The sequence below is a fragment of the Triticum aestivum genome, chromosome 7B (genome assembly GCF_018294505.1).
Source record: "Triticum aestivum cultivar Chinese Spring chromosome 7B, IWGSC CS RefSeq v2.1, whole genome shotgun sequence".
NCBI lineage: Eukaryota > Viridiplantae > Streptophyta > Magnoliopsida > Poales > Poaceae > Triticum > Triticum aestivum.
In genome coordinates, this window is record NC_057813.1 from 449115736 (window position 1) to 449187824 (window position 72089).

The 72089-nt window shown below is 47.8% G+C and overlaps 1 protein-coding gene across 1 annotated transcript; it reads left to right on the forward strand.

Moving 5' to 3' along the window:
• Positions 1-20893: 20893 nt before the first annotated feature.
• LOC123160005 (DIMBOA UDP-glucosyltransferase BX8-like) lies at positions 20894-22503 on the forward strand. The gene has a single exon (XM_044577809.1). It carries the CDS (start codon positions 21009-21011, stop codon positions 22353-22355), a length of 1347 nt encoding a protein of 448 aa, XP_044433744.1. The 5' UTR covers positions 20894-21008; the 3' UTR covers positions 22356-22503.
• The last annotated feature ends 49586 nt before the right edge of the window (positions 22504-72089 follow it).

A 72089-nucleotide genomic window follows, 5' to 3' on the forward strand; every position in this document is an offset into this window, starting at 1 on the left:
ACTCCAACAATGCAGCCGAATACGAGGCTCTGTTGCATGGTCTTCGGATGGCAGTCTCCATGGGCATCCAACGCCTCAAAGTGCGCGGGGACTCGAACCTCGCAATATCTCAGGTAAATGGAGACTTTGATGCCAAGGACCCGAAAATGGCGGCCTATCGCAATGCCGTCCTCAAAATGTCAGCTCAGTTCAAGGGGCTCGAATTCCACCATGTGGTCAGAGAAAATAATCAAGCGGCCGATATCCTCGCCCGCATTGGCGCTAAATGCGACCCCGTCCCACCCAATATCTTCTTAGAAAGGCTGTTTAAGCCGTCCGTGGCATGGGAGGGGGAGTCCTACACTACTAGTCCGGCTCCGAACACAACCCTAGTTTCTGAACCATCTGACGTAATCGGAGGCTCTGCCACCGAAATAACACCTTCGGCCCACGAAATAATGGCTGTCATCGCCCCGTGGACCGAGCCATTCTTGGCCTACCTAAATAGGCAAGAGCTCCCCGAGGACCAAAATGAGGCATGTTGTATTGTGCGATGCTCTAAGGCCTACAAAGTGCATGAAGGAGAGCTCTACAAGAAGAGCACCACCGGAGTGCTCCAACGATGCATCTCCGAAGAGGAAGGGCGGCAACTCTTAGCCGAAATCCATTCCGGACTAGGCGGGCACCACACGGCAGCTTGAGCGCTCGTAAGCAAGGCCTTTCAGTCAGGTTTTTACTGGCCGACAGCCCGGGTAGACGCACAGGACCTTGTCCAACATTGTGTTGGTTGTCAACTATTTGCCAATCAGAGCCATATGCCCCCTACCGCTCTCCAAACAATCCCCATAACTTGGCCCTTCGCGGTCTGGGGGCTGGATATGGTGGGACCCCTTAAAGGGGGAAGCCATAAGAAAAAAATACTTATTCGTCATGGTGGACAAGTTCACCAAATGGATAGAAGCCAAACCAGTTAAAACGGCCGAATCCGGACCAATGATAGACTTTATATCAGGGGTTGTACACCGTTACAGTGTCCCCCACAACATCATCAGTGACAATGGCTTGAATTTTACAGCCGATGAGGTGAAAACCTGGTGCGGCAAAATGGGCATTAAGCTCGACTACGCCTCTGTCTATCACCCCCAAACAAACGGTCAAGTCGAACATGCAAATGGTCTTATCACGAGCGGCACTAAACCCAGACTAGTGCGATCCTTGAAGGAATCAGACACACATTGGGTCGAGGAACTCAACTCCGTACTATGGGGGCTGCGGACCACGCCGAATCGTACCACCGGATACACACCATTTTTTATGGTGTACGGCGCAGAAGTAGTGCTGCCCTGCGACATAATCCATGACTCACCTCGCGTGCACATGTATGAAGAGAATGAAGCCGAGCTAGATCAGCAGGACAACTTAGATGCTTTGGAAGAGGAGCGTGACGTCGCTAAAGCCCGTTCGGCATTCTATCAGCAACAGGCTCGAAGGTATCAAAGTAGAGAAGTACGGGCCAAAACTTATAACATTGGCGAACTCGTTCTACGCCTCCCCGAGAATAAGAAGGACAAGCTCAAACCCAAGTGGGAGGGTCCCTTCATCATTGATAAAGTTCTCACCGGAGGAGCGTACCATCTGCGCAGTGCATCTGATAACAGACTCGAGCCGAACCCATGGAACGCGGCCAGACTCCGGAGATTCTACGCCTAGTGGCGAACTCAGTGTTCGTCTCCTTAACTCCGCCTCTTCAATTATGTTCTCTTTCTTCCTTTTTCGCCCTCTTTTTCCTTTTTAATGTACAGCCTTAAAACTGTACGGAGGCCCTGATCACTCCGCCTGCACTATGCATGCACACTATACCTGGGGGCTTCCTATTCGGAAGCTAAAATATAACTACTTTAATGGCTCCTTGCCAGCCACATATGCATTTTTCTTTCCATATGTGCCTTTTCTTCACCATTATATGCATTGTCGGTGTCAAAACCGGCGGATCTCGGGTAGGGGGTCCCGAACTGTGCGTCTAGGCGGATGGTAACAGGAGACAAGGGACACGATGTTTTACCCAGGTTCGGGCCCTCTTGATGGAGGTAAAACCCTACGTCCTGCTTGATTAATATTGATGATGTGTGTTACAAGAGTAGATCTACCACGAGATCAAGGAGGCTAAACCCTATAAGCTAGCCTATGGTATGATTGTTGTTCGTCCTATGGACTAAAGCCATCCGGTTTATATAGACACCGGAGAGGGCTAGGGTTACACAAAGTCGGTTACAATGGTAGGAGATCTACATATCCGTATCGCCAAGCTTGCCTTCCACGCCAAGGAAAGTCCCATCCGGACACGGGACGAAGTCTTCAATCTTGTATCTTCATAGTCTTGGAGTCCAGCCGATCATGATAGTTCGGCTATCTGGACACCCCCTAGTCCGGAACTCCCTTAGTAGCCCCTGAACCAGGCTTCAATGACGGCGAGTCCGGCGCGCATGTTGTCTTCGGCATTGCAAGGCGGGTTCTTCCTCCGAATAATTTATAGAAGATTGTGAACACCAGGATAGTGTCTGGCTCTGCAAAAATAAATTCCATGTACCACCGTAGAGAGAATAATATTACACAAGTTCAATCTGCTGACTTATTTTGTGGCGTGACATCACACCATTACCAAGCCTTTACTCGAATTGTTTTTATTGTATCACCTCAGCGCATTTAGCGAGGCGGTTTCCTTGGCACGTCTTGTCGAAGCAGAGATCGTGTTCCCCTTATTCCGGGATTCCCATCAATACGGACGTGGGTAACCCAACCGCGCCATTGATTGTGACGCTTGGGAGATAAGCGAGTTTTACCAGGCCGGTGGGGACACATGTTTTTGTCCGCCCATATAAGGGGATAAAGATCCAACCCTTTTACCTGCGCCTTCTTCCTCCTTGGCTTATCCATCACCGCGAACTCGAGCTCCAGCGCCCAAGTCCGCACTTCTCACCTCAACCTTCTCCAACTATGTCCGGAGCGGGAGGCAAGTGGATGGCCTCCTCCATCACGGAGGGGCAGATCCAGAAGCTGCGCGACGCCGAATATTTGTCCAGCGACATCGCGCATCGGCTCCCCGACGAGGGAGAGCTCATCCCCACCCCCAGGCCCCATGAGAGGGTAGTATTTCTTCCCCATTTCCTCCGCGGACTGGGCTTCCCGCTTCATCCCTTTGTCCGGGGGCTCATGTTCTACTACGGCCTAGATTTCCATGATCTGGCCCCGAATTTCATCCTCAACATCTCGGCGTTTATCATCGTGTGCGAGGCCTTCCTCTGCATCCAGCCCCACTTCGGCTTGTGGCTCAAGACCTTCAGTGTCAAGCCGAAGGTTGTGAAGGGCAGCCAAGCGGAGTGCGGAGGCGCCATGGTGGGCAGGATGTCCCACGTTATGTGGCTGGAGGGCACTTTCGTGGAAACCATTAAGGGGTGGCAATCGGGGTGGTTCTACATCACCGAGCCGCGTGACCCTGATTGGGCAGCGGCCCCCGAATTCAGATCCGGCATCCCTACACGGCTCACCTCCTGGAAAGAGAGTGGCCGGATCTGGGGGGATTTGGAGGAGCTGACCGGACTCCAATCCTGTATCCAGAAGCTGGTGGACAAGAAGCTCAAGCTTGTCAACATAGTCCAGGTCATGCTCATCCGCCAGATTCTCCCGTGCCAACGACGGGGCTTCAACATGTGGGAGTTCGATCCGGAGCAGCACCAGACGCTGAGCGGGCTCTTCGACACTACGTACAAAGATGTCTAGAAGGTGCTGTTCAAGGGCACCGAGGCTCCCGCATCCGCTACCGAAGATCGCAGATTCCGCTCGCAGCGTCCAGCTGACGAGGTAAGTGATTTTGCCACTTGTTTTCCATAGTTTAACTCTATGCGAGATCTAAACTCCCTTTACCTTTGACAGGACTGGCTGGCAAAGGCCGAACGGACTATCTGTTCGGCCCCATTGCCAGAGGACCCAGCGGACGCCCGCCTAACGGGGCTGCTGGCTCCGGCACCCCACGTGGTGCCGGAGAAGAAGGCCAAGAAGAAGGCCACGGGGACTCGGAAGAGTTCCCGTTTTCAGGTGCTATCGGATGATGAATCCGAGGCCGACTCCTCCCACCAAGGCGAGGAGGAGAAGAAGAAAGCCTCTCCCCCAGCGGGGGAGGGAAGAAAAGGAAGGCCTCCCCAACAAGGGAGGCCGAAGGGTCCAAGAAGGGAAAAACTCTTCCCCCGGACTGCTCCACCAATGCCAGTGACGACGACGAGGACTGGCCTCCAAGGGCCAAGCCCCTGGCGAGATCGTAAGTATCCGGACTCCCGAATAACTTCAAGGTTTTTATTTTTTGCCACATAATGTCTTTCTAATGCCGCATACAACCCTGCAGTCCGCCTAAGGATGATCTTCCTGCTTCGTCGAGCGGGTCCTTAGGTGCGTTGGATATGGATTCTCTTCCGACGGCCTCCACCCCCCGTGATGCGGACAACGCCGAGGTGGGATCCCAGGAAGGGACCCACCAGGAGGAGGAGGCCCCGGGGGTGTCGCAGGACAACCTCCCGGACTTTGCACCGGACTCGGCCCCGGAACCCACAGTGGCTCCGGAGTCCGGAGGACGACCCCTTCGTAAGAAGGGCAAGACCATGACGCCGGCAGCCTCCGTCCAACCGGAGGCACCGGATAACTTGCTGGAGGCGCTCAATGGCGCCTCCATTGAAGAGGAACACCACACTGTTATGAGTGCGGTGATTCAGAAGGTTCAGCTCGCCAAGAGCGGGCTGACCGAAGCCTGCAGCAGCCTTCTAAAAGGCTTTGAGGTAAGAATTTCAATATGTATAAAATGGTACCGCATAGACAGTAGCCCCTGATGCTCGGTTCGGTGTTCGGAAAGAAAAGCCGGACTGAGGATCTAAAAACATATACGCAGGAGTCATAATAAATATGTCAATATGGGATTGCAGGCTGTGCTGCTGACCTCTGCCGCACTGACTGCGGAGGTCAATACTTTGAAGGAAAACCTCGAGCGGTCCGAGAACGAGCTCGGCCGTGCCAAGAAGCAGCTCGAGGACAAGGAAGGTGAGTAACACCTTATTAAAATTGTACCTTACAGAAAAGGATTTTGGTTGCAAAAAGAATGACAAGGATAACCTGGGTATTGCAGGGGCCACTAACGAGGTGGTGACCCTGAAAGAGGCGGTGGCCGCAGCTGAACACAATGCGGCTGCGGAGCGCACCGAGCGAGAGAAGCAGGAGGCGCGGGTGGCGGAGGTACAGCAAGAGCTCCAGGATCTCATGAAAAAACATGAGAGCCTGGAGCGTGACTCGAAGACTCAAGAGTCTGAGCTTGCAACGGCTCTGGAGAGTGCCAAAGCCGCTAAGGCCGAAGCCTACAAGGCCCTCCAGGAGATTGAGGCGGTGAAGAAAATAGCAGCGGGTAAGGCATTTTTCATGCAAAGTAAGCATGTGAGTGTTAATTACCTGTTGCTTACCCGAATTCGGAGCTCTCCAAGAGCGTTCGCAGATCTTCTTCGCAGCGTGTCCGATGCTGCCGCATTCTACCGGGCCGAGGAGGGGAGCTCTACGAAGAAGGTCTTCTGGTCTCAATATGCTGAGGCCGGACATCCGGTGCCCCTTAGCGACCAGCTGAAGCAGCTGGTCGAGCTCCACAAGGAGGCCGAACAGGCTATGAAGGGCCTCATAGTTCGGCTGTGGCCTAAGGAGGCCATGCCTGGGAGCTACTTCGGCCTGGTGCGGCGGCTGGTGGATGCGTGCCCATGGGTTGAAGTCATCAAGCACTCCGCCTGTATTGAGGGTGCCCGTCGGGCCCTTGCCCGCGCAAAGGTGCACTGGGGCAAGATGGATGCCCAGAAGCTTGTGACGGACCTGCCACCAGAGGGCAAGGAGCAGCGCACGCCCAAGATGTATTATAAGAGTGTGCTGAAGGGCGCCCGCACTATTGCGGGGGAGTGCTCCAAAGATGTAATTTTTTAGTAGACTCACATTTTGTTATCCTGTGCGCTGAAAACTTAGTTCATATGCGCTAAGAAACGCTTGTTAATTTAAAATATTACCTTCTGTGCGGCTGTTTATCAAATCTGAGAGATGGCAAGTCGTCGGCTTCAGCCCCCATGCCACGAGTGCTGGGGTGTTCGGGATAAACTTGAGCACTCTTGTTCCCATTTTTGGGTCCATCTAGGGAGGCGCTCAACACAGTGAACAAGGCAACCGGACTTATAGTGCTTGAACACTCTCACTTAGCCATAGAATTCTATAATTTTAAATTTCGGCGAAGCCCCTAGTCTTCGGAAGGCCGAATTTGGGGCGCTATCCACGCCTGGGCCGGACAAGATCCGGCTCCTCGCTCTAAGCGGCATAAGTCTTTAAGGACTCGCAAAAAACCTCTCGAACAGCGACCGGCTCTCGCCTCATCATGATGGCAAGTTTTAGCTTTCTCCACTGAGGCGTTAACCCAGCTCAACTGGGGCGCAATCGCAGTGGTTCTCCCAGTGCTACCTTAGCCGATACAACGGAACGTAAGGTACCAAAACATGGGAGCCGGGCAAACCCAACTATTGACCCAAGACATGATTCGGAGCCGATGCATATAGTGCTATAAGTTCGGGGTGCCGCACTTGTGAAAGTGTTCGGACTTATCACACCATGATGCGGGAAACATAAGCCCCTGGTGTATTTTAGCCGTACCAAAGTGTACGGATGCAACATGCCGTAAATGAACATATGTATAAAAAGGAAATGCAATTATAACCGAAAAGGTGCTGCATTGTTTATTTAAGAAAGACTGCTATAAGTGCAGAACGATACAAATGGTGCGATAAGCAAGGGATGGGACTGTTAAACATGTCCCCCTCCAGCGGTAGGCTGCCGAATGGTGCGTAAAACGGATTTAATGCTCGTAATGGAGACCACCTGGATATTCGTTGTAGCCTGTATCCTTCCCTGGCTGTTGCATCGTTAGTTCGGCAGGTCTGCTGCCGGACAGGGCCTCTGACGAACGGAGTCCTGTGGGTAAAAAAAGGAAAAAGAAAAGAAAAAAGAACGATGCGCGTGAGAGCCCCTGGTGTGGTTGAGCCGCAGTCTGGGCTTATCGTGGTTGTGCCCCTCTCCCCATGCCCATGGTATCTTCAGAGCATAATGGTGTACGCGAAGGACCTGTTTTGACGTTTTACAAGGGCCGGGGTTGGGGACGCACTGCTACGCGTGCTCGGAACGTGCCAGGTGGTCTTGTTGTAGGTTACTCCGGGCGCGCTTAGCTGTGTCCGGCCGCTTAACGGCCGGACTCGAGAATTGCCTTAAGAGGCTGCATTGTACTTCTGCCGCGAGAGCCGCTGTATGTTCCTCCGTTCGGAGAGAACGTTCAGTGTTTCCATTGACCGTGATGACTCCTCGAGGGCCTAGCATATTGAGCTTGAGGTATGCGTAGTGCGGCACCGCGTTGAACTTTGCAAACGCGGTTCGTCCGAGCAGGGCGTGATAGCCGCTGCGGAACGGGACTATGTCGAAGATTAACTCCTCGCTTCGGAAGTTATCCGGGGATCCGAAGACCACTTCCAGTGTGACTGAGCCTATACAATTGGCTTCTACACCTGGTATGACGCCTTTAAAGGTCGTCTTGGTAGGTTTAATCCTTGAGGGGTCTATGCCCATTTTGCACACTGTATCCTGATAAAGCAGGCTCAGGCTGCTGCCGCCGTCCATCAAGACTCTGGTGAGGTGAAATCCATCGACGATTGGGTCTAGGACCAATGCGGCGAATCCGCCGTGGCGGATGCTGGTGGGGTCGTCCCTTCGGTCAAAAGTGATCGGGCAGGAGGACCATGGATTGAACTTCGGGGCAACTGGCTCCATCGCGTATACATCCCTTAGTGCACGCTTCCGCTCCCTTTTGGGTATGTGCGTTGCGTATATCATGTTCACCGTCCGCACCTGTGGGGGGAAACCCTTCTGTCCTCTATTGTTCGGCGGTCGGGTCTCTTCCTCGTCATCGCTATGCAGCCCCTTGTCATTGTTTTTGGCAATTAACTTGTCTGCCTGCTTGAATACCCAACAGTCCCTATTGGTGTGGTTAGCTGGCTTTTCGGGGGTGCCGTGTATCTGGCACAAGCGGTCGAGTATTCGGTCCAAATTGGACGGACCCGGAGCAGTTCTTTTGAATGGCTTTTTCCGCTGACCGGGTTTAGAGCCTCTGAATCCGGCATTGACTGCCGTATCCTCACTATTGTCGCCGTTGATGCAGCATTTGCTTTTGTTACGACGCGACCTACCATTTTGGTCCTTGAAATCCGGACTGCCAGGATTTTTGCTGAGGTTGTTGCTGCGTGCTAGCCAGCTGTCCTCACCCGCGCAGAAGCGGGTCATGAGTGATGTAAGGGCTGCCATGGATTTCGGCTTTTCCTGTCCCAGGTGCCGGGCAAGCCACTCGTCGCGGATGTTATGCTTGAAGGCCGCGAGGGCCTCCGCATCCGGACAGTCGACGATTTGGTTTTTCTTGGTTAAGAACCGTGTCTAGAATTGTCTGGCCGATTCGTCTGGCTGCTGAATTATGTGGCTTAGGTCATCAGCATCTGGTGGTCGCACATACGTGCCTTGGAAGTTATCGAGGAATGCGGCTTCCAGGTCTTCCCAACTCCCAATTGACTCTGCTGGCAAGCTGTTAAGCCAATGCCGGGCTGGTCCTTTAAGCTTGAGGGGGAGATATTTGATGGCGTGAAGATTGTCACCGCGGGCCATGTGGATGTGAAGAAGATAGTCTTCGATCCAAACCGCGGGGTCTGTTGTGCCATCGTAAGATTCGATATTCACGGGTTTAAACCCTTCGGGGATTTGATGATCCATTACTTCCTCTGTGAAGCATAGTGGGTGTGCGGCGCCTCTGTACTGGGCGATATCACGACGGAGCTCAAAAGAGCTTTGTCTGTTTTGTTCGGCCCGGCCGGACTTACTGTGTCCGGCGCGACGGTTGTCGTCACGTACCGTGGGGCGCCCACGCGATCCATAGATCGATATTGATTGTCTTGCCTTATCCTCCAATATATCTCGCAAGTCCGGAGCGTTCCCCTGTGGCCTTGTGCTTTTCGAGCGATGCCGGGGTACGGGTCTAGTGAAGGGCCTAGAGGCCTCTCTGTCGCGACCACGGGGTGGTCGGTCAGCCATATTGTCTCCTGGTGATGCGGGTTCATACGCTTCCTCCTCTAATCGGGGGAGCAGCTTTCGTTTAGGGTAGCTTTTGGAGGGGCGTTCGAGCTCATGCTCTTCGGCCACGAGGACTTCAGTCCATCTGTCGGCTAGCAGATCTTGATCAGCTCTAAGCTGTTGCTGCTTTTTCTTGAGGCTGTTTGCCGTGGCCATAAGCCTGCGTTTAAAACGCTCTTGTTCGACGGGATCCTCAGGCACGACGAATTGATCGTCGTCGAGGCTTGCTTCATCTCCGGAGGGAGGCATATAATCCTCTACCTCTTCTTCTGCCGCTCTCTCATGAGGGATGGCGTCTCCATCCTCCTGCGCTGGATCTTGCTGGAGTGGGTTGTCTTCGGCACTGTCCGGTGTATTATTATCTCCGGTGCCAGAATCTTCATTCTTGCTGTGGCGGGATTTAGAGCGGCGCTGCTGACGCTGGCGCTTGGGCCGTTTCTTGGAGGGGTCATCCTCCTATGTTCCTTCGCCATTCCCATCCTTTGGGATATCCACCATGTATAGGTCATATGATGAGGTGGCTTTCCAGTGCCCAGTCGGCGCTGGTTCTTGGTCGTCTCCGGCATCGTCGTCCATACCGTCGATGTCTTTGGAGTCGTAGTCTAGCATGTCGGTTAGATCGTCGACAGTGGCTACCAAGTGGGTGGTGGGTGGGCTTTGAATTTCTTCGTCGTCCGCATCCCAACCGTCCTGACCGCAGTCCGGCCAGGGCTCTCCTGATAACGAGAGATACTTTAGCGAACTCAAGATGTCGCCGAAAGGTGAGTGTTGAAAGATGTCCGCTGCTGTGAACTCCATGATCGGCGCCCAATCGGATTCGATCGGAGGGGGCGCGGGAGGTTCGGAGTCCGGCGAGGAGTCCGGCACCTCGGAGTCACGAGCTTTATGAGGGACAGGGTCAGTGTTCGTCTCTATCGCCGTAGAGGTTGCAGCCCTCGAGGCAGCGTCTAGCCATCTGTCCTCGATCTGCGCGGCCGGCTCCGAATTGAAGATCGGAGCGGGTTCGAGTGCGGCCTCCAGGGTGTTGTCCGGCTGCAGAGCTAAATCATGCCCGCCGTGACAGTGCGGCACGCTCGGCTGTGGCTCGAATCCATCGAGGATCAAGTCCCCGCGGATGTCAGCCGTGAAGTTCAAGCTTCCAAACCTGACCTGACGGCCAGGGGCGTAGCTTTCGATCTGCTCCAGATGGCCAAGCGAATTGGCCCACAGTGCAAAGCCGCCGAATACGAAGATCTGTCCGGGAGAAAGGTCTCACCCTGGACTGCGTCGTTGATGATGGTCGAAGAAGCCATCGAGCCTATCGGTGACGACATAGAGGAACTCTGAATGAAAGCACCAATGTCGGTGTCAAAACCGGCGGATCTCGGGTATGGGGTCCCGAACTGTGCGTCTAGGCGGATGGTAACAGGAGACAAGGGACACGATGTTTTACCCAGGTTCGGGCCCTCTTGATGGAGGTAAAACCCTACGTCATGCTTGATTAATATTGATGATGTGTGTTACAAGAGTAGATCTACCACGAGATCAAGGAGGCTAAACCCTAGAAGCTAGCCTATGGTATGATTGTTGTTCGTCCTATGGACTAAAGCCATCCGGTTTATATAGACACCGGAGAGGGCTAGGGTTACACAAAGTCGGTTACAATGGTAGGAGATCTACATATCCGTATCGCCAAGCTTGCCTTCCACGCCAAGGAAAGTCCCATCCGGACATGGGACGAAGTCTTCAATCTTGTATCTTCATAGTCTTGGAGTCCGGCCGATCATGATAGTTCGACTATCCGGACACCCCCTAGTCCGGAACTCCCTCATGCATCGATATGACTTAAGTTTTGGCCATGCTGGGTTGCCTAGCTCTTGTATTTATGCCCTACGTTCCCGTTAATTCGGCTAGGGCATAAGGGGAGCACCTCTGCGATTGTTACTGCCGGTTGAGCCGGATGTGTACCTCAGACTGGGTGAAGCTGAAAGCTAGCATTCTTAAGGGAATATTCGGTCGGTGAACAAAAGATGTTCTCGTTCATTACAACGTAAATACCCAGACGTTTTGTTTCCTGCGCTTCTGTTCGCAGTTCGGACATGCACATCGATGCATGCGCACCTAGAGAAAGGAACCCCTAACGGAACTATTCTCTCTGGAAGATGTTTCTTACTATCCATGTAATATAACATAACTAGTTGGGTACTTGTTTGTTCAAGCACTTATGACCCCTACACCTGGTTTCCACGCATACCCCGGTTTTTCATAACTATGCGGGTATTCGGATACACCCCGGACTGTCAGGTCCGGGGGCTGAAGCGAAAAGGTCCGCCATGACAAATGATTTTCAATCCCTCTAGGGAGTACATCAGCCCATTCAAATTACATAGTCATTTAGACTGGCTGAACTCTTCCTCTATACCATCCAACATGATGTCTAGCTTGCAATCCCGTTGGGAAAACTTCGCAGCTAATGCTACTTGGTCATATACCAGACTAACGGGTATCTCTTGTCCATCTGACCCCACCGGTACGACTTCGGCCATATGGTTCGGGTCAGCCTTGGCGTACCGCGTCTTCACCATGGCCCAAGCTTCTCTCGCACCTTGCCGGCAAGCTGATATCTTCCATAACCGGAAGCGCCGCCGTGCTCCTTTGAGCATCTCTACAAGTTCGCTCATGCCTCCTGGCAGGGAAGCGGATGGCCACAAGGCCTGGGCAATACCCTGCATCACCTGTCGAGCTCGTTCGTGCAATTGTAAAATATATTGCAGCATATCGCCTGCGGATCCGGGCATCTCCTCCCCTGGACGGCCCGTCAACATACCTACAGACACAACTCTGTTAATTCGCTTCCTCGCTGAACTGTTTTGCAGCTCGTTTGAAGCACTTACTATAAATGCCGCGCCGAAGCCTCCTGTTCTCCTTCACGGAGTCCGCGAGCTGAGCCCGAACATCTTTCAACTCGACGCTCAGTCGGATATTAGCATCTTGGAGCTTATTTTTCTCCTGGATACACCGCATCAGCACGCGTTCGCCCACCTTCAGCTGACTTTGCAGGTGCGGCTCATTATCTCCCACAGTCTTCAGATTTCCTTCGGGAGCGTCTGCCGAATCTTTTGTCAGATTTATAAAACATGTCGAACAAACAAACTGGTAGAAGGAAATTATTACCAGAAGAGGCCTTTTTGGATTCCTCTTGTTTGGCAAGATTGGCCTTCATTTGGGCCTTACATTCCTCCAGCTCTTGAGACAACTGGGCATTCTTCTCTACAAGAACCTACGCATTTAATGATCCTTAAATCAGCTGTGCCAACTGTTTCAAGTCTCAGGGTCTACTACTACACATACTTATTAAATTTTCTTATCCGTATATCCTTCACATACTGGTCCGTTGCTCTAGCAAGTCCATCTTGAGCAGCACAGATATATGCGTGTCCGGAATTGACAGAATTAAACACCTCTTCGGAAAAAATACCACCGCGAAGTACGGCCCGTCGGCGCCGGTGATTCATGGCACTCTCCACTTCAAAATTTGTGGCGGAAAGCCTATCCGTATCCTCCGCAGGAGGATAGTTCGGTGTTATCCCCGCATCAACCTTCACCCGTGAATCCGGTTCAGGAATCCAGCTGCTGGAGGAGTGGCTGGTAGGGTCCCCGGATATAGTCCGGCGTTTCCTGCCAAGACATAATTAAAGCCATCACGTCTCTCCGAAAGACCAAATAACCACAGGGCAAGTTTAATGAATACCTCTGCGCCTGCGTCTCGCTCCTAACCGCCTTCCTTTTAAGCCTACCTTGTTTAGGCGCCTCTTGCTGAGAGGCCCCCGCAGGTTCCATGCGGCGTCCCGACTGTCGTTTCTATAAAAATACGGCATGTGAGCATAAGGTATGGCAAAACGAAGGAATCCTTTCGGAAGGTTGGGACCCCGGCATTACTTACATGTGACATGGGAAGCAGTCCGAGATAATCCGCGATGATGGCCACTAAAGAGCCGCCACTGCTTGCCTGGTAGAAAGTCCCGTTGGCAAATTCCACGGATAAGTCCGGATCTTCTTCAAGTCCGGGATCGAGAGCCCGGCCAGGATCCCCTGGCTGCGGAGAGGGGCTGTTGAACTCTTTCACGGCCTTCCTTAGTTCCTGTTTTGAAACGGCAAGGTAAATAATTGTGACAAGGAAGGTAAGAATGAACAGAGTCGAGTAAAGGATGATAGCTTACCCAACTTCGGGGGTTGTACATGGAAAATCCATCCCGCAGTTTAATGCGGAGGACTCCTCCTCTTCTCCTTTGTACAAATCGGACATTATCCTCGCCAAAGATGTGGTGGAGTCCGGACCTTTGCAACCGCAGCGGGAGGCATCGTCTTCTCCATTGAAGTGCCACATGGGTTTTCCCCTATATTGAAGTGGCTGCACTCCCCTTATTACGCATATTGACATAACTTCAATTATTGTCAATCCTGATTTGGCCAGGGTTTTTATCCGGCTCGTCAGATAGAGGACTTCCCTGTGATCTTCCTCCTGGGGGCTTAGAGGGCGCCAGCTTTGGCATTTCTTCAGCAGAGTATTGGTGAACTCAGGAAGGCCCGTCCGGACTGGGTCCGGAAGGGGAACGTCATCGACATAAAACCACTCCGAGGGCCAGTCTTCGGACGCCTTCTTTGGAGTACTGGGCAGGTATCCGGTCTGGGCGATGCGCCATATTTCGGCTCCACCCACTTGATATATAGATCCCTCCTGGTTGCGCGGGACGAGGCAGAATAACCTCTTCCATAATTCAAAATGAGTTTCACAGCCCAGGAACAGCTCGCAGAGGGCAACATAACCTGCGATGTGCAGTATGGAGGCGGGGGTAAGATTATGCAGCTGGAGACCGTAGAACTCCAGGAGCCCGCGGAGGAATGGGTGGATTGGAAACCCGATGCCTCTTAGCAGATATGGGACAAGGCATACCCGCTCCCCCCGAGATGGGTTAGGGAATCTCTCCGCTTGCTCCCTGCCATTATAGGTGGCTAGTTCGGATCGGACGGGGACCATGTATGCGGGTGGAAGGAACCCTTTGGTATGCAGCTCTATTAGGCGGCTGTGAGGGATGGAACACTTTTCCCAATCCCCTAGTTTCGAGCTAGGGGAGCGACGGGCAGGGCTGCGGTGACCAGTCATGATGGGATGGCCTCTTTTGGACGCGCTCTACGGAATGCTTGCTCGGGAGAAGTTGGTGTGATTTGGATCTGAGGATCCCCGTCTCTTCAAATAGACGGCTTGCCTACGGGATTAGGGTGGCAAGTGTAAAAATGCCCCGGCCCCTCGTCTTCGCTCGACACGTGGAGATGACCATTATTGAAGCACAAAAGCCGAGGAGTACAACCTTACTTGGAGGCCGGACACTGTTTGCTACGATGGGTGTGCCGGATTTGGAGAAGAACCCGCCTTGCAATGCCGAAGACATTCTGTGCGCCGGACTCGTCGTCATTGAAGCCTGGTTCGGGGGCTACTGAGGGAGTCCTGGATAAGGGGGTATCCGGACAGCCGGACTATTAGACTATGAAGATACAAGATTGAAGACTTCGTCCCGTGTCCGGATGGGACTCTCCTTTGCATGGAAGGCAAGCTTGGCGATTCGGATGATAGATCTCCTTCTCTGTAACCGACTCTATGTAACCCTAGCCCCCTCCGATGTCTATATAAACCGGAGGGTTTAGTCCATAGGACACAACAACAATCATACCATAGGCTAGCTTATAGGGTTTAGCCTCTCTGATCTCGTGGTAGATCAACTCTTGTAATACTCATATCATCAAGATCAATCAAGCAGGAAGTAGGGTATTACCTCCATCGAGAGGGCCCGAACATGGGTAAACATCATGTCCACAGCCTCCTGTTACCATTAGCCTTAGACGCATAGTTCGGGACTCCCTACCCAAGATCTGCCGGTTTTGACACCGACAGGGGCCGACCCCTCTAGATGAGATCTAAATGGGGGCGGCGGCAAAGGGGAGGGGGCTTGCCCCCCAAGCCAAGGGGGCGCCCCCCGTAGGGTTCCCTCCCCCCAACCCTAGGCGCATGGGCCCTAGGGGGGATGGCGCCCAGCCCACTTGGGGCTGGTTCCCTTCCACATACAGCCCATAGGGCCCTCCGGGGCAGGTGTACCCTCCTGGTGGACCCCCGGAACCCCTTCGGTGGTCCCGGTACAATACCGGCAAACCCCCGAATACTTTCGGTGACCGTATGATGACTTCCCATACATAAATCTTCACCTCCGGACCATTCCAGAACTCCTCGTGATGTCCGGGATCTTATCCGGGACTCCAAACAACATTCGGTAACCACATACTATTTCCTATAACAACTCTAGCGTCACTGAACCTTAAGTGTGTAGATCCTACGGGTTCGGGAATCATGCAGACATGACCGAGACAGCTCTCTGGCCAATAACCAACAATGGGATCTAGATACCCATGTTGGCTCCCACATGTTCCACGATGATCTCATCGGATGAACCACGATGTCGAGGATTCAAGCAATCCCGTATACAATTCCCTTTGTCAATCGGTACATTACTTGCTCGAGATTCGATCGTCGGTATCCCAATACCTCGTTCAATCTCGTTACTAGCAAGTCACTTTACTTGTTCCGTAATGCATGATCCCGTGACCAACTACTTAGTCACATTGAGCTCATTATGATGAGGCATTACCGAAAGGGCCCAGAGATACCTCTCTGTCATACGGAGTGACAAATCTCAGTCTCGATTCGTGCCAACCCAACAGACACTTTCGGAGATACCTGTAGCGCACCTTTATAGCCACCCAATTATGTTGTGACGTTTGGTACACCCAAAGCATTCCTATGGTATCCGGGAGTTGCACAATCTCATGGTCTAAGGAAATGATACTTGACATTAGAAATGCTTTAGCAAACGAACTACACGATCTTGTGCTATGCTTAGGATTGGGTCTTGTCCATCACATCATTTTCCTAATGATGTGATCCCGTTATCAATGACATCCAATGTTCATAGTCAGGAAACCTTGACCATCTGTTGATCAACGAGCTAGTCAACTAGAGGATCACTAGGGACATGTTGTGGTCTATGTATTCACACATGTATTACGGTTTCCGGTCAATACAATTATAGCATGAACAATAGACAATTATCATGAACAAGGAAATATAATAATAACCATTTTATTATTGCCTCTAGGGCATATTTCCAACACTTTGGTGTTGTCGGCTTTCTTATCCGCTAAGTACTTGGAGCAGTTCCGCTTCCAGTGACAATTTCCCTTGCAATAAAAGCACCGAGTCTCGGGCTTGGGTCCATTGTTTGGATTCTTCCCGGCGACTGATTTACCAGGCGCGGCAACTCCCTTGCCGTCCTTCTTGAAGTTCTTTTTACCCTTGCCTTTCTTGAAATTACTGGTCTTATTCACCATCAACACTTGATGTTCCTTTATGATTTCCACCTCCGCTGATTTTAGCATTGAATATAACTCAGGAATGGACTTCTCCATCCCTTGCATATTGTAGTTCATCACAAAGCTCTTGTAGCTAGGTGGGAGCGACTGGAGGATCCTGTCAATGACCAAGTCATCTGGAAGATTAACTCCCAGCTGGGACAAACGGTTGTGCAACCCAGACATTTTGAGTATATGCTCGCTGACAGAACTGTTTTCCTCCATCTTACAACTGTAGAACTTGTCGGAGACTTCATATCTCTCGACCCGGGCATGAGCTTAGAAAACCATTTTCAGCTCTTGGAACATCTCATATGCTCCGTGCTGCTCAAAACACTTTTGGAGCCCATGTTCTAAGCTGTAAAGCATGCCGCACTGAACCAGGGAGTAATCATCACTACACGACTACTAGGCGTTCATAGCGTCTTGAGTTGCTGGGAAAATGGGTGCGTCACCTAGCGGTGCTTCAAGGACATATGCTTTCTTGGCAGCTATGAGGATGATCCTCAAGTTTCAGACCCAGTCCGTATAGTTGTTACCATCGTCTTTCAGCTTGGTTTTATCTAGGAACGCGTTGAAGTTGAGGGCAACATTAGCGTGGGCCATTTGATCTACAAGACATATTGTAAAGATATTTTAGACTATGTTCATGATAATTAAGTTCATCTAATCAAATTATTTAATGAAATCCCACTTACATAGACATCCCTCTAGTCATCTAAGTGATACATGATCCGAGTCAACCAGGCCGTGTCCGATCATCACGTGAGACGGACTAGTCATCATCGGTGAACATCTCCATGTTGAGCGTATCTACTATACGACTCATGTTCGACCTTTCGGTCTCTTGTGTTCCGAGGCCATGTCTGTACATGCTAGGCTCGTCAAGTCAACCTAAGTGTTTTGCATGTGTAAATTTGGCTTACACCCGTTGTATGCGAACGTTAGAATCTATCACACCCGATCATCACGTGGTGCTTCGAAACAACGAACTTTCGCAATGGTGCACAGTTAGGGGGAACACATCTCTTGAAATTTTAGTGAGGGATCATCTTATTTATGCTACCGTCGTTCTAAGCAAATAATATGTAAACATGACAAACATCACATGCAAATCATAAAGTGACATGGTATGGCCAATATCATCTTGCGCATTTGATCTCCATCTTTGAGGCACGGCATGATCACCTTCGTCACCAGCATGACACCATGATCTCCATCATGATCTCCATCATCGTGTCTTCATGAAGTTGTATCACCAACTATTACTTCTACTACTATGGCTAATGGTTAGCAATAAAGTAAAGTAATTACATGGCGTTTTCATTGACACGCAGGTCATACAATAAATTAAGACAACTCCTATGGCTCCTGCCGGTTATCATACTCATCGACATGCAAGTCGTGATTCCTATTACAAGAACATGATCAATCTCATACATCACATATATCATCCATCACATCCTTTTGGTCATATCACATCACATAGCATACCCTGCAAAAACAAGTAGACGTCCTCTAATTGTTGTTGCATGTTTTACGTGGCTGCTATGGGTTTCTAGCAAGAACGTTTCTTACCTACACAAAATCCACAACGGTGATATGCCAATTGTTATTTACCCTTCATAAGGACCCTTTTCATCGAATCCGATCCGACCAAAGTGGGAGAGACAGACACACGCTAGCCACCTTATGCAACAAGTGCATGTCAGTCGGTGGAACCAGTCTCACGTAAGCGTACGTGTATGGTCGGTCCAGGCCGCTTCATCCCACAATGCCGCCAAATCAAGATAGGACTAGTAACGGCAAGCAAATTGAACAAACCATCACCCACAACTACTTGTGTTCTACTCGTGCATAGAATCTACGCATAGACCTAGCTCATGATGCCACTGTTGGGTAACGTAGCAATAATTCAAAAAAAATTCCTACGTGTCACCAAGATCAATCTAGGAGATGCTAGCAATGAGAGAGAGGGAGTGCATCTTCATACCTCTTGAAGATCGCTAAGCAGAAGCGTTACAAGAACGCGGTTGATGGAATCATACTCGCGGTGATTCAAATCACAGAAGATCCGATCTAGCGCCGAAAGGACGTCGCCTCCGCGTTCAACACACATACAGCCCGGGGACGTCTCCTCCTTCTTGATCCAGCAAGGGGAGAGGAGAAGTTGAGGGAGAGCCCCGGCAACACGACGACGTGGTGGTGGAGCTTGCAGTTTTTCTGCAGGGCTTCGCCAAGCTCTACGGAGGAGGAGGAGGTGTTGGAGGAGGGAGGGGCTGCGCTAGGGGAAGGGTGTGGCAGCCCTCCCCCCACCATTTATAGGGGAAGGGGAGAGGGGGCCGGCCCCATTAGATCCCATCTAAGGGGGGGCGGCCAAGGGGGGACTTGCCCCCCAAGTTTGGTGGGAGGCGCCCCCATCCCCTAGGGTTTCCAACCCTAGGCACCTTGGGCCCTTGGGGTGGGGGCACCAGCCCACTAGGGGGCTGGTTCCCACCCTAGTTCAGCCCATTGAGTCCCTCGGGGCGGGTGGCCCCACCCGGTGGACCCCCGGACACCTTTCGGTGGTCCCGGTACAATACCCATAACCCCTGAAACCATTCCGGTGACTGAAACTGGACTTCCCATATATAAATATTTACCTCCGGATCATTCCGGAACTCCACGTGACGTCCGGGATCTCATCCGGGACTCCGAACAACCTACGGCAACCACATACTATTTCCCATAACAACTCTAGCGTCACCGAACCTTAAGTGTGTAGACCCTACGGGTTCGGGAACCATGCAGACATGAACGATACATCTCTCCGGCCAATAACCAACAGTGGGATCTGGATACCCATGTTGGCTCCCACATGTTCCACGATGATCTCATCGGATGAACCACGATGTCGGAGATTCAATCAATCCCGTATACAATTCCCTTTGTCCACCGGTATGTTACTTGCCCGAGATTCAATCGTCGGTATCCCCATACCTCGTTCAATCTCGTTACCGGCAAGTCTCTTTACTCGTTCCGTGACGCATGATCCCGTGACTAACTCCTTAGTCACATTGAGCTCATTATGATGATGCATTACCGAGTGGGCCCAAAGATACCTCTTCGTCATACGGAGTGACAAATCCCAGTCTTGATTCGTGCCAACCCAATAGACACTTTTGGAGATACCTGTAGTGCACCTTTATAGCCATCCAGTTACATTATGACGTTTGGTACACCCAAAGCATTCCTACGGTATCCGGGAGTTGCACAATCTCATGGTCCGAGGAAATGATACTTGACGTTAGAAAAGCTCTTAGCAAATGAACTACACGATCTTGTGCTATGCTTAGGATTAGGTCTTGTCCATCACATCATTCTCTTAATGATGTGATCCCGTTATCAACGACATCCAATGTTCATGGTCAGAAAATCAGAACCAACTATTGATCAACGAGCTAGTCAACTAGAAGCTTACTAGGGACATATTACGGTGTATGTATTCACACATGTATTACGGTTTCCGGTTAATACAATTATAGCATGAACAACAGACCATTATCATGAACAAGGAAATATAATAATAACCATTTTATTATTGCCTCTAGGGCATATTTCCAACAATCGGCACATCGCTGGGGTCGTCGGGCTGCAATGGCGCTCCGCCGTTGGTGCTTTGGAGCGCAGTTGGGCTGCAATGGATGGTCGTCGGAGCTTTGCCGCGGCTGCAATGGAGCACCGTTGGGGTCATTCAAGCTTCGCCGCGACTGCAATGGAGTGCCGCCGGGATGCAATGGAGGGTCGTCGGAGCTTTGTCGCTGCTGCAATGGCGCTTCGCCGCGGCTGCAATGGAGCGCTGTCACGGTCGTTCGAGCTTCGCTGCGGCTGCAATGGAGCTCCACCAGAGCTGTAATGGAGCGTCGGCGGGGCTGCAATACAGCTTCGCCGGGCGTCGACGGTGCATCCATGGAGCTGCACTGGAGCTTCGTCGTGGCGTCGTAACTGCTGCGTTGAAGCTTTTTCTTTGCAGCCCTCGGTGCTACCATAGTGCAGCCCCCCGGTTAGTCTCGGCGCTGCGGTGTTGATTGACGAGGGGCTGCTGCACCTTGAATGCAGAGGAGGACGCGGTGTGGATAGAGGATGGCTGCTGCCATCGAACATCGCAGATCGAGCGGCTGGCAAGGATCCGAGCAGCCGCCTTCGTTAATTTAAAGTTGCGCGACAGTTTTTTTCAGAAAATACTCCGTTAATATACTCCTAGATCAGAGGGGTGTACTATATTCCTTTTTTCATCTTCCTTGACTGGTACACCTACATGTGTTCTTGTCCATTGCTAGCAAAATAAGCCGACGTTCCCGAATCCCATGCTGTGATTCCCGTGGCTCACACAAGCAATGGCGCCATGCGATGCTGTCCGGCGTCGCGTGGTCCTTTTCCCGCTGCCCTACCTTGGCCACATGATCCCCATGCTCCGGCTTGCCGCGGCGCTGCACGCCAGCGGCCACGCTATCACTGTGCTCCACACGGAACTCCACGCGCCGGACCCGGCGTGCTACCCTGCGGACTACCGCTTCGTGGCCGTGCCCGCCCCCGACCTCCCCGCGGCAACCGAGGACATCGCGGCGTTCCTGGTGGCGCTCAACGCGTCCTGCGCGGCCGCCTTCAAGGACCGGCTGGCCGCGCTGCTCGCCGGGGGGAGCGTCCGCTGCGTGGTCACCGACGTGGTGTGGTTCTCGGCGCAGGCGGCAGCGAGGGACCTCGGCGTGCCGGCGCTGGCGCTCATGACGAGCAGCGCGGCCAGCTTCCGGACCTTCATGGCCTACCGGGCGCTGCTCGCCAAGGGCCACCTGCCATACGACGAGGCGCGGGGGAACGCTCCCGTGGAGGAGCTGCCGCCGTTCCGGGTGAGAGACCTGCAGCGGATCGACGCGAGCAGCCTCGACACCTTCGCCGACCTGCTCGAGCGGTTCGTCGACGCAGCTAGGCGGTCGTCAGGCCTCATCGTCAACACCTTCGACGCGATCGAGGGGCCCGAGGTCGGCTACATCCGCGACGGCCTTTCCTTGCCGGTGTTCCCCGTCGGCTCCCTGAACAGATTCTCGCCGCCACCACCACCGCCGCCCCAAGACGGCTCCCCATGCTGCCTCGACTGGCTGGACAACCAGTCGCCGGGATCCGTCCTGTTCGTCAGCCTCGGGACCGTCGCCAGCGTCGACGCGCACGAGCTAGCGGAGCTGGCCTGGGCATTAGCCGACGCCGGCCGTCCGTTCGTGTGGGTGGTCCGGCCAGGCATGGTCCGCGGGCGTCCATCGTGCTCGCTCGAGCTGCCCGGCGGCCTGGCTGAGCAGATAGGCGACCGAGGGATGGTCGTCCCTTGGACCCCTCAGGAGAAGGTGCTCGGCCACGCCGCCGTGGGCGCCTTCCTGACGCACAGCGGGTGGAACTCGACGGTGGAGGCGCTGTCGGAGGGCGTGCCGATGGCCTGCCTGCCGTGCTTCGGCGACCAGTTCGAGACGGCGAGGTACGCGTGCGACGTGTGGAAGGTGGGTGTGGAGGTGGGGAGGCTCCAGCGGGGGGCCGTCCGGGCTGCCATCGACAGGTTGATGGGCCCTGGCATTGAAGGGGAGGAGATCAGACAGAGGGCCCGAGATCTCAAGGGCAAGGTCGGACAGTGCATTGGAGAAGGGGGCTCCTCTCACATGGCGCTGCTCGGCTTGCTGGAACGAATTGCTTCATTCTGAAAGTTGTGGTCACAGCTGCAACAATACTGCCCATCCGTGCAGCATAGGATTTGTGCCCCTGCAGTATTATCCAATGTAGTCCATAAATTATCCTGTTTATTCTACAAATTATAAGCCAGACTTTGAAATGCATCGATCCGATTCTCAACTCTGCTTTGTTTAACAAGTGCATATGAAACAGTGAACATATAATCGAGAGTTTAAGCCATAACTGCCTTGCGGTTTGGAGTAAGTTTAGCATAACCAGAGCTAGAGGAAACAGCTTCTCACCGATTTTATATTAAAAATAATAATGTGCATCCCTCAAAAAAAAGTGCAGTTCCTCTTTTGGTGGTTCCGTGGGATGTTTATCTTTTTACAATCGAATTATTGTGCAGATGCTATTGTTCCACTGTTCCTTCTGTATCCGAAAACTGCACTTCTGATTTACTTGTGCAGGGAGATACAGATGATTAAATCTCAATTCTTCTTTATGTGGAGCATAATCAAGCCACAGTCAAAACTGGCTCCCGGACGTATGCATGCCCTTTATTGTTTCTGCAATTGGGATGCCAAAACTGCTGCAGAAGATGGACATAGGCCCACCGACCGAGGAAGATTATTTCTCTGTTTTATTGCATAATAAAATCTGGATATGTAAATCTGCAATATGATCAAGTTGTAGATAGATAGAGATTTATACTGTCTGGATATGTGTCAAACAACCTATTTGTAGATGGGTTAACATGAGCAATGTACACTTCCAATTTTTGGGTCTGAAAAAAAAATCTCGTGTTGGCTATTTTGAATTCTGGAATTTGATTCATTAAAAATATAATACTCATTTGAACTAAAAACCACAACAATTATTTTGGAACAGAGGGAGTAGAAATTTCTAAAAGCATCAATGTTTGTGTAAGCTGAAATCGATCTGAAAGGTGAAACCTGGTCCAGAAATAATGAAATGTTCAGAACCAGTGAAAGTGCAATCTGGCAATGCTTCCACATTTGATACATACAATGTCCTCCTGGTTGGCATCTGGTCCGTGATATGGCAATGACTTTTATTGATTCCAAAAGATAGAAAGATGGCACATGGATTCAAAATGGACTCAAGCTGAAATAATTCAGTAAAAGCAGCACAGCAAGGTTGCATGTTTTCTGCAGTTCAGAGAAGCAGGTTTCAGATTATCAGGAGTACTATACACTCACCACGCCAAGTTCTGAACTGAACATCGGTTCAGATATCAAGATGACAACACAAGTATCACCAACCACTAGCAGTTGGCGAACATCGCACTCCTGTCCTCGGCTATAAACCGGAATGGCACACGAGCTTAGCGATGCAGTGGTTGGCAAAGTCCTTGGAACTGGCGTTCGATTTCCTCCCCTGCCTCGGTATGGCAGACATGTCCGGACAATCCCTTCCCGGCGAGGTCCGTGCCGGCGGTCCACGCTTCCAGCTCCGGAGCAGACAAGATCTCAGCGTGCAAATTGCAAAGGAGGGGTCTGATCTGGCACCACGTGCTTAGCTTTACTACACCATTTCATTAGCGTCCCTACGGGGATGCTCTACAAATCTTCAGGACAACGAACGTAGACTCGTGCTAGTCCAATCTGCTGCCGTAGCTCGGCCGTAGCTTTTGTTTAGGAGCTAGAGCTCTTGTTATGGCTCTCTTGTCTCTTGTCCTCTCGCAGATATTAAGGTCGCGTTGGGACTGGAATAGAAAAAGTGCAGAGAAACAGAATCCCATGAAGACGTTCTACGATGAACTGTGGATTGGAAATTTGGCTTTGAAAAATTATATAGAATTCCTTCTTTCATTCACGTTTTAGAGGATCCTACGGGCTCTTTTGATTCGGGGCTATGAAAATTTTGAATTAGGAGAGAGATTAACGAATTATTATACTAGCAAACTGGGTATATTTTAGATTTGTCTTGACAAATTCTAAAACCGGCCGTGTAATATGATTTTCTCAATCAACCGAGATAATGCTACATATTTTGCACTGGAAACATGGTACATACTTTCTTAATACTATATGAGTAAATCTACGAATCGGATGTAACCTTTTTCAAGGAAATAGGGAATAGCTGAAACATTTAAACAAGTTTGAGGGTGCTCTTGTGTAACCTTAAACAAAAGAAGATTGTTGTTAGGGATAATAATTTACCCTTTGATTTTGTTTCAATCACCTTTTTTTGCAGGAAAAACTTTCGATCTATTCATCAACGGTCAAAGGTAGTATAGAGAACACCAGAAGCAAAATTGCATTCAGGTCCTTAGACCACCTAACGACGACCACAAGCACTGGAGCGAGCCGAAGGCCCGTCACCGTCATCGTCCTTCCTTCATCGAAGATTGGCGTACCTTGTTGTACTAGATAGTTGGGAAATCTTCATGCTAAGGCCATATAGAATCAGCATACCAGAAAAACAACCACCGCCGATGAAGAGAAGCATAGATCAGAAAGATTCAATCTGTAGACATACCGACACTGACTGAATCCACATGAATCCAACGAAGACAAAGGTCGACTGAATTCCGCTAGATCTACCGAAGATAATCCTCTACATGCCCTCCGACGATGCTAGAAGCATCGCTGAGATGGGACCTAGGCAAAAAGAACCTATTCCATCTTCAGATAGCAGCCGCCACCTCGCCTCTCTGAAAAGGACACAAACCTGAACAAAACTAAAAAAACATTAAACAACGAAGCCCTCCCGCCGACAATAACCGGGATCCATTGCGTCTCCAAGACCTTGAGGCCACAGAAGACGAGATAGACCGCTGGCGGTGCCGGTGGGAGGTACGAGAAACCCTAACGCTCGGGTGTCTCTGAGAATGAGCAAAATGAAAGGTCGTTTGATAGACAATGGTTGAATCACTTTTTGTTCCATAGTAGGTAGGGACAACATTGGACGTTGTAGATTTCATAGTAGTAGCTGATATATTTCTTAGGGCATCTCAAATACCAACTCTTAACCGTCCGTATACGTTTTGATCGTAGTGTCCAAACCGCAGAAGCCATCTAACACGGATATGTATCGGTTCACGACGCGGTTCGGATGTACTTTCTCCCGCAAAACGGAGACAAGCGTAGAGATTTTGCATGCTTCTGGACAACACTCATGCCTGCTTCTGACCACATTGGCCCACCCAAGCCCCTTCCTCCCTCGCCCGTGCCCGGCACCAGCTAGCCACATTCATGCCGCTGTCAGCGCGCCGCTGCATATTGAAGATGGCTCAGGGCGGACACGACCTCTCACTGCCTCCGCCATTGAAGCGGCGCGCCGGCCAGTGCATTCCCCTTGCACGCCAGGCTAAACACGTCTCCTCGCTGCATTCAAACACCTCCATTAAACCCCGCGTGGGAACCGAAAAATCTACTCCAGCCACACGTTCGTCCATGAGTGGGCCGGCATTAAACACACGGGCAAGCTCCTCTGGTCTGCACGCTATTTGAAGGAGGCCAGACGCCGGGCAAGAATCGCACCACTCCCCCGCTCCCCATCTCCTCCTTCCACAATTTTCTTCACCCTTTCAATGTCATCAGATGAGCAGGAAAAGCGGTTCTCCAACATAAAAGCCGGCTGGGTGGCCCACCGAGCCCGCCAGATACGAGCGAGGCAGCTCACGACTCCACCTCCCTCGCCTAGCCCGGCGGAGCAAGTAGCCGCCCCAAGTCGGTGAGTGCTTCAGCAACTCGTCGCTCCAGGGCAGCACGGGAGGGAGCACGGCAGCACGGACATCGTTGTTGGATGACGCAACGTCATACCGCGCCTCCCGTGCATGTGACCGCGCCATTCGCCGTCAACGTGCGCATAACCGCGCCCTGCCGGAAGAGAAAGAAGCCAGTTGCGCGGAGATCGACGAGTCGGTGGCCAACGCGTCTGCGTCCGCCGCCAACATCGAGGGAAAGTAGAACATGGGAGGCCACCGTTGCTTCGGTCCCAGGAAGGCCACCTCCGGCGCGTCGTCGGCTTGTACAGCCGATGACTTGGCCGGTTCTTCAGCCCAGACCATCTTTGACCCCCTCCTGGGCTCCGCGAAAGCGAAATCCCCCCCCCCCCCCCCCCCCCTCCAGCTGAAGCACCCTCTATGCCACTCCGATGAGCGGCACAACCGGACATAGGGAAGATGTGAGGGAAGAATATACCTCCGGGGCTCCCGGCAGTCCAATGAGCGGCCTGCCGGACATAGGGAAGACAAAGGGATCCGCCGTGGCCGGCCATAGACTAGTGTAGTGTATCCATGTCATGGAAGTGGAGCTCCGCGCGACCGTACGTATACAAGCTCTACCTTTTTAGTTAAAATATGTCCAAAATGTTAACGTTTTCATCCGGTTTGTATGAGTCTGCTGTGTTTACATGAATTTCATTCGGTTTGTTAAATAAGTGTTTAGAAAGTATAAGGACAATGTTCGATGATGGCCTATTACATCTGTGTATGTGGACTGGCCCCCTATCCATGGACGGATGTGGAAGAAAATTTGTGAATCGCCGTTAGAGACGCCCCTAGTCGGGCCACGCATAGTAAGGAAAGAAAAGGTGGTTATCGTGAAGTTCCACCAAAACGATGAAGATCTTCGCTAGTGTGCCCACATCCACACGGGCATCCTCGCACGTCGCAAGCAAAAAGCCATACTAGCCTGTTTCCTTCCCCCTTGGAGCCCAGGACGGCACATGCGTGGCGTTCGAGCCAAGTTGGTTCGTACTCCCGCCTCCATCTGCTTCGTGGCGGTGCATCTGCCATAGATCGAGGTAAGGTGGGACGACGCTGCTCGGGTGGCTGCCGCTGCCTCCGATGCACATGGCCGCTTCTCAGTGATATCGCCAGCTGAGCTGCTACTATGGAGGAGAAGATCGTGACAGAAAGAGACCAAGAAGAGGAGAGCGAGGCGTCTCCCATTCCAAGATAGTTTTTTTTCATTCAGAGTCATAAGTCATTTTCAACGTGAACGCATATTCTCCCTTCATAGGACCCCCCCCCCCTCCCCCCGCGCTCGGACAATTTTAAGCCTTGAAAATGTAGATGTCTATAGTTCAGATATGGACGACGTCTAAAAAATCCCGATACGGCTCTAAATCGAGAGGCAGCGGAGTAGGGGCGTTTGGATGTCCGCCACATCGATCCGACATGCCGGCCTCCTCACTGTTTTTTAACGGGACCCCTCGCTCTCACTCCGACTCTCCTTGCCTTCCAAGGTCCTAGGTACCCCTCCGCTGTATGAGCAAGAAGATGACATCGAAGGAGCGTCTCTGTAGCCGCACGATATGATATTCACAATTCCTCACCACGGAGGATGGTATCGGGCGCGGCGCTCGGCGTCATTCTCGAAGATGTAGGTGCCGTCGGTCTGGGTCCTCACCGCCAGAAGCTCGCGGAGGTCTGGGCCTTGGACCGGTCCAAGACCACCAAAGAGTCGGATGCCCGTCGTGAACGTCAGATCAGTCAGGACCTCCTCCAGATCAGGGTCATTGAGTTGAAGCGTGAGCTCGGCCTAAAGATCGATGAGAGCGCAAGGTGGAGGAGGAAGCATGGTGGATGGAACAAACGGCAACAACAATGGCGGTGGTAACGACGATGATGGTCCCGATGGCCTCAGAGGGCGTGCATACGAAGTAGTTATCTACTATTTAGTCTAGTTTTGGTTGAATTTGGAGGAGTTTGCATTTAATATATATGAAATTCATTAAATTTTATTCTGATTTTGTATTCAAAATGTTTGAAATAATGAGTTATTAAGGAATAGCTCTGAAGGATCGGCTGTTCGCGGACACGTCCGAACATGACCAATTTTTTTAAGACGGTCTGTTTGATAAACGACCTCGGAGCTGCCCTTAGGCCCCGTTTGGATTAGCGTTTTCTTTGTAATACACCTGTAAAAGAAATACACTTCTCCACCGGTCGGTTTCATTTCCAGCCGGAAAACAGTCATGCCCAGTAAAATACACTTGTAAATCTTACACCTCTGTATTGAATTACACCTATACCAAGCGCGCCCTTAGGGGACTCGGGTCACCAAGTACGCCTCAAATGTCGGGACCGGACTGCCCAGACATTTTCTACCATCCAACTTTGGTCATCAAACGCCGACGGACAATGGGCTAGGCGGTCGGGCGTCCGATGACCCACGGTTATTTGGACCATATCACCCCATGTCCTATGTGTCTCACTCAACATTTTTTCCTCTTGGTCTGCTTGGCCAACTGTCTGATTTTTTTGCGAGAAAACTTTCAAAGTAATAAAAATTATATACAGATCCGTAGATCATCTAGCAACGATTACATGCAATGAAGCGAGTCGAAGGCACGCCGTCGCCATCGCCCCTCCCTTCCTGGAGCCGGGCAAAATTTGTTGTAGTAGATAGTCGGGAAGTCTTAGTGCTAAGGCCCTATAGAACCATCGCACCAAAACAGCAACCATCGTCGTTGAAGAGAAGTTTAGATCGGAAGGATCCAACTTGTAGACACATGAGCACAAACGAAGAAAGACTGGATCCATGTGAATCCACCGAATACAAACGCCGACCGAATCCCGCGAGATCCGCCGAAAACAAATCTCCACACACCCTTCAATGACGCTAGAAGCATAACCGGGACAAAGGCTAGTTCGTGAGAAGTTTATTTCATCTTCAGAGAGCCACCGTTGTTTCTTCTCTCTGAGCAGGACACGAACCATAAACAAATAGTCATTTTATAGTGCATCCGGACGATATGGACCGTCCGTCGGAGCGAATTCGACAGTCCAGATCCGATGCAATATGCTGATGTCACGTATATTATATCAGACCCCGAGGGGCATTTTTGAGAGAAAAAATATTTTGAACTGATCAGATTTTCCCTAGGGCTATTTTCCCAAATATTTTGAGGGTATTCTCAGTACGAATTTCAGGGCTATTTTCGGTTCAATTTTTATCCCGTTCGCTAGGATTTATTCCTCGCCGCCGCTAGGGTTTTAATCCTCGTCGGCCGGATCTAGCCGCTCATCCCGGCCCCTCCCTCCCTCCTCGCTGGCAGGATCTAGCCGCGCGTCGCGGCCCCTCCCTTCCTCCACCCCAATTCCCTCGCGATCTCGCACCACCTTTTCAACGAAGAACATGAGAGGGGCGAACTGCCCTCCCCGCGGCGGCTGCCGGCGAAGATTCGGCGCCAACCCACCTCCCAGTCCTCCATGCGGGTGCCTATAGCCACAAGGTTATAGGCAACCTCTTTCCCACACCCCAATTGATTGTTTGCGTCCTCTACATATCACCTCTCCGCCATGGTTGCAGCTTTGATCTGGCCATGCATCTCGTCCGATGGCAAGGTGGTTGGGTATGGATCATGTTCTGCGGGACTAGATGAAGCCGGCCGCCGGCCTCGACGGCCAGCCCCATTCGTCCAACCTCGACTGCAAGATCTACGAACGTTCAATCGTTGCATTCAACATGTATTCTTTCAATTTGGCTGATAGGTGAGATTTGGAGATCAATAAAGATGATAAGCTATTAATTTTGGAATGTACTATAAACAATTCATAGCTTATGTTGCTCAATATTTATGATGCTCACTTCTTCTTGTGCAATTGCTGGACTGGAATCAACAGACTTGGCATGTGCTTTATAAGAAAAATTAGATTCACATGGGATATCCACCTTTTGAAGATTGGTGTTAATTCTTATTATGATGTTTTAGCCTTGTTAAAGGGAGAGTAATGATCCTCGCAAAAACCAGAGAGAAAGAAATGAGCATTCGATTCTTTCATATGTTGCATTTCATTCTTTCGTGTTTAGTTATGTCCAACATTTGTTACATGCACACACTTGACAAGGTTAGTACAAGTAGTATTTTTTCCTCTGTTTTGCAGGGCTATGACAGAACATGCTATGTGATTCCCTGAGGTAGGATGGATGTACCATGGCCACAACACTGTGCTCCTGAAGGTGATCCCTTCAATTCAGCGTTGCAGCACCTGCAGGCCCCTTATGGTACGTGCTTTACTCTTGTTATCCTATGATCTATTTGATTGGCTTTGCGGCCTGCCTACGAGACATTGACTGTGCCGTTTTCTGGGATGGAAGCTGGGATTGCGGGTTGAATCAGGCAGTATTTTTTGTTCTGTTGTGAGGCTATGCTCATGCTCGTACCTTTTTCTCTTGTATGAAAATAGACATATCATAATCCATTATTCTTCTAGGGTTGCCCGTGCAGTGTAATTGGTCTGAATCTTGCCCAGACATTGTTACTGTCACATGGTAGTAAAAAATCAAATATAGATTTCTACGAGATCCCGTAGAGACCAAATTTATTTCAAGCAAAATATTGTAACCAATATTATTGAAGTTTTACAACTTGACTCATGCGCAATGGACTAAGAACACGGCTAGGAAACCTTCTTCGGGACTAAAACCCAACCACACCCTACTCTATCGCTTTACGACCAAGTGTACACTGCACACTGCTGGACTAACTGCTTGCATCTTCGTCGTCTTCAACCGCAGCTGCATTCGATAGCCTAGCATGGTACTGCTTGAACCTATTCCTGTATTTCATTTTGTTGTAGGGTGAATTGACAAGCACAGCAGGTAGCTCTTTTCCGAATTTCTAGATGTAGGCCTGCATGCAAGGATATGTTAGTATCGTTCCATAAGTTTCAGAAAATGACATAATTTTAGGTGTTACTCTACGTACTTCGTCATATTGCTTCCTCAGTTTTACTCCTGTAAATAATTCGATGTTCTTCAGCATGTACAGTGCACAACAAGAACTGCGACATTTAATGTTGCTAGATCGCATTGTAGATATTAACAAGCTAAAACAAAAACAAAAGCTAATATTTTTGACTCACGTCTCATCGGCCTTTGGCACATTAATGTTCCGTACTGGCCATTGCGTCACGTTAATGTCTTCCCATGCATTGCTTTCTATCCCATTGACTCGTCTCGCTGCTCTCAGATGTGCTTCCATCCCACGTACCTGCGAGCCCAATGGGATGAGAAGTTGCCTACGACAAATACATACATACGATGTCAAATCCTTTGTTATAATTAAATATGTTGAAATTCTCACCATGTTATTTACTTCTTTGGGTACCATACAGTGAAAAAGTGAATCAAGAACCTGAATCTCCTTCCTTCTGGGGTTTACGACCACAAGTAACCATTGGACGTTTTGGCTGTTCGTAGGAAGGAAAACCTGGAGTGCACAGATAATTAGATCAACGTGTATAGTAATAAAAAAAATCTGTTCTACGTCAGATTAAAATACCATATCATGTTTCAGGTAGCTGGTGCCTTGTGTTGTTCCAGGAATGCCTACCAAAGCGTCCTCGTAGAACTCCTCTATCCTACCATCTCTTTCGAGCTTAGCAACGCCGGCCACTCTCTCAATGTAAACCAGTTGGTCATCCCTTGTGTCAATTCGATCATCATGATGCATGAGCTGGATCGCAGCATCAACCACCTACAACAATAATCAAGTTAATTGTATTGTACAAAAATGAAACTTCATAAACTAATTTGTGAAATATCTTACTTTGTCACCCAACCATACGCCATCTTCAGATCCATCTTTTTAGGTGAGGCATTGCAAATGCTTCGATAGCATGACAATGTCATCAACTAAGACCATTTGTTTTTCATGATTTGTAGTGTTGATCAGTGATCCCAAGAAATCCTGTCGAACCACATCTAGCTGGTCCCTTTGGGTTTCAGTAACTTTTGACCTCATTTTAAAGTTCCTAGAGCCGAATTTCCTCTTTTTATTGTTCTTGTCCTCGGAATCATTTGTAGAATCTGATGGAGTCTTGTTTTTCCTTTTTTTCTCAGTATCGTACGAAGCATACTCGTCATTCTTAAATAATTGCAATACCACACTTTTCTTTTCGCCCCCATGATTTGGTGGCGTTGATTCAACCACACTTACTTCTTGCTGCTTTCAAAAGGATTCATCATGACTGTCATCATCCGTGAAGGCACGGGGCTCTTCAGGCTCTCGCGATCCTATAGCCTTCACAGAGTGCTACTTACTCTGTCTGTTGAACGGATTCTGTCATATGAAATAAACCGCGTGTTAGCCTTTAGCAGATTCTTGCTCAATTATAGGTAAAATGTGCATCACCTAGAAATCTTCAAGGCTTGTGGTGGCTTTGGAATGCATTTGCTTATCCAAACTAGGAGCACCCTAGATATCATATACCTCTTTCAAAAGCTTATGAATACCACTGAGATCCTGTTTGAGTTTTATTTCAGATCTTTCTAATGCTTCATCCTGTATGTGGAAGATCACATGTTATTTCTGAAACGACAATGATTGTTTCATAATTAAGTTAACATGTGTACGTCAAACTCTTCATCAAGGTTCTTCATTGGGGGCTCCATGTCATCATTTTTTATTCCCTGCTTACAATGGTGCTTAGCAGCGACCTCCGTGACATCATTTTGTTTCCCCTGGTCAGAATCCTGCTCAACATTCTCAATAGAGGCCTCCATTGGATTTGAAGGTGCCCCGAGGTCCGAAAGATGTATGTCCTCTAGTCCTGGAAATATTCCATCGCGTTTTGTCTTAAAAAAATACATGTTAGTATGGGGTGTTTTCATAGTAAACTAATTTAGAAAAAACCTTATACACGTAAATTTCCAATTATATATACTAATCTCATAATTCTAGGCTTACGTTCAATTCTTTGATGAGGTCCTCTGTGAGCTTGCCATTTGTACGGTTGCGCCTAAGGCACTCATCCATTTTCTTTTCAAGGGTGCATATCCTATCTACTTGTTCTGCACCAGCCTCCCGCACGAGGGAGGCAACTTCTTGCAAATCAGTCAATACACGTCCGACGAGTACCTTAATCTGAGACTTTCAAATAGTCAGAATCATATAACTTCATACTAGTTGGAATGTTACAATATATATTTATGCCTGATGTAAATCATTTACCTGAGCGCTATCTTCGGTTTGGCCAGCGTACTATCTCCTGCTGGAATGAAAGGCCTCATTAGGTCCTCAACATACTACAGTTTAGTGTCGTTAGTATGATTTAGAAAATATAAATGTTACATAATCCAGGAAATGTGCTGGCATTTTACCTCTCCAACTCCTAGATAATTATTCTAGATTATATTGTCAACCTTTTTTGCCTTCTCCTCGCTCCAGTTCTGGATCAACGGCCTTAACCTTGATTCATACGAGATGCTTGAGTCCAATTGGTGCACTCTGAACTTCTCGTAATACCATGTCTGCATGACAACAAAAGCAGTTTACAAATATTCGCGTACATTATGTAACGTATGTTAGGTAACTGATAATTGTAGTACTAGGAATTACCTGCAGTAGTGGTAGATTCCCCTCCAGAATTGCCTCACCATTTACAAAATTCTTCACGTTATCCATAAGATAGTCAAGCATTAGCTGTCCAAGATTTGTGCCCTTTATCGTCTCAACGTTTCTAACAATCCCAATATATTTGTTATCCACATACTCCTCTTTTGTTCGGCATACATATTTGCCTATGGTGTAGAAGACAAATGGCCTGACAAAATTTTGTGTGCCGTCGCCTTTCATCTTGGCTAGCAATCCTTTGAAAGTTATTTTGGTGTCATTACGGTCTTTCAGTTTCTTCCACAACTCCATATTATCATCAAGATTTGAAGGGACGTGCTTCTTCCCATGGCAGGGCATGCCTGTTGTATGCGCTACATTTTCTAGTGTGATCCTGCATGGTCTCCCATTGATGATAAAAGCATCTTGCTCTGCATCATATGAATTAGCAATGGCCATGCACAATACACGTCTAATTTTGATGCTAGGTGTCTTGAGAAGTCCACCCAGTCCTATCAACTGGATGTACATCCTTTGCTGCGTGTTTAATCAGTTTATGAACTTCTCATATGGCGGCAAAGAAGCATCCTGGGTCCAATGGATGTGCAACTGTGATTAGATTCAGCAGGTATACAATTTAAACACTCATACATAGGAATACAGCTTATATATACCAACATAAAAATTGTGCTCTACGCTACTTCATGAGGTAATTTGTTTACAAGCAAGCTGAGTTTCATGAATGTGCAAATACTAGCATTAGATTCAACTTGGTTACGTTTGAACGGTCATATAAGCTAATCTCCATTGCAAGACGCTTATCTGAAATAAAATAAAGATTCGAAAATAAAAAACTATCCAACCATGGTCTCCTCAACTCTAGGAACTAATCATGGTCAGTAGTATGGATTAAAACATGGGCCATCAATGCCTTCCGTAACTCGTGCGGAAGGAAAAAAGAAGGCAAGCGCTCGCTGCACTAATTGGCATCGACAAGACCAGAACCTAAGATTTAGCCTAGAATTAATCAATGAACTGCCAATCTGGTACGAAACAAATCCTGGCGCCCTCCCCTGATGCCCCCCAACTTAATTTGTTTAAAAACATGCTGAGTTACATGAATATGCAAACAACGAGTGGGGTTGCAACAAGTGATCATGGGATTAAGATCATGGCACGAAAAATAGCAGCGACTGTAGCAGGAGATCATGGGGAGTTACCCGAGGATTCATGTTTGGCTCTGTCGTTCGGTCTTGCTGGATTCCTGGGTTGCTCCGTCCTTCGGTCTTGCTGCTTTGGGCGGCGCAGAAGGACGAACTATGATCTACGAGGTTTCAAAGGATCCCTATTTATAGGGATCGTAACAACCCAGGCATATATCCACGTATATATTTCTTCGGTTGGAGGAAATCAAGGGAGGGGACCCACCTGGTTGAATATTAGGGGGGCGTGGAGAGTTTAGCAAAGGTAAGTTAATGAGTAAAAAACTAACGAACGTTGCGTAACAACACTTAGGTCTCTTGAGAATCACGATCGTCAAAAAGATACAGTTCCCATTTCTTTGAAAATCAGCCAAAAGAACTGGACCGCTTTTATTATTGGTTATAAGTAAATCACTAGACCTCTTTTAGGATGAAAACTGGTTCTAAAGTCAACTAGGATTGAGTGTTCACACATGAAGTATTTTACTCTCTCTTGTGAAGCTATTTTATTGCCCATCTGTGCTCATACCTTTTTTCCTCGTATATGTGAGACCAAATTTTATTGATAATACTGAATCATGTCTGGTGCTGCTCAAGATGGCACGACACCATGGTTTTCACTTCGGTGAGATTTCAATGAAATAACTGGATTTCATTCATTTCAGCACTCACTACAATATTTGCCTTTTAGCCAAAATATTTCAGCACTCGCTGAAATTTTTCTGCAACTTCTAACTAGCGATGTTAAAAAAATTCTGAAACTTCTAACTAGTGACGTAATTGTTCTGAATCTTGTCCAAACTCCAACGAAACTTAAATATAAATTTAAGAATTCAGTTAACCTTCCTAAGCTTCAAATTTTCTTCTTGTAAAAAGCAAATATATGTTTCAGCGTCTCCCATGCAGACCAAATTTATTTCAAGAATAGTATTTGGAACGAGTAATGTGAAGTATTACAACTTGATTAATCCGCACTGGACTAAGAACATGGCTAGGAAACCTTCTTCGGGACTAAAACCAAACCACACCCTACACTACCGCTTCATAACCAAATGTACACTCCATATTTAAGAATGGACCACTGCCGGACTAAATGCTTGCATCTTCATGATCTTCAATCACAGCTGCATCCGATAGGCTAGCATTGTATGTCTTCAGCCTTTTCATGGACTTCAGTTTGTTGTAGGGCGAATTAAGAAGGACAACATGCAGCTCTCTTCTATAATTGTTGATGTATGCTTGCATGGGAGGATATGTTAGTATCGTTCCATATGTTTACAAAATTGACAAAATTTTAGGTGTTACTCTGCGTACTTGGTCATAATGCAGTGTAAGATCTTTTCCCATAAAGAATTCGATGTTCTTCAGCATGTAGAGTGCACAAGAAGAACTACAACAATTAATTTTGTTAGCATCATTTCACGTATTAACAATGAAAAACATAATTAGAAGCTAATACTATTGACTGACTTGTCATCTTGTCTTCGCACAGGAACATGCTTTACTGTCCATTGGGTCACGTTAATGTCTTGCCATGCATGGCTTTGTGGTACATTGATTCGCAGCGATGCTCTCAGATGTGCTTCCACCCCACGTATCTACCAAAGTCCATGGTATGAGAAGTTGCTCACGGTTCATGGCTAGGTATGATGCTAAATCCCGTGTTATATTGAAAAACATTTAAAATCTCACCATGTGAACCACTTGTGTGCGTTCTAGGTAGCCGAAAAGTGAATCAAGAATCTGAAACTCCCTCCTTCTGGGGTTTACGACCTGTAAGTGCATCTAGTGCCACCTCTAGTTGGTTTTGGAGTATTGACGACAAACTTGGTTGAGGGACTAATGTGTTTGTGAGAATTGCAGGATAACACAGGTAGTAGTCCCATATTGGTTCGGTTTACCTACCAGAGATGACCCCTAAAAATGTGTGAAGACATTGAAGACAATGGTGGTCTGTGAAGACATTCACATTGAATACTATGAAAGGAGAAGACATCGCGTGAAGACTATGGAGTGCGAAGACATAGTTGTTTCGTAGTTTCCTTTTCTTCTTTGTTGAGTAATAGGAACCATTGTACTGTTAAGTGGGGTCCAAGTGAACAAAGTCAGAGTGACTGATGTGATGCTCAACCAAATCCTATGTCTTCGAGCGAAGACAATGAGAGCAAATCTTATCCAGAGCTGGATGAGTCAGCTTTACTTGTAGCCCAAGTCAAGCTGCCACGTGTGTTCGAAAATCTGACCGTTGGACACGTGTCAGTTCCTTAGTGACCTAGGGTCATTTTGGACAAATCAGGTCGGGTTACCTCCTGGCTATAAATAGCCCACCCCCTACACCATAAATTGGTGGCTACTCAGAGCTAGTGCACGACTTTTGTCGTTTGAGAGCACCCCACCTCCGAACCTTTGAGAGAGAATCCTTGCGAGGACAAATCCCAAAACACCCAGAGCCAAAGAGTGTTAGGCATCACTGAAGTCTTTCTGTCCGCGTGATCTGAAGACTTATTACACTTGAGGACTATGAATCCTCCAGCCGGTTAGGCGTTGCGTTCTGAGCATCCAAGAGTCATTGTGGATTGCAGGTGAACGAAGTCTGTGAAGGTTTGGAAGTCTCCCTTGAAGACTTACCAGAGTGATTGGGTGAGGACTAATTGTTCTTAGCTCAAGGGGAATAAGGTGGAAACGCGGTCTTCTGAGTTAAATCCCAGCCTCCCTAACCGGACGTATAGTTGTCACAGAAACTAGAATTGGTCCAACAAACCCCTTGTCCTCTCCGAGCAACTGGTTCTATCCTACCTCTCTTGCCTTACTTACAGTTTGTCATTGTGAAGTCTTTGCCTACTTGCCTTATCTGTTGACTTCACTGTGTGAAGACTGTTGTCTATTTGGCTTCATACTATCTTCCATCCTGATCCAATCTACCTAGCTGCTTATAGTCTTTGTGCTTTCACTTCATTGCTTACTTGACTATGGCTTGTCTAGTGTAGTCTACCTTCCACTGCATATCAATAGGGTCATTTCTATCGTTTGTATTCGAAACTCTCATGTTTTGAAGACTTTCATTAAATCACCTATTCAACCCCCCTCCAGTCAAATACTAGCACTTTCAATTGGTATCGGAGCAAGGTGCTCCTTGTTCTGTGTGATTCGGTTTAACCACCTGGAGTTTAGCTATGTCGACTGCAGGGATGATCAAAGTCTCCGCTGCATGTCGTGTCTTCAATGGCACTGATTACCCCTACTAGAAGAATAAGATGCGCATGCATCTTGAAGCAATTGATGTCAATCTCTGGTATGTCGTCAAGAATGGCGTTCCCAAGACTGGTGAAGGTGTCACTCGTGCTGATGTCAAGAAGTTCATGCAACTAGACTCAACTGCCAAGAACATCATCTGTGGTCATCTAACCAAGGGGCAGTATGGTTGTGTGAGAGCTCTGGAAACTTCAAAGCTGGTCCGGGACTGGCTCTCCAAGGTCAATGAAGGCGTGTCAACACAGAGAGATTCAAGGATTAGTGTTCTTCGCAATCTCTTCAACCGCTCCAAGAGAAATGACAATGAGAATGTCCAACTCACATTTGATCGCCTCACTGACATCACCAATGAGCTTCATGCACTCGGCGCCACTGAGATCACCAAGCATGAAATCGTCAAGACACTACTAAGATCTCTCGACAGCTCATTTGACACCCCGGCCCTGATGATTCAAGAGCGCCCTGACTTCAAGACTCTCGATTCGTCTGACATACTGGAGAGGCTCAACACACATGAGTTCCAGCTATCTAAGAAAAGAGATATCTATGGTCCCAACTATGGCCGTACTCGTGCTTTGAAGGCAAAGGACGCCTCCTCGTCTGAAGAAAAATCTGACTGCAGTTCTGGTGATCCTGAAGACATTGGAAAGGAGCTTGCTATGCTCGTGAAGAAGTTCCAGAAGTTCACTAAGAAGAAAGACTTCATAAAGTCTTCAAGATCCAGCTCAAGGAATGATGAAGCTTCCTCCCGTGATCACAAGAAGAGAACCTGTCACAAGTTCAAGAAACCTGGTCAGTACATCTCTGAGTGTCCACAGTGGGATAGCGAGACAAAGAAGAAGAAGAAGAGCAAGGACTATGATTCTGATGACAACAAGAAGAAGAAATCCTCAAAGTCTTCTTCCAAGTCTTTGTCAAAGTCTTCTTCACACAAGAAGAGCTCATCTGGCAAGGCTCATGCTTTTGTTGGCAAGGAGATGGATTCAGAGGAGGAGTCTGCATCTGAGGAGGCAGAGGTGGAGTCCGAGGAGGAATCTGATTCGGGAGTGGCAAGCCTGGCTCTAGCTTCTGCATACGTCGCCAAGTCCATCTTCGACACTGAAGACAATGGCCTCGTCACCAACGCTGATGCCAAGGATGAGGATGACTCTGCTCCCACCTACTGCTTCATGGCACGTGGTGCCAAGGTAAACTCACACGATGCTTACTTTCAAACATCAAGTGAAGATGACTCTGAATGTGAATCTAAACCTAGCTACAAAACACTTGCTAAAATTGCAACTGAACAACAGAATGCCATGGAACATATTCAAAAACTGTTAGACAAAAGCGATGACTTGTTGGACGCGGAAATGACTCGATCTCAGTCCTTAATTGAAGACATAAAAAATCTTCATGTTAAGTATGAGGAACTTGAAAGTCGTCATGAATTTCTCTCAACCTCTCATGAAAAGCTTTCCTATGATTATCTTCAAAGGAAGTAGGAACTTGAGAAATTGAGATCGGCTCATGAAGATCTTCAAAAGGAAAACGAGTCACTCCGCGCTCAATAGATCAGTTCCGCTCAGGAAGGATTTGAACCACCATGTCTAAAATGTATTAAGCATGATAATGTTGTCTCTGTTGCTGAATGTTCAACTGCTACTACTGTTGCAATATCTTCAACTGCTGATGTGGTAACTAACCCCTCATCCGAGGATACCACTACTATTGCTGATGAGAATGCCAGGTTGAAGTCATTACTTGAGACAGGAATGTACAAAAGTCTCAAAGGGAATCAGACACTATGTGATGTCCTTAAAAAGCAGATTCTGAACCGAAACCCTAGGAAAGAGGGTGTTGGGTTCGAGAGGAAAATGAATGTTGATGGTTCTTACTGGATGCCTGAGCAGTACCCCAAAACCACATGGGTTGCTGCTAAGGGTGAGGGAGTCCTGGATAAGGGGATATCCGGACAGCCGGACTATATTCATCGTTCGGACTGTAGAAGCGTCAAGATACAAGACTCAAGACTTCGGCTCGTGTCCGGATGGGACTCTCCTTTGCGTGGAAGACAAGCTTGGCACTCTGGATATTATGTTTCCTTCCTTGTAACCGACTCCATGTAAACCCTAGCTCTCCGTTGTCTATATAAACCGAAGAGCATGGACCTTAGAAGGCCGATCACAATTACAATCATACCATCATAGGCTAGCTCTTAGGGTTTAGCCTCTATGATCTCGTGGTAGATCTACTCTTGTATTCCACATATCTTCAATATTAATCAAGCAGGAAGTAGGGTTTTACCTCCATCGAGAGGGCCCGAACCTGGGTAAACATTGTGTCCCTTGCTTCCTGTTACCATCAGCCTGAGACGCACAGATTGGGACCCCCTACCCGAGATCCGCCGGTTTTGACACCGACATTGGTGCTTTCATTGAGAGTTCCTCTGTGTCGTTGCTTCGAGGCTTGATGGCGTCTTCAATCGTGAATGACACGGTCCAGGGTGAGACTTTTCTCCCCGGACAGATCTTTGTGTTCGGCGGCTTCGCACTGCGGGCCAATTCGCTTGGCCAGTTGGAGCAGATCGACAGCTTCGCCCCTGGCTGCCAGATCAGGTTCGGAAACTTGAACTACACGGCAGATGTCCGCGGAGATTTGATCTTTGACAGATTCGAGCCTGCGCCAGGAGCGCAGGACAACCACGACGAGCACGGCCTAGACCTGTTGTCGGACAATGCCCGAGACATCATCCCCGAGGCAGCCCCAGATCTAAATCCAGGGCAGGTTGCGTTGCCTACGGACGGAGGGCTGGACCCCGCCCCGCAGGCCGCACACTTACCGACGGTGGAGCCGAACACGGGTCTCACCTCTCTGGAGGCCTGTAACCCTGGGCCCCCGGACTCATATCCGGTTGTTGGTCCTAGTCCGCTCACTCTCGAGCCAGTCAAGCCAGGTTGGGCTCCGGTAATGGAGTTTACCGTTGCGGACATCTTTCAGCATTCGCCTTTTGGCGACATGCTGAATTCATTAAAGTCTCTCTCTCTCTCTGTCAGCAGGCTCTGAGCCGAACTATGTCCGGCTTGAGTGGGAAGTAGGCGACGAAGAAATTCGCTGCCCACCCACCACCCACTTCGTCGCCACGATCGATGATTTAACCGACATGCTCGACTTTGACTTCGAAGACATCGAAGGCATGGACGACGATACAGGAGACATACAGGAGCCACCGCTCACAGGGCGGTGGACAGCCACCTCTTCATATGATATATATATGGTGGACACTCCAAAAGAAACCAACGACGATGAGGCAACAGAGGAAAACCCCTCCAAGAAGAAGGCAAAGCATGAGCGTCACCAGCGCCAATCCAAGCCCCGCCAAGGCAATACCGGCACCGGAGACAATAATAATCCGGACATGCCGACGATGAATACAACCCCAAACTGCCCGCCTTGGAGCAGGCCGAACAGGAAGACGGGCATGACAGCCTAGATGAACAGGCGACGGACGGGTATCCGGAGGAGGATAACTACATGCCCCTCTCCGAAGACGAGATTAGCCTCAACGACGACGAGTTCGGCGTACCCGAAGACCCTGCAGAGCAGGAGCGCTTCAAGCGCTGGCTTATTGCCACTACGAGAAGCCTGAAGAAGAAGCAGCAGCAGCTCCAAGCTGATCAAAATCTGCTCACAGACAGATGGACAGAAGTCCTGGCAGCCGAGGAATAAGGACTCAAGTGCCCCACGGCTGACCGACCGCCTCGAGGTCGGGACAAAACAGCATATCAGCCGAAATACCAGCCCGTACCCCCGCGCCAGTTTACTACGGCCCGGGGCAATACTCAGGACCTGCGCGATAAACTGGATAACGTCGCAGGACAACCAAGATCGATCTACGGATCGCGGGGGCGCGCCGAAGCACATGATGATGACCATCATACTGGATACACCAACAGCAAATCCGACCGGGCCGAATACAACCAGTCAGACGCAGCCGAACTGCGCCGCGACATAGCCCGACATAAAGGCGCCGCACACCCCCTATGCTTCACTGATGAAGTGATGGATCATGAATTCCCAGAAGGGTTTAAACCCGTAAACATCGAATCATACGATGGCACCACAGACCCCGCAGAATGGATCGAGGCTTTCCTTCTCCACATTCACATGGCCCGCGGAGATGATCTACATGCCATCAAGTATCTTCCCCTTAAGCTCAAAGGACCTGCCCGGCACTGGCTAAACATCCTGCCCGCAAATTCCATTGGCAGTTGGGAAAATCTAGAAGACGCAGTTCTTGACTACTTCCAGGGCACATATGTGCGACCTCCGGATGCCGATGACTTGAGCCACATTACTCAACAACCCGGAGAATCAGCCAGGAAATTCTAGACTCGGTTCCTAACTAAAAAGAACCAAATAGTCGACTGTCCGGACGCCGAAGCCTTGGCAGCTTTCAAGCATAATATCCGTGACGAGTGGCTCGCCAGACACCTCGGCTAGGAGAAACCCAAGTCCATGGCAGCTCTTACGACACTAATGACCCGCTTTTGCGCGGGCGAGGACAGCTGGTTGGCTCGCAGTAGCACTATGCCACATTCTAGAACTTCAGATGTCCGGGACAATAATGGCAAGCCACGGCGCAACAGACACAAGCGACGGAACAACGGCGACAACATCGAGGATACGGCGGTCAATGCCGGATTCAGCGGATCGAAATCCGGTCAGCGGAAGAAGCCATTCAAGCGTAACAATCAAGGACCGTCCAGTCTGGACCGTATACTGGAGCGCTCGTGCCAAATTCATGGCACCCCAGACAAGCCAGCCAACCACACCAATAGAGACTGATGGGTATTTAAATAGGCCGGCAAAATAAATGCCGAAAACAAGGACAAGGGGCTGAACAACGACGATGACGATGAGCCCCTGCGTCCGAACATGGGGGGGCAGAAGAAATTCCCCCCAGGTGAAAACGGTCAACATGATCTACGCCACCCACATCCCCAAGCAGGAACGGAAGCGAGCACTGCGGGACGTATATGCGATGGAGCCAGTCGTCCCCAAATTCAACCCATGGTCAGCTTGTCTGATCACCTTTGATCGTAGGGATCATCCTACTAGCATCCGTCACGGCGGCTCAGCCGCATTGGTTTTAGACCCAATTATAGACAGATTTCACCTCACAAGAGTCCTTATGGACGGAGGCAGCAGCCTGAACCTGCTTTATCAGGACATAGTGCGGAAGATGGGAATCGATCCTTTAAGGATCAAGCCCACCAAAACCACCTTTAAAGGTGTCATTCCTGGCGTAAAGGCCCGTTGCACGGGCTCTATAACATTAGAAGTGGTCTTTGGATCTCCGGATAACTTCCAAAGCGAAGAGCTAATCTTCGATATCGTCCCTTTCCGCAGTGGTTACCATGCCCTGCTCGGACGAACCACATTTGCTAGATTCAATGCGGTACCACACTATGCATACCTCAAGCTCAATATGCCAGGCCCGCGCGGGGTCATAACAATCAACGAGAATATGGACCGCTATCTCCATACAGAAGAACATACTGCGGCCCTTGCGGTAGAAGTACAATGCGGCCTCCTCCGGCAAACCACCAATCTGGCAACGACATTTTCAAGCTCCGTCAAGCGAGGGCGGAACACCCCGCAGCAAGATCAGCAAGCACGACAAGAGCAGGACTAGCAGTCCAGCCTCCGCTCAAATCCCATCAAAGCAGCATTCGTGCCACACGTACACAATTACGCACTCAAAATACCATGGGCACAGGCGGAGCCGTATCAGGGGCTCAGCCAACAGTACAATATCACTTCATAACCTTTCCATTCACCCTTAAGGACATTTCTTTAGTGCAGCTTCTCTAGAATAGCCGGATTGTCGGACTTACATAGGAGAGGAAACCCATGAGGCAACAGGCTTTGGGCACAACAGGAAACACCCAGGTGGAACCTATTTACGATTGTTATTCCTGCTTTATCTATCTGTACGTAGCCTGCCTCTAGATAGGATATGTCAAATAATCCTATTTCGTCTCCGCTTAATGCATACATTGTAAACATACGCTTAAACGTATTATTCAATGGGAGACCACAAATAGCGTCAGCTTACTTATTTTTATTTGAGCATTTTTTATAAATGTCTATTTAATTTTGCATCTGTACACTTTGGTACGTGTAGTTTGCCAGGGGCTTCTTATGGTACCCCATAATACGGCAAGTCAAGTCCGAACACTTTCCATAGTGCGGCACCCCGAACTTATAGCATTATATGCATCAACTCCGAATCATGTCTTGGGTTATGGTTGGGATAGCCCGGCTCCCTTGCTTTGGTGCCTTATGTTCCGTTAATTCGGCTAAGATACCGCAGGGAGAACTACTAAAATTGTGCCCTGGTTCTGCCGGACGAGCACCTCAGTAGAGAAAGCACAAAACTGTCCGACATGATGTGGCGAGAGACTGGTCGCTGTTCGAGAGGTCTTAAAATCCTTAAAGATTTTTCCGCTTTAGGCGTTAATTCGGCTTTGTCCGATATAGGCGTGTATAGCGCCCCAATTCGGCCTTCCGGATTCTAGGGGCTTCGCCGAAATTTAAAATCATAGACTTCTATGGCTAAGTGAAGGTTATAAAGCCGTATAGTCCGATTGCCTGGTTCACCGCACTGGACACCTCCTTAAGGGACCAAACATTTGGATAAAGAGTGTCTGGGTTTTCCACGAACACCCCAGTACTAGTTACACGGGGGCGGAAGCCGACGACTGGCCTACTTTCAGAATTTGATAAACAGCCGCACAGAAGGTAATATTTTAAATTACAAAAGTGCTACATAGCGCAAGTAACTTCGTCTTTAAATTACAAACATGACAGAAGTGAATTCATTCAAAAATTATGTCTTTGCTACATTCATCGGCCACGAGGCAAGCACCCTTCATAACGCCATCATAATACTTCTCGGGGACGCGATGCGGCTTGCCCTTCGGCGGCCCGTCCTTCACCAGCTTCTTCGCATCCAGCTTGCCCCAATGCACCTTGGCGCGGGCAAGGGCCTGGTGGGCACCCTCAATGCAAACGGATCGCTTGATGACTTCCAGTCGCGGACAGGAATCCACCATATCCGGACGCCGAAGTAGCTAGTGGGCAGAAGCTCTCCAGGCCATATCCGGACTATGAGATCTTTCATAGCCACTTCGGCCGCCTTGTGGAGTTCGACCAACTACTTCAGTTGGTCACTCAGAGGCGTTGCATGCTCGGCCCCAGCATACTGGGACAAGAACAACTTCTCCGTTGAGCTCCCCTCCTGGGCACGGTAGAACTCCGCGGCATCTGATACGCTGCGTGGCAGGTCTGTGAAGCCCCTGGAGAGCTCCGGATTCGAGTAAGTAAAAGAAACACCTCCTCCACATGTTTGCTTTGCATAAAAAATTTCTTACCTGCCGCTATTTTCTTGGCCTCCTGGATCTCTTGCTGAGCCCTCTCGGCTTCGGCCTTGACGTCTTTTGTATTTGTAAGGGCCTTCACAAGCTCGGCCTCCTTTGCTTTAAGCTCCCGCTCCGCAGACTCGAGCTTCTTGCCAAGCTCCTGGAGCTCTGATACGTCTCCAATGTATCTATAATTTTTGATTGCTCCATGCTACTTTATCTACTGTTTTAGGCAATATTGGGCTTTATTATCCACTTTTATATTATTTTTGGGACTAACCTATTAACCGGAGGCCCAGCCCAGATTTGTTGTTTTATGCCTATTTCAGTGTTTCGAGGAAAAGGAATATCAGACGGAGTCAAAATGGAACGAAATCAACTAGAGAAGTTATTTTTGGAAGGAAAGCATCCTCATAGACTTGGAGTGCACGTCAGGGGAGTCCCGGGCTGCCCACGAGGTTGGGGGCGCGCCCTACCCCCTGGGCACGCCCGCCTGCCTCGTGAGCACCCTGGAGGTCCACCGACGTACCCCTTGCACCCATATATACCTACGTACCCTAAAACTTCCAGAAAAGAAGATAGATCGGGAGTTCCGCCGCCGCAAGCCTCTCTAGCCACCAAAAACCTCTTGGGAGCCCTTCCCGGCACCCTGCCGGAGGGGGAACCCATCACCGGTGGCCATCTTAATCATCCCGGTGCTATCCATGACGAGGAGGGAGTAGTTCACCCTCGGGGCTGAGGGTATGTACCAGTAGCTATGTGTTTGATCTCTCTCTCTTGTGTTCTCTCTCGTGTTCCCTCTATGGCACGATCTTGATGTATCCCGAGCTTTGCTATTGTAGTTGGATCTTATGATGTTTCTCCCCCTCTACTCTCTTGTGATGAATTGAGTTTCCCCTTTGAAGTTATCTTATCGGATTGAGTCTTTTATGAGAACACTTGATGTATGTCTTGGTGATCAACTTGCGGGTTTCGTGACATTGGGAACCTATGCATAGGGGTTGGCACACGTTCTTGACTCTCCGGTAGTAGCTTTGGGGCACTCTTTGAAGTACTTTGTGTTGGTTGGATGAATCTGAGATTGTGTGACGCATATCGTATAATCATGCCCACGGATACTTGAGGTGACAATGGAGTATCTAGGTGACATTAGGGTTTTGGTTGATTTGTGTCTTAAGGTGTTATTCTAGTACGAACTCTTTTATAGATTGATCTGAAAGAATAACTTTGAGGTGGTTTCGTACCCTACCATAATCTCTACGTTTGTTCTCTGCTATTAGTGGCTTTGGAGTGACTATTTGTTGCATGTTGAGGGCTTGTTATATAATCTAGCTATGTTATTATTGTTGAGAGAACTTGCACTAGTGAAAGTATGAACCCTAGGCCTTGTTTCCTATCATTGCAATACCGTTTACGCTCACTTTTACCATTAGTTACCTTGCTCTTTTTATTATTTCAGATTACAAAAACCTATATCTACTATCTATTTTGCACTCGTATCACCATCTCTTCGCCGAACTAGTGCACCTATACAATTTACCATTGTATTGGGTGTGTTAGGGACACAAGAGACTCTTTGTTATTTGGTTGCAGGGTTGTTTGAGAGAGACCATCTTCATCCTACGCCTCCTACGGAATAATAAACCTTAGGTCATCCACTTGAGGGAAATTTGCTACTGTCCTACAAACCTGTGCACTTGCAGGCCCAACAACGTCTACAAGAAGAAGGTTGTGTAGTAGACATCAAGCTCTTTTCTGGTGCCATTGCCGGGGAGGTTAGCGCTTGAAGGTATATCTTTAGATTTTGCAATCGAATCTTTTTGTTTCTTGTTTTATCACTAGTTTAGTTTATAAAAGAAAACTACAAAAAAATGGAGTTAAGTTTGTCTCATACGCTTCACCTTTTTAATATCTTTCATGAGTATGATGGAAAGGATAGTTGTGCTCAAGTGCTAGAAGAAGAAATCTCTAAATTATTTGACACTAAATATTTGAATGATGAGCATGATTGCAATGTTGTTAGTACGAATTCTCTGAATATCCATGATGCTAATGATGATTGCACTAGTTATGATGAAAATGCCTCCTATAAGCATGTCAATTTTTGTGGAGTGCATTGGGATTGCAAGGACACACCAAATAGGGAAGATAGATATTGCAAGAGGCATAAGTACTTAGAAACTAAATGGTTGCAAGAAAGGCTAGATGCATGTGCTGAAAATTTATTTTTTCTTACCCATACTTGTGAACTTTGCAATGAACGTGATCATTTTAGTACCCAATGCAAATTGTTTCATGATCGTGTCGTACCCCAAAATTGTGATGACTTGATTTCCCTTGCACATCATAACGAGCTTAGTTTGCTCTTGGGTTATGAAGAAATAAAACGTATAACTAAGATTATTCCAGAATTTGCCCTTGATAGAATTCTTCATTTTGATCTAGAAGAAATTTATATGTATTGTGCGGTGAATTGCATTGAAAATCCTTATATTGCCAATTACATAAAGAAAAGAAAAGAAATGGAGGATGAAGAGAATACTAATGAAAGGGAAGAGGCTTCCCAATCTCCTCCTATTATTTCTTATGATGAATCAGGTAACGAGGAGGAGCTTTCTATTCAACCAATCTCATCAATAAGGAGCTCAAAGAGGAAGGTTGAACCTACACATAATGTGAAGAAGAAAAAGAAAAGAAGGAGAAATAAAGGTAAAAAGGTATCCCTCCCAAATGATGTTGCTCCTACTACTACTTGTGATGATGATAATTGCTATACTATTGGTGCTATCCATATTTTTAATGATGAGAGTGATTATGCTTATGATATGAAAGGGCCCAAGCTTGGGGATGCTATGTTTAATGAAGATGATATTTTTAGCATCCCAAGTTTTGATATGCAAAGTTGTTATGATGATAGCATGCCTCCTACCTATGATGATTATATTGAGGAAAGTGGGTTCGGAAGAGTGTCAACTTTAGGAAGTAGTGATCCCACTATTTTGGAGGATGTTCAATTTTATTGTGATGAATATGAAAGTGGATTTGGAAGAGTGTCAACTTTATTTAGTGATTCCACTATCTTGGGAGAGGTTTCAATCGATTATGATGAGAACGAAGTTGCTACTTATGATGATTATTGTGATGAAACTTATGCTATAAAAAGTAGTGATGATTATATTTACAAACCTTGTCATGATTATGATTACCCTTTTTCTGAACATTACTCTTTTAATGTGGAAACAATATTTAGTGTTCAAGTCTCTTCTGATACTCCCACTATTCTGAATGAGAAGAATTTTGCTTATGTGGAGAGTAGTAAATTTTCTATGCTTGTAGATCATGAAAAGAATGCTTTAGGTGCTGGTTATATTGTTGAATTCATTCATGATGCTACGGAAAATCATTATGAGGGAGGTGTTGGAAATATGCCCTAGAGGCAATAATAAAAGGATTATTATTATATTTCTTTGTTCACGATAGTTGTCTTTTATTCATGCTATAATTGTATTATCCAGAAATCGTAATACATGTGTGAATACTTATACCACAACATGTTCCTAGTGAGCCTCTAGTTGACTAGCTCGTTGATCAACAGATAGTTGTGGTTTCTTGACTATGGACATTGGATGTCGTTGATAACAGGATCACATCATTAGGAGCGTGAAGTGATGGACAAGACCCAATCCTAAGCATAGCACAAGATCGTATAGTTCGTTTTGCTAGAGCTTTTCCAATGTCAAGTATCTTTTCCTTAGACCATGAGATCGTGTAACTCCCGGATACAGTAGGAGTGCTTTGGGTGTACCAAACGTTACAACGTAACTGGGTGACTATAAAGGTGCACTACAGGTATCTCCGAAAGTGTCTGTTGGGTTGACACGGATCAAGACTGGGATTTGTCACTCCTATTACGGAGAGGTATCACTGGGCCCACTCGGTAGTGCAGCATCATAATGAGCTCAAAGTGACCAAGTGTCTGGTCACGGGATCATGCATTATGGTACGAGTAAAGTGACTTGCCGACAACGAGATTGAACGAGGTATTGGGATACCGACGATCGAATCTCGGGCAAGTAACATACCGTCTGACAAAGGGAATAGTATACGGGGTTGCTTGAATCCTTGACATCGTGGTTCATCCGATGAGATCATCGAGGAGCATGTGGGAGCCAACATGGGTATCCAGATCCCGCTGTTGGTTATTGACCGGAGAGCCGTCTCGGTCATTACTACATGTCTCCCGAACCCGTAGGGTCTACACACTTAAGGTTCGGTGACGCTAGGGTTGTATGAATATGAGTATGCAGCATATTGAAAGTTGTTCGGAGTCCCGGATGAGATCCCGGACATCACGAGGAGTTCCAGAATGGTCCGAAGGTAAAGAATTATATATAGGAAGTGCTGTTTCGGCCATCGGGAAAGTTTTGGGGTCACCCGGTATTGTACCGGGACCACCGGAAGGGTCCCGGGGGTCCACCGGGTGGTGCCACCTATCCCGGAGGGCCCCGTGGGCTGAAGTGGGAGGGGAACCAGCCCCTAGTGGGCTGGTGCGCCCCCCTTGGGCCCCTCCTGCGCCTAGGGTTGGAAACCCTAGGGTGGGGGGGGGGCGCACCACTTGCCTTGGGGGGCACTCCACCCCCCTGGCCGCTGCCCCCTTGGGAGATTCCCATCTCCAGGGCCAGCGCCCCCCCTAGGGGGCCTATATAAAGGAGGGGGGAGGGAGGGCAGCCGCACCCTGAGTCTTGGTGCCTCCCTCCCCCTGCTACACCTCTTCCTCCTCCCGCAGTTGGTTGGCGAAGCCCTGCCGGAGCCCTGCTGCATCCACCACCACGCTGTCGTGCTGCTAGATCTTCATCAACCTCTCCTTCCCCCTTCCTGGATCAAGATGGAGGAGACGTCACGCTGACCATATGTGTATTGAACGCGGAGGTGCCGTCCGTTCGGCGCTAGGATCTCCGGTGATTTGGATCACGACGAGAACGACTCCCTCAACCCTGTTCTCTTGAACGCTTCCGCACGTGATCTACAAGGGTATGTAGATGCATCTCTATCTCTCGTTGCTAGATGAACTCATAGATGGATCTTGGTTAACGTAGGAAAATTTTATTTTATGCAACGTTCCCCAATAGTGGCATCATGAGCTAGGTCTATGCGTAGTTCTCTATTGCACGAGTAGAACAAAAATCTGTTGTGGGCATAGATCTTGTCAACTTGCTTGCCACTACTAGTCTTTTCTTGCTTCAGCGGTATTGTGGGATGAAGCGGCCCGGACCGACCTTACACGTACGCTTACGTGAGACATGTTCCAACGACTGACATGCACTAGTTGCATAAGGTGGCTAGCGGGTGTTTGTCTCTCCTACTTTAGTTGGAGCGGATTCGATGAAGAGGGTCCTTATGAAGGGTAAATAGAAGTTGACAAAATCACGTTGTGGTTATTCATAGGTAAGAAAACGTTCTTGCTAGAACCCAATTGCAGCCACGTAAAAGATGCAACAACAATTAGAGGACGTCTAACTTGTTTTTGCAGCAATTGTCTGTGATGTGATATGGCCAGAAGTTGTGATGAATGATGAATAATATATTGTGATGTATGAGATCATGTTCTTGTAATAGGAATCACGACTTGCATGTTGATGAGTATGACAACCGGCAGGAGCCATAGGAGTTGTCTTAATTATTGTATGACCTGCATGTCAATGATTTAACGCCATGTAATTACTTTACTTTATTGCTAAACCGTTAGCTATAGTAGTAGAAGTAATAGTTGGCGAGCAACTTCATGGAGGCACGATGATGGAGATCATGATGATGGAGATCATGGTGTCATGCCGGTGACGAAGATAATCATGGAGCCCCGGAGATGGAGATCGAAGGAGCTATATGATATTGGCCATATCATGTCACTACTTTATATAATTGCATGTGATGTTTATTATGTTTTATGCATCTTGTTTACTTAGAACGGCGGTAGTAAATAAGATGATCCCTTATAATAATTTCAAGAAAGTGTTCCCCCTAACTGTGCACCGTTGCTAAAGTTCGTCGTTTCGAAGCACCACGTGATGATCGGGTGTGATAGATCCTTACGTTCACATACAACGGGTGTAAGACAGTTTTACACATGCAAAACACTTAGGGTTAACTTGAGGAGCCTAGCATGTACAGACATGGCCTCGGAACACAAGAGACCAAAAGGTCGAACATGAGTCGTATGGAAGATACGATCAACATGGAGATGTTCACCGATGATGACTAGTCCGTCTCACGTGATGATCGGACACGACCTAGTTGACTCGGATCGTGTAACACTTAGATGACTAGAGGGATGTCAATCTGAGTGGGAGTTCATTAAATAATTTGATTAGATGAACTTAATTATCATGAACTTAGTCTAAAATCTTTGCAAAATACGTCTTGTAGATCAAATGGCCAACTCTCATGTCAACATGAACTTCAATGCGTTCCTAGAGAAAACCAAGCTGAAAGATGATGGCAGCAACTATTCGGACTCGGTCCGAAACCTGAGGATCATCCTCATAGCAGCCAAGAAAGCATATGTCCTAGAAGGACCGCTAGGTGAAGCACCCATCCCAGAGAACCAAGACGTTATGAACACTTGGCAGTCACGTGCTGATGATTACTCCCTCGTTCAGTGCGGCATGCTTTATAGCTTAGAACCGGGGCTCCAAAAGCATTTTGAGCAACACAGAGCATATGAGATGTTCGAGGAGCTGAAAATGGGTTTTCAAGCTCATGCCCGGGTCGAGAGATATGAAGTCTCCGACAAGTTCTATAGTTGTAAGATGGAGGAAAACAGTTCTGTTAGTGAGCACATACTCAAAATGTCTGGGTTGCACAACCGCCTGTCCCAGCTGGAGATCAACCTCCCGGATGAGGCGGTCATTGACAGAATCCTTCAGTCGCTCCCACCGAGCTACAAGAGCTTTGTGATGAACTACAATATGCAGGGGATGGTAAAGACCATTCCTGAAGTATTTTCAATGCTGAAGTCAGCAGAGGTTGAAATCAAGAAAGAACATCAAGTGTTGATGATCAATAAGACCACTAAGTTCAAGAAGGGCAAGGGTAAGAAGAACTTCAAGAAGGACGGCAAAGATGTTGCCGCGCCCGGTAAGCCAGTTGTCGGGAAGAAGTCAAAGAATGGACCCAAGCCTGAGACTGGGTGCTTTTATTGCAAAGGGAAGGGTCACTGGAAGCGGAACTGCCCCAAATACTTAGCGGACAAGAAGGCTGGCAACACTAAAGGTATATTTGATATACATGTAATTGATGTGTACCTTACCAGTACTCGTAGTAACTCCTGGGTATTTGATACCGGTGCCGTTGCTCACATTTTTAAGTCACAACAGGAGCTGCGGAATAAGCGGAGACTGGCGAAGGACGAGGTGACGATGCGCGTCGGGAATGGTTCCAAGGTCGATGTGATCGCCGTCGGCATGCTACCTCTACATTTACCTACGGGATTAGTTTTAAACCTCAATAATTGTTATTTAGTGCCAAGTTTGAGCATGAACATTGTATCTGGATCTCGTTTAATACGAGATGGCTACTCATTTAAATCCGAGAATAATGGTTGTTCTATTTATATGAGAGATATGTTTTATGGTCATGCCCCGATGGTCAATGGTTTATTCTTAATGAATCTCGAGCATAATGTTACACATATTCATAGTGTGAATACCAAAAGATGTAAAGTTGATAATGATAGTCCCACATACTTGTGGCACTGCCGCCTTGGTCACATTGGTGTCAAGCGCATGAAGAAGCTCCATGCTGATGGACTTTTAGAGTCTCTCGATTATGAATCATTTGACACATGCGAACCATGCCTCATGGGCAAAATGACCAAGACTCCATTCTCCGGAACAATGGAGCGAGCAACCAACTTATTGGAAATCATACATACCGATGTGTGCGGTCCAATGAGCGTTGAGGCTCGCGGAGGATATCATTATGTTCTCACTCTCACTGATGACTTGAGTAGATATGGGTATGTCTACTTGATGAAACACAAGTCCGAGACCTTTGAAAAGTTCAAGGAATTTCAGAATGAAGTAGAGAATCAACATGACCAAAAGATAAAATTCTTACGATCGGATCGTGGAGGAGAATATTTAAGTCACGAATTTGGTACGCACTTAAGGAAATGTGGAATCGTTTCACAACTCACGCCGCCTGGAACACCTCAGCGTAACGGTGTGTCCGAACGTCGTAATCGCACTCTATTGGATATGGTGCGATCTATGATGTCTCTTACCGATTTACCACTATCATTTTGGGGATACGCTCTAGAGACAGCTACATTCACTTTAAATAGGGCACCGTCTAAATCCGTTGAGACGACACCGTACGAATTATGGTTTGGGAAGAAACCTAAGCTGTCGTTTCTAAAAGTTTGGGGATGCGATGCTTATGTCAAGAAACTTCAACCTAAGAAACTCGAACCCAAGTCAGAAAAATGCATCTTCATAGGATACCCTAAGGAAACCATTGGGTATACCTTCTACCTTAGATCCGAAGGCAAGATCTTTGTTGCCAAGAACGGATCCTTTCTGGAAAAAGAGTTTCTCTCGAAAGGAGTAAGTGGGAGGAAAGTAGAACTCGATGAAGTACTACCTCTTGAACCGGAAAGTAGTGCAGCTCAGGAAAATGTTCCTATGGTGCCTACACCGACTGGAGAGGAAATTAATGATGATGATCAAGGTACTTCGGATCAAGTTGCTACTGAACTTCGTAGGTCCACAAGGACACGTTCCACACCACAGTGGTATGGCAACCCTGTCCTGGAAATCATGTTGTTAGACAACGGTGAACCTTCGAACTATGAAGAAGCGATGGCGGGCCCAGATTCCAACAAATGGCTTGAAGCCATGCAATCCGAGATAGAATCCATGTATGAAAACAAAGTGTGGACTTTGACAGACTTGCCCGATGATCGGCGAGCGATAGAAAACAAATGGATCTTTAAGAAGAAGACGGACGCGGATGGTAATGTTACCATCTATAAAGCTCGACTTGTCGCTAAGGGTTAGCGACAAGTTCAAGGGGTTGACTATGATGAGACTTTCTCTCCCGTAGCGAAGCTGAAGTCCGTCCGAATCATGTTAGCAATTGCCGCATACTATGATTATGAGATATGGCAGATGGACGTCAAAACGGCATTCCTTAACGGTCATCTTAAGGAAGAGCTGTATATGATGCAGTCGGAAGGTTTTGTTGATCCTAAGAATGCTAACAAGGTGTGCAAGCTCCAGCGATCCATTTATGGGCTGGTGCAAGCATCTCGGAGTTGGAACATTTGCTTTGATGAGATGATCAAAGCGTTTGGGTTTATGCAGACTTATGGAGAAGCCCGCGCTTACAAGAAAGTGAGTGGGAGCTCTGTAGCATTTCTCATATTATATGTAGATGACATACTTTTGATGGGAAATGATATAGAATTCTTGGACAGCATTAAGGCCTACTTGAATAAGTGTTTTTCAATGAAGGACCTTGGAGAAGCTGCTTACATATTAGGCATCAAGATCTATAGGGATAGATCGAGATGCCTCATAGGTCTTTCACAAAGCACATACCTTGATAAGATTTTGAAGAAGTTCAAAATGGATCAGTCCAAGAAAGGGTTCTTGCCTGTATTGCAGGGTGTGAGATTGATCTCGGCTCAATGCCCGACCACGGCAAAAGATAAAGAAGAGATGAGTGTCATCCCCTATGCCTCAGCCATAGGATCTATTATGTATGCCATGCTGTGTACCAGACCAGATGTAAACCTTGCCGTAATTTTGGTAGGAAGGTACCAAAGTAATCCCGGCAAGGAACACTGGGCAGCAGTCAAGAATATCCTTAAGTACCTGAAAAGGACAAAGGACATGTTTCTCGTTTATGGAGGTGACGAAGAGCTCGTCGTAAAGGGTTACGTTAACGCTAGCTTCGACACAGATCTGGATGACTCTAAGTCACAAACCGGATACGTGTATATGTTGAATCGTGGAGCAGTAAGCTGATGTAGTTGCAAGCAGAGCATCATGGCGGGATTTACATGTGAAGCGGAGTACATGGCAGCCTCGGAGGGAGCACATGAAGCAATATGGATGAAGGAGTTCATCACCGACCTAGGAGTCATACCCAATGCGTCGGGGCCAATCACTCTCTTCTGTGACAACACTGGAGCTATTGCCCTTGCCAAGGAGCCCAGGTTTCACAAGAAGACCAAGCACATCAAGCGTCATTTCAACTCCATCCGTGAAAATGTTCAAGATGGAGACATAGATATTTGCAAAGTACATACGGATCTGAATGTCGCAAATCCGTTGACTAAACCTCTTCCGCGAGCAAAACATGATCAACACCAGAACTCTATGGGTGTTTGATACATCACAATGTAACTAGATTATTGACTCTAGTGCAAGTGGGAGATTGTTGGAAATATGCCCTAGAGGCAATAATAAAAGGATTATTATTATATTTCTTTGTTCATGATAGTTGTCTTTTATTCATGCTATAATTGTATTATCCGGAAATCCTAATACACGTGTGAATACTTAGACCACAACATGTCCCTAGTGAGCCTCTAGTTGACTAGCTCGTTGATCAACAAATAGTCATGGTTTCCTGACTATGGACATTGGATGTCGTTGATAACAGGATCACATCATTAGGAGAATGATGTGATGGACAAGACCCAATCCTAAGCATAGCACAAGATCGTATAGTTTGTTTTGCTAGAGCTTTTCCAATGTCAAGTATCTTTTCCTTCGACCACGAGATCGTGTAACTCCCGGATACCGTAGGAGTGCTTTGGGTGTACCAAACATCACAACGTAACTGGGTGACTAAAAAGGTGCACTACAGGTATCTCCGAAAGTGTCTGTTGGGTTGACACGGATCGAGACTAGGATTTGTCACTCCGTATTACGGAGAGGTATCACTGGGCCCACTCGGTAGTGCATCATCATAATGAGATCAAAGTGACCAAGTGTCTGGTCACGGGATCATGCATTACGGTACGAGTAAAGTGACTTGCCGACAACGAGATTGAACGAGGTATTGGGATACCGACGATCGAATCTCGGGCAAGTAACATACTGTCTGACAAAGGGAATAGTATACGGGGTTGCTTGAATCCTCGGCATCGTGGTTCATCCGATGAGATCATCGAGGAGCATGTGGGAGCCAACATGGGTATCCAGATCCCGCTGTTGGTTATTGACCGGAGAGCCATCTCGGTCATGACTACATGTCTCCCGAACCCGTAGGGTCTACACACTTAAGGTTCGGTGACGCTAGGGTTGTATGAATATGAGTATGCAGCATACCAAAAGTTGTTCGGAGTCCCGGATGAGATCCCGGACATCACGAGGAGTTCTGGACTGGTCCGGAGGTAAAGAATTATATATAGGAAGTGCTGTTTCGGCCATCGGGAAAGTTTCGGGGGCACCCGGTATTGTACCGGGACCACCGGAAGGGTCCCGGGGGTCCACCGGGTGGGGCCACCTATCCCGGAGGGCCCCGTGGGCTGAAGTGGGAGGGGAACCAGCCCCTAGTGGGCTGGTGCGACCCCCCTTGGCCCCCCCTGTGCCTAGGGTTGGAAACCCTAGGGTGGGGGGGCGCACCACTTGCCTTGGGGGGCACTCCACCCCCTGGCCGCCGCCCCCTTTGGAGATTCCCATCTCCAGGCCCCCCCAGGGGGCCTATATAAAGGAGGGGGGAGGGAGGGCAGCCGCACCCTGAGTCTTGGTACCTCCCTCCCCCTGCTACACCTCTTCCTCCTCCCGCAGTTGCTTGGCGAAGCCCTGCCGGAGCCCTGCTGCATCCACCACCACGCCGTCGTGCTGGATCTTCATCAACCTCTCCTTCCCCCTTGCTGGATCAAGACGGAGGACACGTCACGCTGACCGTATGTGTGTTGAACACGGAGGTGCCGTCCGTTCGGCGCTAGGATCTCCGGTGATTTGGATCACAACGAGAACGACTCCCTCAACCCCGTTCTCTTGAACGCTTCTACACGCGATCTACAAGGGTATGTAGATGCATATCTCTCTCTCGTTGCTATATGAACTCATAGATGGATCTTGGTGAACGTAGGAAAATTTTATTTTATGCAACATTCCCCAACAGGAGGAATATATGCTTGTAGGAATTGCAATAATGTCAAGTTTCCTCTCTATGTGCTTAAAATTTTGATTATTGTTCCCATAAGTTATTTTCTCACAAAATCCCTACGCATAGGAAGTGGGTTAGACTTAAATGTTCTAGCCATATTCTTCATGATGCTCTCTTTATGTTTCAATTCTTATCTTTTTTGTGAGCATCTTTGTCATCATCATGCCTAGCTAGAAAGGCATTGAAGAAAAGCGCTTGTTGGGAGACAACCCAATATTTACCCTTACTGTTTTTTGTGTGTCCACATGATTATGCTACTTTAGTAATCATGTTTTATAGCTTTTGTTTCAATAAATTGCCAAGTAGAACCTTTGGGAAGACTTGGGTGAAGTTTATGTGATCTTGCTGTAAAAAACAGAAACTTTAGCGCTCACGAGAATAGATGTCATTATTTACTGGAGAGTGATTTTAGGTTGATTATTTTTGCAGATTATCAATAGAAAATTACTCAGGTCCATCAATTTATTTCATAATTTTTGGGGTTCCAGAAGTATACGTTTTATACAAATTACTACAGACTGTTCTATTTTTGACAGATTCTGTTTTCATTGTGTTGTTTGCTTATTTTGATGCATCTATGGATAGTATTAAGTGGTATGAACCATAGAGAAGTTAGAATACAGTAGATATTAAACCAATACGAATTTAGAATGAGTTCATTACAGTACCTAAGTGGTGGTTTTATTTTCTTATACTAACGGAGCTTACGAGTTTTATGTTGAGTTTTGTGTGGTTGAAGTTTTCAAGTTTTGGGTAAAGATTCGATGGACTATGGAATAAGGAGTGGCAAGAGCCTAAGATTGGGGATTCCCAAGGCACCCCAAGGTAATATTCAATGACAACCAAGAGCCTAAGCTTGGGGATGCCCCGGATAGCATCCTCTCTTTCGTCTTCGTTCATCGGTAACTTTACTTGGAGCTATATTTTTATTCGCCACATGATATGTGTTTTGCTTGGAGCATCATTTTATTTTGTTAGTGTTTTCTTGATGTTAGTTAGAATAATGTTTTGCATCTTTAGTTTCAATAAAAAGTCAAGGATAGCCTTTACCATGCTTATTTTGCTAGTATACATGTTGCTGTTTGAAAACAGAAAGTTTACCGCTGTTGCAAAAATTCCTCAGAAAAGTAAGAGAATGTTATAACGTTGAATCTTTTTGCATATTGAGCTCTGATAAATTTATTACAGTGGGAATTTTAGTTCATAATTTTTGGAGTCAGGGAAGTATTGATATTCTTGCATTCTTTACAGACTGTACTGTTTTGGCAGATTGTTGTTATGGTTGCATTGTTTGCATATGTTTGCTTGTTTAATGATTCTATTTGAGGATAAGAGTATTAAATATACAGATACATTTAGTATTCAATGTTGAATAATAATTTTAGTAATTTGTTACAGTAGAAGATGATATGGTTCTGCATTGGTTTATACTAACCTATCTCACGAGTTCTTGTTGAGTTTGTTGTGAATGAAGCTTTTGATAAAAAGAGAAACCATGGCATGAAAGGAATTAAGGAGACACAAAAGCTCAAGCTTGGGGATGCCCAAGGCACCCCGAAATAATATTTCAAGAAGTCTCAAGCATCTAAGCTTGGGGATGCCCCGGTAGGCATCCCACCTTTCTTCTTCAACAACTATCGGTTAGTATCGGTTGAGCCTAAGTTTTTGCTTATTCACATGAGTTGTGCTATCCTTGCAATGTAGTTTTCTTTAGCTTTGCTTGCTGTTTGAATAAAGTATGAAGATCTGAAATTATTAATTGGGAGAGTCTTCACATAGTTGCATAATTATTTGACTACTCATTGATCTTCACTTATATCTTTCGGAGTAGTTTGTCATTTGCTCTAGTGCTTCACTTATATCTTTTAGAGCATAATGGTGGATTTGTTTTAAAAGAAACTATTGATCTCTCATGCTTCACTTAGATTATTTTGAGAGTCGTTAATAGCATGGTAATTTGTTAATATTAATATACTTGGTATTCAAGATATGTGAAACTTTCTTTTGAGTGCGTTGAATACTAAGATAAGTTTGATGCTTGATAATTGTTTTGAGATATGGAGGTGATAATATCAAAGTGATGCTAGTTGGGTGATTATGAATTTAAAGAATTCTTGTGTTGAAGTTTGTGATTCCCGTAGCATGCACGTATGGTGAACCGCTTTGTGATGAAGTCGGAGAACAATTTTATTTATTGATTGTCTTCCTTATGAGTGGCGGTCGGGGACGAGCGATGGTCTTTTCCTACCAATCTATCCCCCTAGGAGCATGCGCGTAGTGCTTTGGTTTTTGATGACTTCTAAATTTTTGCAACAAGTGTATGAGTTCTTTTGATTAATGTTGAGTCCATGGATTATACGCACTCTCACCCTTCCACCATTGCTAGCCTCTCTAATACCGCGCACTTTTCGCCGGTATCATACACCCACCATATACCTTCCTCAAAAAAGCCACCATACCTACCTATCATGGCATTTCCATAGCCATTCCGAGATATATTGTCATGCAACTTTCCACCGTTTCGTTCATATGACACACATTACTTTTGTCATATTGCTTTTTGCACGAACATGTAGTTGACATTGTATTTGTGGCAAGGCCACCTTCATAATTTTCATACATGTCGCTCTTGATTCATTGCATATCCCGGTACACCGCCGGAGGCATCCATATAGAGTCATATTTTGTTCTAAGTATCGAGTTGTAATTGATGAGTTGTAAGAAAAATAAAAGTGTGATGATCATCATTATTAGAGCATTGTCCCAGTGAGGAAAGGATGATGGAGACTATGATTCCCCCATAAGTCGGGATGAGACTCCGGACGAAAAAAAAGAGTGGCCACAAAAAAAGAGAAGTCACAATAAAAAATATGAGAGAAAAAGAGAGAAGGGACAATGCTACTATCCTTTTACCACACTTTTGCTTCAAAGTAGCACCATGATCTTCAAAATAGAGAGTCTCATATGTTGTCACTTTCATATACTAGTGGGAATTTTTCATTATAGAACTTGGCTTGTATATTCCAATGATGGGCTTCCTCAAATGCCCTAGGTCTTCATGAGCAAGCGAGTTGGATGCACACCCACTTAGTTCCTTTTGTTGAGATTTCATATACTTATAGCTCTAGTGCATCCGTTGCATGACAATCCCTACTCACTCACATTGATATCTATTGATGGGCATCTCCATAGCCCGTTGATACGCCTAGTTGATGTGAGACTATCTTCTCTTTTTTTGTCTTCTCCACAACCACCATTCTATTCCACCTATAGTGCTATGTCCATGCCTCACGCTCATGTATTGCGTGAAAGTTGAAAAGGTTTGAGATTATTAAAGATGAAACAATTGTTTGGCTCGTCATCGGGGTTGTGCATGATTAAATACTTTGTGTGATGAAGATGGAGCATAGCCAGACTATATGATTTTGTAGGGATAACTTTCTTTGGCCATGTTATTTTGAGAAGACATGATTGCTTTGATTAGTATGCTCGAAGTATTATTACTTTTATGTCAATATGAACTTTTGTCTTGAATCTTTCGGATCTGAATATTCATGCTACAATTAAGAAGATTTACATTGAAATTATGCCAAAGTATCACTCCGCATCAAAAGTTCTTTTTTATCATTTACCTACTCGAGGACGAGCAGGAATTAAGCTTGGGGAAGCTTGATACGTCTCCAACGTATCTATAATTTTTGATTGCTCCATGCTACTTTATCTACTGTTTTAGGCAATATTGGGCTTTATTATCCACTTTTATATTATTTTTGGGACTAACCTATTAACCGGAGGCCTAGCTCAGATTTGCTGTTTTATGCCTATTTCAGTGTTTCGAGGAAAAGGAATATCAGACGGAGTCAAAACGGAACGAAATCAACTAGAGAAGTTATTTTTCGAAGGAAAGCAACCTGATAGACTTGGAGTGCATGTCAGGGGAGTCCCGGGCTGCCCACGAGGGTGGGGGGCGCGCCCTACCCCCCTGGGTGCACCCCCTGCCTCGTGAGCACCACGGAGGTCCACCGACGTACCCCTTGCCCCCATATATACCTACATACCCTAAAACTTCCAGAAAAGAAGATAGATCGGGAGTTCCGCCACCGCAAACCTCTGTAGCCACCAAAAACCTCTCGGGAGCCCTTCCCGGCACCCTGTTGGAGGGGGAACCCATCACTGGTGGCCATCTTCATCATCCCGGTGCTATCCATGACGAGGAGGGAGTAGTTCACCCTCGAGGCCGAGGGTATGTACCAGTAGCTATGTGTTTGATCTCTCTCTCTCTCTCTCTCTCTCGTGTTCCCTTTATGGCACGATCTTGATGTATCCCGAGATTTGCTATTGTAGTTGGATCTTATGATGTTTCTCCCCCTCTACTCTCTTGTGATGAATTGAGTTTCCCCTTTGAAGTTATCTTATCGGATTGAGTCTTTTATGAGAACACTTGATGTATGTCTTGGTGATCAACTTGCGGGTTCCGTGACATTGGGAACCTATGCATAGGGGTTGGCACACGTTCTTGACTCTCCGATAGTAGCTTTGGGGCACTCTTTGAAGTACTTTGTGTTGGTTGGATGAATCTGAGATTGTGTGACGCATATCATATAATCATGCCCACGGCTACTTGAGGTGACAATGGAGTATCTAGGTGACATTAGGGTTTTGGTTGATTTGTGTCTTAAGGTGTTATTCTAGTACGAACTCTTTTATAGATTGATCCGAAAGAATAACTTTGAGGTGGTTTCGTACCCTACCATAATCTCTACGTTTGTTCTATGCTATTAGTGGCTTTGGAGTGACTATTTGTTGCATGTTGAGGGCTTGTTATATGATCTATCTATGTTATTATTGTTGAGAGAACTTGCACTAGTGAAAGTATGAACCCTAGGCCTTGTTTCCTATCATTGCAATACCGTTTACGCTCACTTTTACCATTAGTTACCTTGCTGTTTTTATTATTTCAGATTACAAAAACCTATATCTACTATCTATTTTGCACTCGTATCACCATCTCTTCGCCGAACTAGTGCACCTATACAATTTACCATTGTATTGGGTATGTTGGGACACAAGAGACTCTTTGTTATTTGGTTGCAGGGCTGTTTGAGAGAGACCATCTTCATCCTACGCCTCCTACGGATTGATAAACCTTAGGTCATCCACTTGAGGGAAATTTGCTAATGTCCTACAAACCCATGCACTTGCAGGCCCAACAACGTCTACAAGAAGAAGGTTGTGTAGTAGACATCAAGCTCCTCTTGTACCTCGCCCACTCGGGCCTCTTGCTTTTGGCGCTCCTTGAGTTCCAAGGCCGCTTTGTGTTCAGCCTTGGACAGCGCCTTCTTGAGAGACGCCACTTCGGTGGCGGCCTCTGTTACCACATAACGACGTCTCGTCATTAGCATAATCAAATTTTATTTACTATTTATTATATGAGAGAGGGGAATCATTCACCTTTGTTCTCTTCGAGCTGCCTCCTCGCGAGGCCGAGCTCTCCCTGTGCCTACTCTAAATCCTGCGTCAGGCCGGCGATTTCGGCCGTGCGAGCAGCAGCGGCCAGCAGCACAACCTGTTTATTTACATTCAACACTTATTGTTAGACTCCTGCGGATTATAATTGACCCTCCGTTTGGTTTTTCTTTCCGAACACCAAACAGAGTATCAGGGGCTACTACCTATCGGGTGGTGATTTTACACATTTTTACTGCTTACCTCAAAGCCTGTTAGGAGGCTGGTGCAGGCTTCGGTTAGTCCGCTCTTGGCAGACGAAACCTTCTGAATCACCGCACTCATGAGAGGACGGTGCTCTTCATCCAGGTAAGCGCCTCGAAGCGCTTCTAGCAGACAATCCGGCGCCTGGGGCGCAACGGAAGCCTTGATACAGACGGTCCTCCCTCCATAATGAGGGCCTGCCCGCCTAAGTCCAGAACCACTGAAGGCTCCGGAACAGTGTTCGGCTGAGAGCCCAGCTTGCCGTGGCTCTCATCGACACAATCCGCGGGGACCTTGAACCCTGCGAGTCCGATGCCTGGGACGCCGCCTTGAGGCGCCTCCAGGGCCACCTCCGCCATCGTCGGGAGCCTTCGGGACAACACCTCCGTGTCATCCGCGGGACGAGGAGACGTGGCCGTCGGGAGTGAGTTCATTGCTGAGTCACTCAAGGACCCGTCCGAAGACGACACTCCCGGATGGGCCCTGGCCGGACTGTATACAAGTTCGGCATTATAAACAAAAGTATGAAGTGAAAATTACGATTGAGCGCGGATACTTACGACCGCACAAGGGGCTTCTTCCTGGGCAGCCACCCTTCCTCGCTATCGGCGGCGGTGGCGGAGTAGTCCGGAAGGGATGCTTTTCCCTTCTTGGACGTCCCAGTCTCCCCCACCAGGGCGGCCTTCCTCTTCTTCTATCCCCCGACACGGGGAGGTGGTGTTTCTCCTTGTTCCTCCCCGCCTCCGCGGGAGGAATCTACCTCGTCATCATCAGACAACAAGGGTATGACGGCCTTACGCCGGGGGCCTCTCTTGGCCCCCTGATTCACCGTCTCAGGACCCCCATCCTTTCCAGATGGGGCGGCCTCTTCTTCTTCTTCTTCCCCTTCGGGGGAGGAGTGCGCCTCGTCATCTTCGGACGAGGCTTGCGCAACCTTACTTCAGAGACCCTTTCGGGTCCCCGGGGCCTTCTTGTCGGCCTTCTTCTCTGGCACCTTATAGGGAAACAGGACCAGCATCTTCGTCAGAAGATCATTGGCTAGGCTTTCCGGCAACGGATCCGGACTGTCGATCCACTCCGCTGTCTCCACATACTCCTAAAACAAATATGCACAATCACTTAGGGATTCCCTATGAGTACGTTGGGAAGAACCGGACCCGGTGGCGGCCTGAGAACTCACCTGGGTAGGTTGCCGTGCGGCGTGGAGCCCGCGGTCCTCGGTTATGGGAGGAGGTACCTCGGTGGCCTTGAACAACGCCTTCCACGCGTTCTTGTGCTTCATGCCATAGAGCCTCTGGAGCGTCCGGTGTTCGGCCGGGACGAATTCCCATAGATTGAGTGCCCGCCTTTGGCACGGCAGTATCAGGCGAATGAGCATGACTTGGATCACGTTGACGAGCTTGATGTTCTTGTCCTTCATGCCGTTGATGCAGTTGATGAGTCCGGTCAGCTTTGCAGATTTGCCCCATAACAGGCCCTTCTGTTCCCAGGAGGTGAGCCGCATAGGGGTTCCAGATCAGAACTCGGGGGCTGGCTGTTGGAAATATGCCCTAGAGGCAATAATAAAAGGATTATTATTATATTTCCTTGTTCATGATAATTGTCTTTTATTCATGCTATAATTGCGTTATCCGGAAATCGTAATACATGTGTGAATACATAGACCACAACATGTCCCTAGTGAGCCTCTAGTTGACTAGCCCGTTGATCAACAGATAGTCATGGTTTCCTGACTATGGACATTGGATGTCATTGATAACGGGATCACATCATTAGGAGAATGATGTGATGGACAAGACCCAATCCTAAGCATAGCACAAGATCATGTAGTTTGTTTGCTAGAGCTTTTCCAATGTCAAGTATCTTTTCCTTAGACCATGAGATCGTGTAACTCCCGGATACCGTAGGAGTGCTTTGGGTGTACCAAACGTCACAACGTAACTGGGTGACTATAAAGGTATACTACGGGTATCTCCGAAAGTGTCTGTTGGGTTGACACGGATCGAGACTGGGATTTGTCACTCCGTATGACGGAGAGGTATCTCTGGGCCCACTCGGTAATGCATCATAATAATGATCTCAAAGTGACCAAGTGTCTGGTCACGGGATCATGCATTACGGTACGAGTAAAGTGACTTGCCGGTAACGAGATTGAACGAGGTATTGGGATACTGACGATCGAATCTCGGGCAAGTAACATACCGATTAACAAAGGGAATTGTATACGGGGTTGCTTGAATCCTTGACATCGTGGTTCATCAGATGAGATCATCGAGGAGCATGTGGGATCCAACATGGGTATCCAGATCCCGCTGTTGGTTATTGACTGGAGAGCCGTCTCGGTCATGTCTACGTGTCTCCTGAACCGGTAGGGTCTACACACTTAAGGTTCGGTGACGCTAGGGTTGTAGAGCTATGAGTATGCAGTAAACCGAAAGTTGTTCGGAGTCCCGGATGAGATCCCGTATGTCACGAGGAGTTCCAGAATGGTCCGGAGGTAAAGAATTATATATGGGGAGTTGAGTTTCGGCCATTGGGAGAGTTTCGGGGGTCACCGGTATTGTACCGGGACCACCAGAAGGGTCCCGGGGGTCCACCGGGTGGGGCCACCCATCCCGGAGGGCCCCGTGGGCTGAAGTGGGAGGGGAACCAGCCCCTGGTGGGCTGGTGCGCCCCCCTTGCCCCCCCCTGCGCCTAGGGTTGGGAACCCTAGGGGTGGGGGCGCCTCCACTTGCCTTGGGGGGCAAGCCAGCTCCTTTGCCGCCGCCCCCCCCCTAGGAGATCCCATCTCCTAGGGCCGGCGCCCCCCGGAGATCCTATATATAGAGGGGGGAGGGCAGCTGCACCCTTGCACTTGGCGCCTCCCTTCCCCCTTGCTACACCTCTCCCTCTCGCAGACGCTTGGCGAAGCCCTGCCGGGATCCCTGTTGTATCCACCACCACGCCATCGTGCTGCTGGATCTTCATCAACCTCTCCTTCCCCCTTGCTGGATCAAGAAGGAGGAGACATCTCCCTAACTGTACGTGTGTTGAACGCGGAGGTGCCGTCCGTTCGGCGCTAGGATCTCCGGTGATTTGGATCACGACGAGTACGACTCCCTCAACCCCGATCTCTTGAACGTTCCGCTCGATCTACAAGGGTATGTAGATGCACTCCTCTCTCTCGTTGCTAGATGAACTCATAGATTGATCTTGATGAAACCATAGGAAATTGTTTATTTTCTGCAACGTTCCCCAACACCGGCGCCCAGTTGGCGTCGCGTGGCTCGGTGATGTAGAACCACCCCGATTGCCACCCCTTCACGGTTTCCGCAAAGGAGCCTTCAGGCCAGGTGACATTAGGCATTTTGCCCACCATGGCTCCTCCGCACTCCACTTGCTGGACGCTCACAATCTTCGGCTTCACGCAGAAGGTTTGGAGCCACAAGCCGAAATGAGGCTTGATGCGGAGGAAAGCCTCGCACACGATGATGAACGCCGAGATGTTGAGGACGAAGTTCGAAGCTAGATCATGAAAGTCTAGCCCGTAGTAGAACATAAGCCCGCGGACGAAGGGGTGGAGTGGAAACCCCAGTCCACAGATGAAGTGGGCAAGGAACACGACCCTCCCGTGGGGTCCTGGAGTTGGAATGACCTGCCCCTCGTCTGGTAGCCGGTGCGCTATGTCTGCGGCCTAGTATCTGGCCGCCCGGAGATTCGTGCTCTTCTTCTCTGTCGTGGTGGAAGCCACCCACTTGCCTCCTGCTCCAGGCATGACTAACTGTGCGGAGAAGACCTGGACTAGGGCGCTGGAGCTCGAGGGGGCAAGAGTATGCGAGGGGAGGAAGAAGGCGTGGGTAAAAATGAGGAACTCTTGTCCCTTTATAGAGGCGACGAAAGCGGTGCGCCTCCCCACTAGCTTGTTGAGAATCGCTTACTTCGCAAGCGCCACGATTGATGGCACAGGGGGATAACCCATACCCGTATTGATGAGAATCCCGCGATAAGGGGACATGATCTCTGCTTTGACAGGACGTGTCAAGGAAACCGCCTGCAATACGCGTTGTGGCTAATTGTGAAAAAACGGTTCGAGTAATGACCTGGCCCTAATGGCATGTCACGTCGTCTAAAAGTTGTCAGCTGGAGTATCATTCTCTCTACGATGGTATGTGAAGATCATTTTGTAGATCCGGACACGGTCTATGTGTTCGATGATAACCTTGGAGTATTCGGAAGGAGGAACCCGCCTTGCAATGCCGAAGGCAAGACTGCGCGCCGGACTCATCGTCATTGAAGCCTGGTTCAGGGGCTACTGAGGGAGTCCTGGATAAGGGGATATCCGGACAGCCGGACTATATTCATCGTCCGGACTGTAGAAGCGTCAAGATACAAGACTCAAGACTTCGGCTCGTGTCCGGATGGGACTCTCCTTTGCGTGGAAGACAAGCTTGACAATCCGGATATTATGTTTCCTTCCTTGTAACCGACTCCATGTAAACCCTAGCTCTCCGGTGTCTATATAAACTGGAGAGCATGGTCCTTAGAAGGCCGATCACAATTACAATCATACCATCATAGGCTAGCTCTTAGGGTTTAGCCTCTACGATCTCGTGGTAGATCTACTCTTGTATTCCACATATCTTCAATATTAATCAAGCAGGAAGTAGGGTTTTACCTCCATTGAGAAGGCCCGAACCTGGGTAAACATTGTGTCCCTTGCTTCCTGTTACCATCAGCCTGAGACGCACAGATCAGGACCCCCTACCCGAGATCCGCCGGTTTTGACACCAACAAAGGGACCTTCGGTAGATCCATCTACCTTATCTGGCTTCACCAGTGCTAACCCAATTATCATTGATGAGTCCTTTGATGCAAACTATAAACTGTTCAAGAATCAGAATGGTGAAGTGTTTGCCAGGTATATTGGTACTAACTGCAGGAATGGACCACGTCTTAAGAAGATCTGGGTACCCAAAACGTGTCTTGAAAGTCGTCCCGTGAATGTCATTACGACACCACCTGGGAAGAAGACAAACCCCAGACCAAATGCTTCGTATGGTCCAAAGGCTTCATACAGACAGAGGACTCACCTGAGTCACCCTAACGCCAATGTTTTGCAAGGAAATCATACTCAGACCTTTGAATATGAGTGTGTTTCATCAAACCGCTATGTTCATAAGTCTAAGAACTTTTCTGCTTATTCCTATGAGTATTATTCTCCTCCTGCAAGGCTATTTGCTAGGGCTTCAAAGCCGAAGTTCTCAGATGCTACACTTAGACTCATTGCTTCTAAGCCACCCCTGAAAATGTGGGTGGTTAAGAAAACTTAACTCTCTTTTGCAGGCAAAGGTCTCCAGCCGGAAATCAAAGGCGTCTGATGCTTATGCTGGGGATCTTAAACATCTTGTGGGGCGCAAGATAAAATGCCCAAATGGTCTTACTTTGTATTTCGTCCCGGGATTCCTTGACACTCATCCTATCTATCCTAACCAAGATCTGAACTTCTATGTTCCACTTGTTCGTCAAATGTTTATGCTTCACAACTCTCTTGGTGAAGCCTATCCCCCAAGCTGTACTATAGGCTATGACACCTCATGCTTCGGATTGGATTATGGATAGTGGCTGCACCAACCACATGAGTGGTGATCGAAGTCTTCTGATGGATTCAACTCTTCGGCCGTCTCATAAGAGTCATATCACATTTGCTGACACTGGTAAAAGTAAGGTATTGGGTCTTGGTAGAGTTGCAATCTCAAAGGATCAGCATATGGATAAAGTGATGCTTGTTGAATCCCTTGGTTTCAACTTAATGTCTGTATCAATGCTATGGGATTTGAATATGATTGTGATATTTGGAAAATATTGTTGCCTTGTCCTTATGGACTCTGACAAATCTCTAGTCTTTGAAGGGTATCGAAAAGATGATCTGTATATGGTAGATTTCTCAGCAGGACCACAACTAGCCACATGTCTTCTAGCAAAAGCTTCAGAGTGCTGGCTTTGGCATCGAAGGCTAGGACATGTGGGCATGAGGAACTTGTACACTCTCGCGAAGAAGAAGCGTGTCGTGGGCATCGAAGGCGTCAAGTTCAAGAAAGACCATCTATGTGGTGCGTGTGAAGCTGGGAAGATGACTAGGGCCAAGCATCCCTCGAAGACAATCATGACGACATCTCAACCCTTCGAGTTGCTCCACATGGACTTATTTGGCCCTACTCATTACTCTACCCTTACTACCACTGCTTGTCTCTATGGTTTCGTTATTGTAGATGATTACTCAAGATATACGTGGGTGCATATAATTCTCTATAAGAATGAAGTGCAGGATTTCTTCAGACGCTTCGCCAATCATGCCATGACGAACTACGGTGTCAAGATCAAGCACATCAGAAGTGACAACGGCACAGAATTCAAGAACACCAACCTCGGCACTTACCTTGATACACTTGGCATCACTCATGAGTTTTCTGCTCCATACACACCTCAGCAGAATGGCATCATGGAGCGCAAGAATAGAACCCTCATCGAGATGGCTCGGACGATGCTAGATGAGTACAATACTCCAAGAAAGTTCTGGCCTAAAGCCATTGACACTGCATTCCACATCATCAACCGAGTTTATCTTCACAAGCTTCTAAAGAATACATCATATGTGTTGCTAACGGGTAAGAAGCCAAACGTCTGTTACTTTAGAGTATTTGATGCTAGGTGCTGGATCAAGGATCGACATCACACTTCAAAATTTGCACCGACAACACATGAAGGTTTTATGCTTGGTTACGAAAAGGACTCGCACTCCTACAGAGTCTTCAACCTCTTTCACTATAAGGTGTTTGAAACTGTGGACATGCGGTTCGATGAGACTAATGACTCGCAAAGAGAGCACCTGCCAAATGTGCTAGATGAAGTTCCTCCTAGTGAATCTATCAAGCTCATGGGTACTGGAGAAATCATATCGTCCGAACCTCAGGCTGAAGATGAACTCATCATTGCACCAAGTCAACCTGACGACAATGCTCAGCCTTAAGTCAATGCTGAAGCTGAAGACAATGATCTACAAGGGCAAAATCTTCGTCCAGTACATCCCCGTGTTGCAAATGAAGTACAAATTGAGAAGATCATTGACAACATCAATGCACCTGGTCCGCTCACTCGTTCAAGAGCAACACAATTGGAAAATTTCTGTGGGCACTTTGCGTTTGTCTCAATATCTAAACCCAAGAAAGTTGGTGAAGCCTTCATGGAACCTGAATGGATTCAAGCCATGCAAGAAGAGCTTCATCAGTTCGAACTGAACAATGTCTGGGAACTAGTCAAGCTTCATGATCCTTGCACGCATCATATATATCATTCGCACCAAACGGATCTATCGCAACAAACAAGATGAACATGGTCAAGTTGTCAGAAATAAGGCTCGTCTAGTTGCTCAAGGCTACACTCAAATTGAAGGAATTGACTTCGATGAAACATTTGCTCTTGTGGCAAGACTTGAAGCCATTTGCATATTGCTTGCATATGCCAACCATCACAATATCCTTCTATACCAAATGGATGTGAAGAGTGCCTTTCTCAATGGCAAGATTGAAGAAGTATATGTTGCACAACCACCTGGCTTTGAAGATCCAAAACATCCTGATATGGTGTACAAGCTCAACAAGGCACTCTATGGCCTCAAACAAGATCCTTGCGCTTGGTATGACACGCTCAAAGACTTCTTGAAGAGCAAAGGCTTCAAACCTGGCTCACTAGATCCAACACTCTTCACGAAGTCATACGACGGTGAACTGTTTGTGTGCCAAATCTATGTGGATGAAATTATTTCGGCTGCACTGACAAGAGATACAGCGATGAGTTTGGGCACATGATGCAAGAGCAATATCAGATGTCCATGATGGGTGAGTTGAAGTTCTTCCTTGGTCTTCAAATCCGTCAGTAGAGAAACGACATCTTCATATCTCAAGAGAAATACCTCACAGAATGCCTGAAGAAGTTTGGAATGCAAGACTGCAAAGGATACACGACGCCAATGCCAACCAAAAGTCATCTGGGTCCTGACGACAATGGTAAAGAGTTCGACCAAAAGGTATACCGCTTCATGATTGGTTCCTTACTTTACTTATGTGCATCTATGCCAGATATAATGCTTAGCTTTTGCATGTGTGCTCGATTCCAAGCGGCACCAAAAGAGTCGCATCACCTTACGGTGAAGCGAACTCTTCGATATTTGGCTTACACCCCAATGATAGGATTATGGTATCCAAAGGGCTCAACATTTGATCTGATTGGGTACTGTCGTGGATCTAAGGCTGACATTAGAAAGGGGGTAGGTATGGAGAGGCAAGATCTCATCTATGGTGAAGGTGTACACACGAGATTTATGAGTTCTGGCTCTTCTCGGAGGAAGTAATAGCCCTACGTCTCGGTGCGCGGAGGCGGTCGACTGGATTATATGTGTGTGATGTTACAGGGGGTGCAAAACCTTGTCCCACAGGAGGGGGGTGGCTTATATAGAGTGCGCCAGGACCCCAGCCATCCTCCATTATAAGGGGCTTAATGTACATAAAGTAGGGGCATTACTGATAGCGCCAGTCTTAAGTGCTATTAATGACCTTAAAGACTACGGAGTGAACGCCTGACTGTTTCAACGCTAAGTGACTCCTGATCTTCGGTAGGTCGAGTGATTCCTTGTATGGTCGAGTGACAACAAGTAGGAGGG

Coding starts and splice junctions, on each gene's coding strand:
- LOC123160005 (XM_044577809.1), top strand. CDS start 21,009: ATGGCGCCATGCGATGCTGTCCGGCGTCGCGTGGTCCTTTTCCCGCTG.